Source organism: Oryctolagus cuniculus, chromosome 8 (assembly GCF_964237555.1).
Source record: "Oryctolagus cuniculus chromosome 8, mOryCun1.1, whole genome shotgun sequence".
Taxonomy (NCBI): domain Eukaryota; kingdom Metazoa; phylum Chordata; class Mammalia; order Lagomorpha; family Leporidae; genus Oryctolagus; species Oryctolagus cuniculus.
In genome coordinates, this window is record NC_091439.1 from 123,875,757 (window position 1) to 123,946,604 (window position 70,848).

Consider the following 70,848-nt stretch of genomic DNA (forward strand, 5'->3'; position numbering starts at 1 on the left):
CTTCATTTAAATGTATGAAATTCCCAATATATTGTGTAAACTTCTGAAGGTCTCAGTCACCCTGGGTGGAGAATGCTCATGCTTCTATGAACATTATACTGTTGAGCATCATTCTAGACATACTTTGCTATGAAATCAGAGCATTCCTCTTAGTTACTTCGGGAGTCTTTGAATAACTCCGAAGATACTTTCAGTTGATTAGATAAGTGTTAATTTACATCCCCCTTCCTCTCCTAACAACAGTTTTAAAGTATGCATTATTTTGAAATAAAAAATGTTATTTGGGTTTTGCTTAACAAATGTTGGATTGCAGTGCTATTATACACCTTTAGTCTTTATGTATTTAAACACCATGCTTAATACATTGCCTTCATCAATAGTGTCATAAGGTGTATTCTTTCTGTTATCACCTATTTTTTCCAAGGTCACTTTAAAATAAATTTTAGAATGTCTATTCTAATCTCTATTCTAAATCTTATCCATTTGATAATATTTTACTATAATTTTTTTTATATTTTATTTTTTCAATTTTTTTTTAACAGGCAGAGTGGACAGTGAGAGGGAGAGAGAGAGAGAGAGAGAAGGGTTTTCCTTTACTGTTGGTTCACCCTCCAGTGGCTGCTGCGGCCGCTGCACTGCGCTGATCCGAAGCCAGGAGCCAGGTGCTTCTCCTGGTCTCCCATGCGGGTGCAGGGCCCAAGCACCCGGGCCATCCTCCACTGCCTTCCTGGGCCACAGCAGAGAGCTGGCCTGGAAGAGGAGCAACCGGGACAGAATCCAGCGCCCAGACTGGGACTAGAACCTGGTGTGCCGGCGCCGCAGGCGGAGGATTAGCCTTTTGAGCCACAGCGCCGGCCAATATTTTACTATATTAATGTCTTAATAATAGATGTTGTCCTAAGGTCTTCATGTATGTAACTCATTTAATCTTCACCTTTATTAAGCAAATGCACATCCATTCATCAAAAATGACTTATTGAGCATCTGTGAGTGTGCAGAATACTGTGTGCCAAGTGCCAGGACGAATTCAGCAAGGTCCTGGCCTCTCTGGAACTTGAGATCTGAAAAGAGGAAAATACGTGACTGAGGATCATGCAGTAAGCAAACTGGTTCATTTAATTATGCATCTTTTTCTGTTTGTAATTATGCAAGATTGTGGTTTAACCGTAATTATAGCCAAATAATTATGGTATTAACCAAGATTACGGTTCTAATCCAATTGTGTGCTTTTTAAGAATAGAGGGGAATCTCTTGCATTCCTTCATCTCATAGTGCTAAACAAATAGATATCAATATGTAATGATGGTTACAGGAATGCTTTTATGAAACACCATAACCTGAGAGTTGTTGGAATTACCTAGTGGGATTTCAGGGGGCTAGAACAGATCACCCAACAAATGGAGTTTGCTGATAAGGGAATTACTCATACACAAATGGAAGTAGCGTTGATTAGGAGCAGTCAGACATCTAGGTTTCCAAATAGCCTCAGTGAGCTCTGTTAAGACTGAAACATTCAGTTGAACTCTAGGGCTGTTCAGTACCTCTAACACTTGAAACGTGGATTCAGAAGGAAAGCAGGCATGGTGTTTTAGTAAAACATGGAGATAAAAATTCTGGTAGTCTTTTTATGAAATATGTTAAAAAATTCTTCTAGAAAGCAGAGACTGCCTGAAACATTATATGTCAATTTGGTAAACAATGGCAATAATGAGATCTTCCCCAAAACACTCCATGACACTTTAAATGTCAGTCTTTCCTGTCTATATTTGGCAAAGCAATGATCTTATTATTACTACATATCTGATTAATTATAGTAGTGCATCTAGAAGTGAAGTCCAGAAAGTAATGCCCTAGAATGAAATGTTGGTCTCAGTAGTCGGAGATGGCAACCAGTCTGTTGTTTCCAGCTCCTTCTGTAGCACCGGTTTTGCTTTAGCTGAGCCATTCACCTTTAAAACAGCCCAAACTGGGTTCAGAAAGGTAGCAAAAGGAATGACAGGAAAGGCTGAAAACCTGAGAGCAAGGGCAGCTTCTGGGTTCTCATTGCAAATGTGTGGACCCTGAAAATCGTTATGAAGTAAGGGAGCTATTGACGTTAGTGAGCTTGATCATTTCAGGAAAAGTGGCAATGAAAGCTCTGTATGCCTTTTCACATCATGAGGTGTTTCACTAGGCATTCTGTGAAATGACATTTTTAAAGGTTGACATGCATTTTGTTCATTCCCTGTCAGCTAGCATCTTTAGCACAAATTCTTAGAGCTTTATATCATCTATGTGTTGCTGTACACTCTTGTGGGGTTTTCAATGTCCTATTTTATTTATTTAGTTGAAATTTAGAATGACTAAGGACAGAGGGAGAGAGAGGGATGGAGAGAGAGAGAGAGAGAGAGAGAGAGAGAGAGAGAGAGAGATATGTATACCTCAAAACCAGTGGTTCACTACCCAAATATCTACAATAGACAGCACTGGACCAAGTCAGATCAAGATCCTAGAACTACGGCAGGGCTTCCCACGTAAGTAGCTAGGGGCCCAAGTCCTTGGACCATAGTCCATTGCTTTTCTAGGTTCTCTAGTAAGGGGCTAGATAGAAGGGCAGCTGGATCTCAAATCAGCATTCCAATATGGAGTGTGGCATCACAAGTGGTGGTGGACTAATCCACTGCAACATCAAGCAAACTTGTCTCAACCTCCTGTGCTGGGAGGCTTCCCTTATGTAGAAGACATTTAAACCAAACGCTGAGGAGTCACGGCTGACATCCACACATTGCTCTACACAGAAAATGCAGCATTCTAAGAGTGTGGTGGGCCGCTGGTCTGGATTAGCTATCACTCAGTTTTTCTTATCATAGGTAGAGGAATGAACACCTGTTGCAGTTGAGCCCATCAACATCAGAAGTTGAGACTTAAACCACACCTGAACTTTGAGTGAGATGCTTTTCCTAGTGTTGTCAATCTGAGAAGCCAGCCTCTATGGGAAAGCTTAAGCAGAGTATACTCACCCATGAAATTTGGATTTTGCTACATTCAAACAGAGAATATCAACAGTAAGTATTTTTTGTTCTGTCTGTTTACTTTTTGAAAGTCCGAGTGATGCACATATGCATACATATACACATATATGCACACACGGAGGGGATAGAGAAAGAGAGGTAGGTAGATAGGTAGATAGATAGAGATATCAAAAATCTGTTCCCTCCTCCAAATGCCTGCAACAGCTAGGTCTGGGCCAGGCTGAAAAAAAGGATCATGGATCTACCCCCGGGTCTCCCACATGGGTAGCAATGAGCCCAAGAGCTTGGGGCATGATCCATCAGTCTCACAGGTACGTTTGCAGGGAGCTGGATTGGAAGCAGAGCAGCTGGGACTTGTACCACCATTTTGACTTGGGCATCACAAATGGTGGCTTAACCCACTGTGACACCAGGCTGACTCAATGAGTGTTTTGTTTCTCATGCAAATTTGTAGATAGCTAGAGTGGGTCTCTTTCACAGTTCTCATTCTGCCATTGGAGGGCTAGTGGCTACCCTGGACTCTTAAGATTAACTCAGAATCATTCACACTACCTTTCGCCAACGTTTCCATATTTGCCATGTCTCATGGCCAAGCCAGAGAGTACAGTTGTCTCTCTGGTCCTTGAGGATCGGTTGCACTCACCTGTGGATAATAAATTCCAAAGATACTCACATTCCTTATGTATAATGGTATATTACTTCCATTTCATCTGGTCATATATTCCTGCATACTCTAGACCAACTCTGGATGACATTATAATATCTAGTACAGTGTAAATCGTTAACTATTTTGGGGGGAGGACTGACAAGAAAAAGAATCTTTACATGTTGTTATCTTTCACTTTACTTGGGTAGGCCGAAACTTTACCTTGTAGCCTGAAACTGTCAGAGACAATATTGTGTGAGTGAATGACCATGGGTAACGTTAAGTATTTGACCTGTTTTTGACCCAGTAGTTGTCATTTGCCAGCCTTGTAACAGATCACAATTTACTCTTGGGCACCACTATTGAAGACTCCCCCAGCTCAGAGAGTTGTTGATTTCTTTCAAGTTTAAGCTCTCTTGAAAAATATCATGATTTGTTTTCATCCATACCATCTCACGTTGGAGATTTCTCCAAATTTATGTCAATTCCATATTTTTCTAAACCACAGCTTGCCATTTCTTTGAGGTATTATCTGGGAGAATTTTGATCTGAAAACTTGGGCAGGAAGGTTTTTAAAAATGTAGTATTTTGCTTAGAGTGTATAAAAAGGCTCATAGTAGAACAAGGGTTCCACACCTGTCTTGTTAATCATTTTCTCACTATATAAACATACGTGCTGAACGGAAGCTGCCTTTATAATTAGAATGCAGTGAAGCTTCTTCTGATCATTATCACGACCCTGTTTTAAAATATAGGCTCAGAGACCATTAGCATCATAGGGTACATATTCCCACAGAGACATTTTTCCCTTCTGCTTCCATTTGCAATTTCATTTCAATTGTAGTGTTTAATATTTTCCCCATGTCTTGTATGTGAAAGAACAGAATGGTGGTAGAATGCTACGCTGTAACGCCTAAATTCCCAACCAGGTGTGACTAATGCTGTCATGTTTAAATTAAGATGAATTTCTTCAAGCTCACTAAGACTGTGATATTCAGCTTTTCGAGTAGGAAGTTCACATGGGGGATTTCTCAATTCAAGAATATTAACACACTGAGTAACACACTGCTTTGTTGTTTCTAGGTTCTTTATTTGAGTAATTTCATTTAATGTCATGCATTACTGAGGAAGCTGAACTGTGGGCTCGATGGGTATCCCAGTTGTGCTGTAGTTTGACATTTCCATGGTCCCTCCCTTCATTCCCCAGCCAAGGAAGTTCATCCTGTGGCTTCCCAACAGCACATCCAATAAAGTGTTTCTGAACCATTTTCTTTTCACCTTTTGCATCCTTTGAGCAATTGAGTGTCCAGGACACAGGAGATTCCCTTCACATGCTTTCAAAATTTACCCATGTCTGATTGTGTGATTTCTATTTACACTTTCCTCAGGTGTTCCACTATTAGATGATTGACTAAAGATTGGAAGGAAACAGAAGACAGAAGCCTTTATCTTAATCTTTCTTTGCTTAAAGAATCCATCAGGTAAGATCTGTGACTGGTGTGAAACTGAATTTTCTATCTACTCAGAAAAGTATTCAAATGAGCATCAGATCCAGAGAGTCCTTGAGGAATTTGAGGAATTCTGTTTTGATTACTTGTAAATAATCTGTGAAATATCTGAAATTGTATTTCAAGTAATTTTGTTCACTATCACCATAATAAGCATTTATGTTGGAATAACTGTAGAATGGATACTCTCCTCTCTCTTTCAGATTTTTTATTTATATTTTGTAAAATTGGAACAGTAGGGATCCTTCCATTCTGCATCATTGAAAGCCAGCAGTATTTGCTGGTGCCTGTTTTTAAAGTGTACATAGAAAAGCTACCTTGTGTCTATGAGTGTTGACAATTGTGTTCCAGTCTGGCCAAAACCTTGTGACCCAGCAATAAGATCATAATAAACCAGCTAGGTAGGAAAATGAGTTGACCTTCTGATAACCCAAGTCAACTTTTGTTACCATGTTACCTATTTTTGTCCTCTATCATTGGATCTATTTTTAAATAAGAGAAACATGGTGTATTTTCAGTTATTTGTATGAAATACATTTTCATCTATGTTTATTTGTGCCCTTTGCTATGCAACTTGTCTCCACAAAGGGACTTAACCAGATCAAAATCTTTTTTTTCAGTTGTCATTCATGTTCTGTGTTTGAAAGACAGAGAGGGTAACAAGTAGAGTTCTTCCATTTGCTGGTTCTTTGCTCAAGTTCCTGGAGTAGTGAGGGGGTAGATCAGGCTGATGCCAGGTTTAAAGAACTCAGCTCAGGTGTCCCACATTGGTGGCAGGGATCCAGGCACTTGAGCCAGCAGTCCTGCCTCCTAGAAGGAGTATATGTAGTAAGGTGGAATGGGCAGTTGATCTGGGACTTGATACTGGCACTGTGGTAGAAGATGCTGGCATCTTAACTGCTGAGCCAAACACCCGTTCTGAATCTATGTTGTCTTAGAATATTATCTGTGTACCCAAAACCCTGCAAGTATAAACTGGACAACCCCTAATCTAAGTCCATGCAAGAATACTATCTCAAACACCCTTGAAAACTGTCTGCATATGGATATACTTGCTGGAAGCCAAGAGGTAGGTGTGTATTTCTTTGTGATAAAGCAGCTCTTCTGATACCCAGCGAGCCCCAGAGGGGGAACCATCCAGCAGAGCGGCAGAGAAACCCTATCTAGACACTGAGAGAATACTTCCAGGGTTTCTGGAGTGCTGTTTGTGGGTCAGGCAGGCATCAGGGATTGAATTATCTTATTCCATGCTTTATCTCACACTTCATCACAACACTTTGAAAGTCATTATCTTCTTTTTACAGATATAAGAACTGAGATGCGGAAATATGAAGTAGTTTGCCAAAACTCAAACATCCATAATCTATCTCCAGTCCCAATTCCAAAGACCCTACTATTTTACCATCTGCCCTTGCCTCCCAGAGGTGAGGTGACAGGAGAGGGTCCCCCGCATCAGCACACAAGCTTAGCTGCAAGAAGAATAGAATGCTATGTACATCTCATTCCAAGTTGGAGAAGTGAAGACCAGGCAGTTACAATATTTGTGTATCCAATTGCCAGTCTACTCTATGAAGACATAAGGAATGGAGTAACTAACACCCTGCTCCCTCAGCACTGTTTCAATAGGCAGTATTGTGGCCGGCGCCGCGGCTCAATAGGCTAATCCTCCGCCTAGCGGCGCCGGCACACTGGGTTCTAGTCCCGGTCGGGGCGCCGGATTCTGTCCCGGTTGCCCCTCTTCCAGGCCAGCCCTCTGCTGTGGCCAGGGAGTGCAGTGGAGGATGGCCCAGGTGCTTGGGCCCTGCACCCGCATGGGAGACCAGGAAAAGCACCTGGCTCCTGGCTCCTGCCATCGGATCAGCGCGGTGCGCCGGCCGCAGCGCGCCGGCCGCGGCGGCCATTGGAGGGTGAACCAACGGCAAAGGAAGACCTTTCTCTCTGTCTCTCTCTCTCTCACTGTCCACTCTGCCTGTCAAAAAAAAAAAAATAGGCAGTATTGTGAGAAAATCTTTTTCGTGAGACGTTGCCTTGAGTAGTTTATGAGCCCAGGGTATTATAGTCATAGCATCACTACATTTCTTCCATCATGATTTTCTTCTCTCATTCCTTTATGCATTTTTGTAGCCAAATAGTGTGTTTAATTTGTGTTTACCGTATTATCCTATCCCCCTCTACTCTGTTTCAATCAACTTGAGAAACAGACATGGGAACTAGGAGATCTGATTTAATGTGTATGTTATCATCACCATTATTCATTTCTTTAGGAAGGCTGAGTAGGATATGCTTTATCGCTTTATCCTCCATTTTGTGATTTCTTTTGCTCATTTCTATAAACTATGGGAATGATGATTAATATTGGGAGCCTGATTTTCCACTGTGATGTTGGAACTCTGCCTTGAATGAAAAGATAGAGGACAGATGCAGCTAGAAGCAGCATTTCAGGGTGCACTTAGATATTTTACAATGGTTTTGATTTGTTCAAAAATGTTCTCAAATAGTATTCATTTTATGGACTTAGTTTTGTGACAGCACTTCCAATTTGGTGTTCCAGAATTGACTCATCTCAATGAAGTACCTGCCCTGTGCCATGGTCCTGAGAGGTAAAATATGACTTCCTATTCTTGCCAGCAGAGGGCAGCAAGGAACACTGGAGCAGGTGCTTGATATCAGCTACTGAGGATGTTTCCCTTGGTGGAGGCAAAGATGAGGGTGTTCAGAGGACCAACATGAGAAAGGATAATTACAGGGATTCAGGAGGGAGACCAGAACATATGGGGAGTGTAAGGGTTCTCCCAAGGGCTCATAACTGCCAGCACAAGTAGACATCTGGAGAGTCATTGATTATAACCTTTTCTTGGTATTGACTGCTATTCCCAGCCTGTCTGATGCCAAGGTGTGGCTGGCTGCCTAAGGTAACAGGCAACTAAAAGCATATCTGGGCACTAATACAGACTGGCTGCCTGTGAGTTATCAACAAGCTGCCCACAGAGGCCGAGGGGTCCAGAAGCAGCCCTGTGAGGGTGAAGGATGAATGGGTGTGAGGGCTCACCAAATCCAGCTGCAGAAGATACTGAGGCCCCGGGTACATGCCAGGAAGATGATTCTGCAAAATATATATACATGCATATGTATATAATACCAAGGATATTTTCCCCTTGTCTTGGGGGTGGGGGGTACTGCTTAGCTATGGAAACACTGTGTGATTTAGGACTTAGAGAGTTCTCACTTTACCAACTGTTAGGTATCTGGCCCCCAGTCACACAACTTCACTGAGCTTCAGTTTCTCCACCTGTCAAATGGAATTACTAATTTTTACCCCAGAAGCTGATGTTGAGGCAAGGGGAGGCTATATATAAACTACCTTGCAAGAAGCTTGACGTTTTGTCGTTGCTCAGTGGATTTGATTGCGTGACATATTCTCCCTCCTTTCTCTTTGGCCATGGACAAACATCCATGATAGTGTTCACTATTTTGGAAAATAATGTCTCCCTGTCTTTTCTAAGCAGCCTTGGTATTAAGCAAGAATTATTCTGTGAGTTAGCTTGCTAAATTTTCTATACTGTTATCCCATTTTATAGTTGCAGCAATCCTTTGAGGTGCACTATCATCTCTGTTGTGCAGGTGGAGACACTGAGACTCTTCTAGAATAACTCCTTTTACCAGCACCCTCTACATGGCGAATGCTGAAGGAGGGGGGGTTCAAAAACTACTTAGTTTGGTTGCAGCCCTCCTGCCAGTGTTGCTACAAAACCTTCTTTCCTGTGTAGATAGTTCATCACCATTTACTTTTTTAGAGGTTTAATTTATATATGTATGTATGTATGTATATATATTTGAGAAAATCAACTTTGAAGAACCCAAGCATAGTGCATCCTTTGTGAGCACTTAGACATTACTATAGCTTATGAGACATAGATAACATCCTCCACTTAATACATTAAAATGAAGTAAATCTTTGCAAACAAGTTTTACTATTAACTCTCATAATCCAACAATTTGAGGACAGAGGTCCTGCATGGGAAGTTAATGCACAGTGACTCCTGTTGTTAATTTCACAATTAACACCCTTATGTGTGATGTGAGAGATCACCCATTTAAACACTTAAGGGGGGAAATTGAATAAAAGAATTTTGTGTTTGTGATATGTTAAAATAACCTTATAATTGACACAGCATCACATTGATACTATCTCTCCATTTGGTATGTAGGGCCGAAAGGTCAGTGTTCAATGACAGAAGTGAAAATAGACTGCTATGGTCAGAGTTCTTCCCCCACCCACCCAGTTCTCCTGTTGAAGCCCTTACCTCCTTCTCTTTGTGTGCCATGCAAGGACACAGTGTGAAGATGGTTGTCTATAAGCCAGGAAAAGAGGCTGAGTCAGTGGGGCCCCATGCTCTTGGACTTTTCAACCTCCAAAACCGTCAGACAAGTAAACTTCTTTCTTTGACACATTACCTAGCCTAAGGGGTTTTGCTACAAGAACAGAAAATGGGTGAATCATGTATTCATTTTAATGTTGTACATATTATTTTTGTATAAAAAATTATATAATTATACTAAAATATGCAAAGAAATAATATTGCACTATAGCTTTGAAATATATTGCCGCTTGGGCAAACTGGAGGGAAGGTTGCTGAAATCTCTCTGTGTTTCTTACAACTGCATGCAAATGAACCATCATCTCAGTTTAATTTTGAAGAATTGAATGATGGTGCCAAAATCTAGAAAACCACTATATCAGTTTGAGAGTTTGTCAGTTATGGCATGAGCCTTAGAACCTTGACATCACAATGATGGGTGATCTTGACTACTGCGGAACCCACAGTCTTCAGGGACTTGTTCATGGTCTCTGTTGAATAGTGTCAACAGAGTCTAGAGTTGTAACACATGGAAAGTAATGTTGTCAGAGCTTCTGGAAGTCATCCGCCAGTCCCCAGCGCAAGGTAGCCTTTTCCTGTACTACTTGTGATCATTTAAGCAGACTGGTCACCCCAGGAGGAGTTCTGTCCTGTTTTCCTTAAAACAGAGGAAGTAATTCCTGACTTTGGTGCTGGTTTCATGAGAAGCTACTTTTGTTCTTTGGTTTAGTGCTACTGAGCTCAAAAGAGCAGGCTTTGTACTGTCAGGGGAGACACTTCCTTGGCTTCATGGCAAAGAGTTTTCTCTGAAAAGATCTCGAAAGAGGCTGTCCTGTTTATGAAAGAGTTTTGTGTTCTGCTCAGTCTAACTGGTTTTACCTATTATGGCCACAGAGCCCCATTGGTACATGGTCCCAACTCAACCAGTTATATCTAAGCCTGGGTGATGTTAAGAAATGTTTGTGGATGTGTCCAGCATTATTTCATGTTGTCTAGCACTTCTCTCCCCTCGCCTCCCAATTTGAACACTAATTTAGATAAGATAGGAAGCATTTTACTAAGTGGGAATCAATGTATCCCTATTATGTAAATTGTCATGCTAACAGGGGACCACGTTACAATGACTTCTTTACCAATCGCTGTGTCATTTTGTTTTACATGTGATAGGCTGAAAATTGCCTTGTGTTCCCTCTTCTGAAACCATGTTGTAAGAGCTTGGTGAGTGACAGCTGTGGTGTCCATCTTAGTGTTCTTTACAGAGGGCAGTGTGGTAGTTGAATGGAAATACTCTTTAGAGATGTAAACTGCTTTAGAATATCAGGGGTATGTGATTTAATTTTCCTTTGAAAAGGCAGAAGACATGCCTGTTGCTTTTACTTAGAATGAATTAGCAGCAGATATGTATGGAGAACTTCACAGTTGAAGATTGCTTTCGATATTTTACTTTAACTTGCACTAAAACCAGGCAGATTGATACTATTGTTCCAGATTACATGTTCTCTTTTATGATACATGCTCCCTTTCATACACAGCCAGTTAGAAACAGTCAGACTTTGAAATTTTCAATAATCTTCAGTACTTTCTTTTTTTATTCTTAAAATCTATCTATTAAGGGATACAAATTTTCATAAGTGCAACTTTAGGAGTATAGTTATTCTTCTCACTATATCAGTCCTCCCACCCACACTCCCATGCCTCATCCCCCTCACTCTCCCCTTCCCAGTTCTATTCTCCATTAAGATTCATTTTCAATTAACTTTGTACATAGAAGACCAACTCTATATTAAGGAAAGATGTCAACAATTTTCACACATACACACACGCACACATATGCACATACACAAACTGTTTGAAAACTGGTTTTACAGTTAACTCTCAATACAACTCATTGAGGACAGAGGTCCTGCATGGGGAGTCAGTGCACAGTGACTTCTGCTGTTAATTTTTTTTTAACTTTTATTTAATGAATATAAATTTCCAAAGTACGATTTATGGATTACAATGGCTTCCCCCACATACCGTCCCTCCCACCCACTACCCTCCCCTTTCCCACTCCCTCTCCCCTTCCATTCACATCAAGATTCATTTTCGATTATCTTAATATACAGAAGATCAGCTTAGTATACATTAAGTAAGGATTTCAACAGTTTGCTCTCACACAGAAACATAAAGTGAAAAATAATAGATGATATTTTTTAAATGATGATGAAATCAGATCAGACCTATTGTCATGTTTAATCCCAGTGAGAGTCAAGTTGGGAGTTGATAATTTTTTTTTTTTTTTTACAGAGGATCAGTTTAGTATACATTAAGTAAAGATTTCAACAGTTTGCACCCCCATAAAAACACAAAGTGAAATATATTGTTTGAGTACTCGTACCAGGGGATTCCAATTCTGCTGTTAATTTAACAATGAACACTCTCATGGATGACGTCAGTGACCACCCGAGGCTCTTGAAATGAGCTGTCTAGGCTATGGAAGCCTTTTTTAATAGAAAACGTTTATTTCATAAATACAGATTTCAAAAGGAAAACTTTTGGATTATAGCGGTTTTTTCCCCTATGGACAAGGCCATAAGCAAAGTGGAAGTTCTCTCTTCCCTTTAGAGATAAGTGCACTCTTCTTTGATTGCCACTTTTTTCCACTGGGGTCTACAGAGATCGTTCGTGTAGACTATGTTTTTGCCACAGTGTCTTGGCTTTCCATGCCTGAAATGCTCTCACAGACTTTTGATCCTCAATACTGCCAAGTGCACACCAGCAGAATCTTTCGTATGCACATTTCTGCTAACTGTGTATTCCACAGAATTTCAGCTTTTTCTTTCTCATGCTCCTCAGACGTGTTGCAGCCTTCGCTTATTGCTGATTGCAAATCCGCATTCCAATTTTTAGATGCTTATGGCAATGGCACCTAGTTTCAGGAAGCAACATTCTTTTTGTTAAAATAATAGAGGTACAACAATGACCAGAAACGGAGAGATTGAAAACCACAGGAATTCCTTGTTACGGACCTGTAGGGCACAGGTTTATTTGGGATTCTCTGGGTCCACTTCATAGGGTCCTCTAAGCTTGGTCCACATGTTGGGAGATTGCTCTGGGCTAGGATCTGCTTCTGAGCTAATTCAGAACATTGTTTGAATCCCCTTACTTGTAGTTGAGGTACCTTCCTCCTCCAGCTGTCACCTGGGGGCTGACTACATCTAGTCTCATGTTTCTGTGTAGCTCCTGCCCATATGACAGATTCATTCTCCCTTGCCCTTCAACTCTTTCTGGCTTCCCCTTCTGTGCCATGTCCTGAGTCAGTGTAGATGATAATCTCTGATTTGGGGACCTCTTGGGGGTTAGTTTAGGCCTCCTAAACTAGGGAATGTACTCTCCCTATTTGAAGGTTCATCACATTCATTCTGTCTTCACAGTCTCTTTTTGCAGATAGCACAGTCATAGGCTGCAATCATTAGGGTGTGCGGCTTTTGGATGGGTTGTTTTAGAACCCTCTGTGTACCACAGACTTTGTGGAAAACATCCCTTCCATCATTCCACCAGCAGTTGTCCATGGTTACCAAGACCTCCGTGTTAGTAAGTCCAATGATGAGTCCTCAGTAACCACCTGCCTTACCTTCCATAGCGTTTGATGGGAGCGATGGCTCCCTTCTTGTTATCCTCTCAGTTCTCCACTTACCTGACACCTCTTGGTCTGAGCGGCTGTCTTCTTTGGCACGCCTGTAAGACGATACTTGCCCTAGATTCTCCCTTGGATGTGTTCCCTGTCCAACTCTCTCAGTGCCACCTGCTCTTTGAGACCTGTAAAACCTGAAACCCCATTGGCATCTGTAGTTGGAGAGCCTTGTCTGAGGAATTGAGATGACAGTTTTATCATGTGTCACTCCTAATGACCGGCATCAAACTAGTCTGTGACCATTGACTAGCTACTCTTTGGTGTTTGCTGTTGAGCAGGGACGATGATTTTCAAGAGGCTGGGACTTCAGAGGATGCAAGTGCTTCAAAGGGACGTGAACGAAGACTACTGGTGCACGGTCCGATAAAGTTAAGAACGGGTAATAAGAAAACAAAGCATCAGGCTTTTTTGTACAAGGACGTACTGAAAATCTCGAACATTCGGTAGGTGCATATGCTGCATGCTGTCCTGATCATCGTGAAATATATTGTCTCTAACAAAATTCATTTTCATGCACTCTTTCTCAGCAAGTAGCATGTTTTTACTTTGTTTTTGCCAGTGATTTCATTCTTCACTTATTAAACAAGTAGTCATGGAAGTTTTATTCTGTATTGTGCCCCTGTAGACAGTGGAATCAAGAATGGGAGAGACAGGGTTCCTCTCTCTCTCTCTCTCTTTGAACATTTATTTATTTATTTTAAAGGAAGAGTTAGAGAGAGGTAGAGGCAGTGAGAGAAAGAGAAGGGCGGGGGAGAAAGAGACACAGAGACAGAGACAGTCTTCCATCCGCTGGTTCACTCTCCAGATGGCAGCAAATGCCGAAGCTGCACCAGTTTGAAGCCAGGATCCAGGATCCAGGATGCAGGATCCAGGAGCTTCTTCCAGATCTTCCACATGGGTACAGGCGCCCAAGGACTTGGGCCATCTTCTAATGCTTTCCCAGGCCATAGCAGAGAGCTGTATTGGATGTTGAGCAGCCGGGACTTGAACTGGCACCCACATGGCATGCTGGCACTGCAGGCAGTGGCTCTACCTGCTACGCCACAGTGCTGGTCCCAGGATTCTTCTTTCTTGAGTCTTGCCTAGAGATGATCAAACTAAGAAAGAGACAATTGAAGATTGTAATAATGTGCATCTGATAGTAGGAAATAAACAGTGCCATGTGGAGAGTGTCAGAGAAGAGTCCCACTAGGGTGCCTCTGTGAGATGCAACATTGAAACCATTCCTCTGGTGTGAGAAGCAGCCACCTGTTCTATAGACTGGGTGTCCCGATTTGCCTGGCTGAGGGGACTGCAGGCCATCGTGTATGCAGCTTGACCCTTTGGGAGCAGGGCTTCAGCAAGGCTGATGTTTCTGGAGCTCATTGTAATTGACCAGGTCAGAGGTGAGACTGAATAAGTGCTCAGGGTTCTGGTCACAGAGGATCTTGACAGATCCCAGTAAGGGGTTGAGAAATGCCTTTGAAGGGGTTTCCTTATGGAAATGGCCATATCAGGTAAATATTGTAGTATATCATTGTGGCTGCTGGGAGATAATGGATTGGAGAGCTGGCAGCAATATAGGAGGGAGACTATGTCCTGGAGATGATAACCCAGATCACTGATACCAAGGGCCCCAACTTGGGAGGGACAGTGAAAGCAAAAGGTACAGGAGGCAGATTTGGTGTGCCGGTTGGAGATAGACACAAGTGGTCACTCCCACTGTCAGCCTTGAACACAAATGCAACCAGTACACAGCCTGGAATAAGGCAACTGCTTAATACACGTGTGCAGGGAAGGAGTAGGCAGGAATAGACTGATCTGGACATCTGCTTATCTGCTCCACCTGTGTTTTCATAATTTATGAAATATTATATAAGACAAAGACTAGTTCCACAAACAAAATCTCACCAGGAAGTGAGTAAAGAAAAATAAAAGTTGCCAGTGCTGCCCTCCCCTTGGCTTCCAGTTCTGCCCTGTCCTAGAGCAGAGAAGCAAGACTCAGGCCCAGTTTTATAAAATGCAGTCTCATCTTAGTGACAATCATATGAGGTATGTTGGATCAGGGGTGTGTTAAGCGCAATCTGTGTGTTCAGGATATCTTGTACCTCCTCTTGCCTAATCCTTGCTTTCACTATCTGAGATGGGTCTGTATTCTTGTTTTCCAACAGGCTCTGATGCTAAGAGAGCCCCAGTGGCTGCCTCAAGGTCACCACAGTAGTCGTGGGTCCATGATTTTTTTTTTTTTTAAGATTTATTTTATTTATTTGAAAGTCAGTTAGAGAGAGATGTAGAGACAGAGAGAGAGGTCTTCCCTCCATTGGTTCACTCCGTAGATGGCCGCAACAACCAGAGTTGTGCCGATCTGAAGCCAGGAGCCAGGAGCTTCTTCCGGGTCTCCCACATGGGTGCAGGGGCCCAAGGACTTGGGCCATCTTCTACTGCTATCTCAGGCCATAGCAGAGAGCTGGATTGGAAGAGTAGCAGCCGGAAGTAGAACTGGCGTCCATATGGGATTCCGGTGCTTCAGCAGGCCAGGGCTTTACCCACTGTGCCACAGCGCTGGTCCTGTGAGCCCATGTTTAAAACTAGATCTCTTTATTATAGTACCGGCTCTCACCCAGCTGCCTCAACACTTTGTATTCTTTTGGATCCCATGGCAGATTTTATGACAGTTTCATTTCAATCGCTTTAAATCATAGGGAGCCCTGTGGCCAAATCCCTGAACATCCTCCTTAAGGCTTAGAGCTCTTCACGTCTACCACTCACCTGAGAGTTAGATTTGTAAATGAACAAGGCAGCATGCCAGAGGGCGAAAGTGGGGTGGACCAAACCAGTACTGAGCAATATCACTGCTGAAGCTGCGATATTGTCACCTTGTGCTCTCTGCAGAAAAAAATGGGAGGTGTTTTCTTCCCTTATGGATAAGACGTTGAGCACTTGGACTAAGGTACATTTTGTTTTGTGCTTTTATTTTGGCTGCAGTCTGTAGGACACAGTATTTTTTTAAGCCAGAATCTGTGGGGCAGATGATCTGAACCAAATCTTAAGAAGGAAATTTGAGCTGGTGTCATGGCTCATCTGGCTAATCCTCCGCCGGCGGCGCCGGCACCCCGGGTTCTAGTCCCGGTTGGGGCACCCAATTCTGTCCTGGTTGCTCCTCTTCCAGTCCAGCTCTCTGCTGTGGCCCGGGAAGGCAGTGGAGGACGGCCCGGGTGCTTGGGCCCTGCACCCGCATGGGAGACCAGGAAGAAGCACCTGCTCCTGGCTTCGGATTGGCAGAGCACCGGCCATAGCAGCCATTTTGGGGATGAACCAACGGAAGGAAGACCTTTTTCTCTCTCTCACTGTCTAACTCTGCCTTTAAAAAAAAAAAAAAAAAAAAAAAGGAAATTTGAAAGAAGCTGTCTTTAGAGAAGGAGTGGAGAGGGTCCCCCCACCCCGCCAGGATCATTTTGAATATTTATAGCACCTTTCACGGGCTGGAGAAAATCATCAACTTAAAAATTTAGCCTGTTACGGATTTATTGAATTTTGAATCCAGCTTGCAGTTAGTTGCCTTGGCAGTGCCAGCCTCAGTGACTTCACAGGCTTTGTACAGCCCAGGGACCAGACATTCACCATCCCAGCTTTCAAGATGCAAAATTTGTATAAGAATTAAGATTCAAAGGTATTTGTAATATCTGAAACTAAGGTTATTCCGAGATTATGTATGTATAGTCTATCTCTGTGAAGAAGAAAATTTTATAAATAATTCATCCATGATTTAATCTTTGTTCAACCCCTCAGCCACTCTGTTGAAGTCAATCAGATGTGCATGACCAGAGAGTGAGTGATTCTCTTAAGATGTAACACCTTTAAAATACAGAGTATGGCCTCAAGTCCATAGTCAGCATTCAGAAACAGACCAGTCCACCTGTTGCCACTGGCTGCCGTTAATCTTGTGTGTGTGGGCCCCTTGTGGGCCAGCCTTCACTGAGCACATGATTTTGTCCAGGTCCACCTGACTCTTGCCTGTGCTGTGCACTGAGAGGGAATAGATGGATGTGAGCTTTTCTTGGTTATGGAACATGGAGGATTGGGGTTTGCTCAGGAGAGGATGTGCTCTCAGTACATTTAAGAAAAAAACATCTTGCTTGATGATCTTTTTAGGTACAGCAAAAATATTTACTACAAATATGTCATCCCTGTCAATGAAATATGGATTTCCAAATGCATTGTTGAGGAAGGTGATACCAGTGCCTCCAGGTGCCTGAATATTGGCTGGCCCATGGCGAATTATAGGGCCAAGTTCTTGTAAGTATCACTGCTGAGTCTTGTAATTTTACTTTGATATAGAAGGATATAACCCTTATTGCCTTTTCTAGCAAAGATAGAGAAATGCACCTAAATTTTCTTCCAAACTTGTTTTTTTTGGGGGGGGGGGATTGGTAAGCATTTTAATTTGACCCTATAATAATCTGCTGCCTCATGCTTTGACTTCCAGCCATGGCACTTGTATGACACATATTTTCCCCAAGAGGTTTTTATGTGCCAATATGTGTGGAGAGAATGAAATGGGAACTGTTGGAATGATTTGCTTTGGTCTGAAGCAATGGTTTTCCAAGGGCTCCATGAGCTACTTGGGGAGTGGGTATTTTGGATTAATAAAAATAGATTTGAGAGAGCAAGGCTCTGGGGCCCCTCTCCAATATCCTCCAGCCTCTAGGTCTAGGCTTTTGTGTGTTTCAACTAGTAGAGTAGATCAATTCAGCTTGAAAAAGTCCTTTTATTCTCCCAAAGTAATGACCTAAAGAAATAATACTTGATATACAAATTAAATTATATCCTGGGTTGCTAGAATTGCTATTTGGTGTCTTCAGTGATACGGCCACCTGAAACAAAGATTTGATTCATGCGATGTGGGTGAGTTTTCCAAGGCCCACTTTGAGGCTGGTATGAGGAAAGGAAACGGGGCTCCATTTCCTAGACATCTTGTGTGTCTGTTTTTGTGTACGCAGGTACCTTGCAACCTCTGCCTGCTGCTCTGAACAGGCACAAACCGAATGTCCTGTGTGTTTTTCACATAGACAGTTCATCCCAGGTGCTTGGTGCTCTTTTTTGCTCTCCTCCTCTCCTCACTCCCTCCAGGTCTGTCAGGTCATATTGAAGTTGATACAATGGAGATATATCCAAACTGTTAATCAACTCAGTTCTGTGATGGAACTGCTTGCAAATATTACTGAGAACAAAGCCATGCTTGTACCACTGTCTGCATGTCTTCTTTGCCATGACAAATTTTCTCCCTAGGTTCTCAGATTCTATTGCTTAATGTCTTCTTAATCTTGCAGGTGATAGGAAGCTGCCTATTTGTGGTGCCTTTGATGAGGAGTTCCACTAGACAGTTTTTTGAATGAGGGAGAAGCGTGGGCACGAGGTGGACATAGGCTATATTGGCTGTGAAGCTATGTAAACACATACAACACATTTACAACAATGCCCAGCACCGAGTACATTTGCTGTTGGCTGTTATCACTCTTATGCAAATTGGCATAAGTAACCCGTGGTGTTCAGGTCCATATGAAGGTGGAAAGCCAAGGAAATGTCCACTTTGCTGTGGAAGCATGTCCTGAGAAGGCATAGAAATGCCGCGTGGGTGAGCTCTCGCTGGTAGAAATAGGAAATGTGGCAGCCCCTGCAGAAAAACCTGTTGCTTCCGTGAGTTCAATGTAGGACGACTGAGCAGGACTGAGCAATTCCACTGTGGAATATAGGTCCAAGAAAAGTGTAAACATACATACACTCTGTTTGTTCCTAACTCTGACTTTTGGGCACAAATGTTCCTAGCAGTGTTGTTCATTAGAGCCAGAAGTTAGCAACAAATTACATGTTCATGACCTGATGAATGGATAGTTATGACATGGTGTAGGATCTGGGGGTGGTGGAGAATAGCGTGTGGCTGCTTACTAGAGATTAGGGTTTACTCTCGGGATAATGAAAATATTCATGAGCAAGGTATTACAGGTGCTGCCGGCACAGGACCCAGTCATATAAATGGTCAGTTTTATTTTCCATGTAGTCAATCACTCCCCAGCTGTTTTGAATGCTAGTAAATTATAAGCCCATGTATGTTTGCGACTGCAGATCTTTTTCACTTTGGATTTCAAATACATTAATGATGTAGCAGAAAGGATATAAAACATTAGTCACCAAACACTAGGTGCTTTGACATCCTTCAGCACATCATAGCACTAAAATAATTTTCTAGGTATTTATTTGACATCTGACAATTCTGCAGCCTCTGTGAAGTACAGTGGTATGGATTTCCCCCCTAAAGTGAGCCCAGAGCATTCCATTCACATGCCCAGTCTCTTCAGTGTGACATAATCTGATCATAATGCTTTTTCCATTTGAATAGCACTTCAAGCTACAGGAGCACTCTGAGGTTTAATGACCTCCACTTTCGATGGTGGATACTGAGACTCCTGTCAGTTCAGTGACTCCTGTGATCACTGAGCTAGCATCCCATAGTTGCAATCCAGGGTTTCATTTCAAGTCAGCTTCTCCTTCCCTTGAAGAACTCTTTCCCATCGCTGTAATGTTGCTGTACAAGAGCAGACTCCACCCAGAGCCCTTGTGTGAGAGGGCACTACTTACGCCTGAGTCCCCGTCACCCACACTTGCCTGCTGGTGTGTTTGTCTGCAATGGTAGTCTTAATCAGATGGAATTAGTCTTTTATGTAGCTTACTATTTTCTCTGACTTCTCTGCTTGCAGTTCGAAGACATTTATGGAAAAATGGGAACGTCTGCTGGACAGGTATTTCTCTAGCATACACATTTTGAATCTTTCGTTTGTGATAGCAGGCATAAATCTCTGCAAGCAGTGCCCCTACATGATTCCCACTTAAAAATGCTCTTCCCACTTGAAAATACTCTTAGATGATCTTGCAATCCTTGGTTTCTCTACATGTGCTGTAAGTCATGTTCCCTCATTCACATGAATGTTCTGTTCACTGTTGAAGTTCAAGATGTATCTTTCATCTTTCCCTCCATACAGCCTATGGATCAGAGCTAACAATATTCCCAATATGTATTAATTGTCTATAAATGTAGCTAGTACTGAGCTACTCAGTAGCTGAGTGGATCTACTCAGTGCTCTACTGAGTGAGTCTGAAAGCACCTGTTGCTTCCTACACTTGAAGCCATGAAGGCGGTCCAGATAGGAAAACGTTGAGGGGTGGATCTGCTGCCCAAACCACACATCAAGACACTCCCTGTTATTTTCCAGGCCATGCCGTCTTTCCCAGAATTATTTTCCTACTCATCTGGTTTTGTTGTTGTTCTTGTTTTGGCTTTTTAAAGATTTATTTATTTATCTGTTTGAGAGGTAGAGTTACAGAAAGAAGGAAAGGTGGAGGGTAAGCTCTTCCATCCACTGGTTCACTCCCCAAGTGGCCGCAATGGCTAGAGCTGGGCTGATCTGAAGCTAGGAGCCAGGAGCTTTTTCCTGGTCTACTGTGGAGCTACAGGGGCCCAGGCCTTGGGCCATCTTCTACTGCTTTCGCAGGCCATAGCCAGGAGCTGGATTGGAAGAGGAGCAGCCGGGCCTGGAACCGGTGCCCATATGGGCTGCCGGTGCCACAGGCGGTGATGTTACCTCGTATGCCACAGCGATGCCACTCCTCATCTTTTGACCTTGCTGAGAAGTTCTACAAATCTAAATCTAAATAATATAAAAGTTATTTATAGATGAATATAAATATTTATATCCTGTAAGTATGCTATAGATATCTGTGCACAGAAATGCATATGTATGTCTCTGTATCAGTATATGTATTAGCTACCTCAAACAAGAGTTTCGTGTGTGTGTGTGTGTGTATATATAGGTACGTATCAATGATGAGAAATATATAGAACATTTTGCCACATGAATTGATTTGAAGAGAAACATTAGCTAATTCATTAATTTTTGTTTCTTAATGATTTTGATTAGGTGTATAACTGAGTCGAAAGAGAAAGATCAAAAGCAGACGACAGTTCTACAGATAGAGTCAGATACCGTTAGCAACGTTCCTTATGTAAGTGTGTTTTGGACTCAACATTTTAAATTCCAATTTCCTGACTTTGACTGAAAGAGAGGTAGAGACAATGGGGATAGAGGTTTTAGGTAGAGAAACAGATAGAGATCAAGAAGTATGGGAAGAGGAACAATATAATGGAACAGAGGAGAGGAGAGAGGAGGGGATGAGAAGAAGAGGGAGGAGAGAGTGAGATTGGAGTGACAGAGAGAGATGGGAGAGTGAGAGTATTCCGAAGGGAACATGGAGAAATATATCTTCACCTACACATGCAATTTTTTTGTGTACATAAAAAAGTAAATGTTAGGTTATATGAAGCATTGGGAATCCACGATAACTCAGTGCTTATGCTTAGAAAGACTATTTCGTGTTAAATATCCACAGAGTTTCACATTTTCATAAAGTGTTTTTCCCAAGCCAGTATTCTGGGAATTAAATATTTCTGTTCATTTGTCACTACTTTCAAACAGTGTTTTTGTTTGTTCCCAGTTTTTCAATATTTATTTCATGTTAAAATATTTTTATTTATTTGGAAGGAATTTTAAAACCCTGAAATGTGTGAAAGAGTGATAGGACTATCACATCCAAATGTGCTGATTTGATGACATCTTGTCCTATTTTTGTTCCATAATTTATTTTCTCTGTCTGTCTCTTGATGTGTGTCTGGATATGCTTCTTTCTGAAGGCAGTTACATATGCTGCATGCCTTTATCTTCGAATACCTGTGTATTCCCAAGATCAAGATATAGTTTAGATAAACACCATACAGTCCTCACCTGGAAATGGAACATTGGTATAAATACTATTGCCACCTGTTGTTCATTTCATGTTCCAATTGATTGTTTGCTCTAGTAATGCTCCCTTTGTGGAACAGAATCCACTTTCTGAGTTAGGTGTTGCATTGAGCTGGTTACGTCCCACACCAAAGTCTGTCAGGATTGAATTAAACTTGGAGGGGTGAACCTTTGGAGAGATCGGTGTGTGTCTTCCTCATTTTTGTATGTTGTAGGGAAGAATATCTTCAGTTGGATCACATTTGATTTCTAAAATCATGACACACTAGCGCAGATCTTCATAACGGTGACCATGATAACACTGATACGCTATTTGACTTTTTTCTTTACAGCAGCTTCAGATCACAAAACATGGTATTCGCAGTGGAAAAAGCCTAGTCCAGCACAGCCATTTCCCAGCAGCTAATCAGAGCCAGGCATCTTTTATGAGCTGTTTTCCATAACCAGAGGAATTGCTTGAAGAAGTTGAAGTGGAGTTCTCCTGTAGGGAGGAGCACCCTTGTCTCAAGCTGCTTTGGTTTTAGTTATGGCAAATGGTTGCTCATCCTGGAATTTTTCAAAATCAATTTCATTTATGTATGGTTTTCATAAAATAATCATACCTAATGCTATTCATTCACACTTGAAAATCTGAGTTTTCTCTAATTTTCTCTTGATTTTATCTTACGGAAACTTGCCATTTCCTGTAGTAAAGTTCTGGTGCCAACCAATTTTCTAATTTGCTTTCATCCAAAAATGTGTAGATTTCAGCTTCACTTTAAAAAAAAAAAGATTTATTTATTTTATTTATTTGAAAATCAGACTTACACAGAGAGAGGAAATGCAGAGAGAGAGAGAGAGAGAGAGAGAGAGAGGGAGGGAGGGGTCTTACATCCGATGGTTCACCCCCCAATTGGCTGCAATGGCCAGAGCTGCACGGATCCGAAGCCAGGAGCCAGGAACTTTTTCCAGGTCTCCCACACAGGTGCAGGGGCCTAGGGACTTGGGCCATCCCACTGCTTTCCCAGGCCACAGAGGAGAGCTGGACTGGAAGCGGAGCAGCCAAGTCTTGAACCAGCGCCCATATGGGATGCCAGTACTTCAGGCCAGGGCATTCACCCACTGCACCACAGCGCCAGCCCCTCAGCTTCACTCTTGAAAGGCACTTTTGCTGAACCTGGAAAGAATATCCTAGCTAATATTTCTCTCTCTACGCCTTGCAGATATTCCACTGTGTTCTGGTCACGATGCTTTCTGATAGCTTGAGTGATCCATGGTGACTGTCTTATTTGCCTATTTTTGTGTCCCTGCTTTCAGGATCTGTGCTCCTTCTCTGACTTATAGTAATATGACCACAATGTGCCAAAACATGGCTTTCTTTGAATCTATTTTGTTTGATATTTTCTGAGTTCCTTTAATTTGTAACTTTTTAAAAAAGATTTATTTATTTACTTGAAAGTCAAATTACACAGAGGGAGAAGGAGAGGCGCGGAGAGAGAGAGAGGTCTTCCATCCACTGGTTCACTCCCCAGATGGCCGCAACGCCTGGAGGCACTGCAATCCGAAGCCAGGAGCCAGGAGCTTCCTCCGGGTCTCCCACGTGGGTACAGGGGCCCAAGGACTTGGGCCATCTTCTACTGCTTTCCCAGGCCACAGCAGAGAGCTGGATGGGAAGTGGAGCAGCCAGGACTTGAACTGGCACCCATATGGGATGCCGGCATACAGGCAGCGACCTTACCCGCTATGCCACAGCACCAGCCGCTAATTTGTAACTTTTTATTTTTGTCAAATTTGGGGAAATTTCACAGTGACTGCAAACATTTTTTCCTTCCTGTAGGCAGCAAATAGATGGGTTTTGTTTGTTAATCCATTCAGCCAGTCTGTGTCTTTTAACGGGGGATTTGAAGGCATTTAGATTGAAGATGACTATTAATAAGTAACTACTTTTCCCTGCCATTTTCCCAAAAATATTCCTGTTTTTTACGTTGAATTTCCTTTGAACTTTTACTGAGGGATTTTCTTCCTTTACCTTCTTTTGTAGTGATGACCATGTTTCTGTGTGCAACAAATCCTTAAGCATCTTTTGTGGGGCTGGACGGGTGGTGATAAATTCTTTGAATTTCTGTTTGTTATGGAAGGTCTTTATTTCACCTTCGTTCATAAATGAGATCTTTGCAGGTATGATATTGTTGGATGACATTTTTTTTCTTTTAAGCCTTGGAGTATATCTGGCCATTCTCTCCTAGCTTGTAGGGTTTCTGATGAGATGTCTGCTGTGAGTCTAACTGGAGATCCTCTAAAAGTACCATGACATTTCTCACATGCACATTTTAGAATCTTCTCCTTCTGTTTTACTGTGGTGAGTTTGATTACAATGTGGCATGATGAGGATATTTTCTGGTTATGTCTATTAGGAGTTTCATGTGCTTCCTTACTTGGATGTCCCTTTCTTTCTCCAAATTAGGAAAGTTTTCCGTTACTATTTCATTCAAAAGGCCTTCTAATCTTTTCTCTCTTTCCATGCCTTCAGGAACTTCTAGAACCTGTATGTTGGGTCACTTTATAGTATCTTGTAGATTTCCAACAGTGTTTTTTAGGTTTCTAATTTCCTCTTCTTGTGTTTGGTTTGACTGTATTCTTTCCTGTGCTTTGTCTCCTAAGTCTTATATTCTTTCTTCTTTTTTTTTTTTTTCTACAGGCAGAGTGGGCAGTGAGACAGACAGAGAGAAAGGTCTTCCTTTGCCATTGGTTCACCCTCCAATGGCCGTTGCGGCCGGCACGCTGCAGCCAGCGCACCGCGCCGATCCGAAGGCTGGAGCCAGGTGCTTCTCCTGGTCTCCCTTGGGGTGCAGGGCCCAAGAACTTGGGCCATCCTCTACTGCACTCCCAGGCCACAGCAGAGAGCTGGCCTGGAAGAGGGGCAACCGGGACAGAATCCGGTGCCCCGACCAGGACTAGAACCTGGTGTGCTGGCGCCGCTAGGTGGAGGATTATCCTATTGAGCCGTGGTGCCGGCCCATATTCTTTCTTCTTCACTGATTATGTTGTTAAGGCTCCCCACTGCATTTTTAATTCATTTTATTATATTCTTCATTTCATTTTGATTTCCCTTTAAGGTCTCAATTTCATGGAGGAAATTTTATTTCATGTCCTGTACAGATTTCAGTAGTTTGTGCATTTGTGTCCGATAACTTCTGTGTAATCTTACGATCAATTTTTAAACTTCCATTTCCTACATTTCTTCTGCCTCAATGTATTCACAATCTACTGTTGAAGGGTTTTACTCTTTTCAGGGTGTCATGTCGTGTTCCTTATTCTTGTTTCTTGAATTGGTGGGTTTGTTGTTTGGCATGTGTGGAGATACTTGTTGGTTTCTTCCTTTTCTTCTTCTTCTTCTTCTTCTTCTTCTTCTTTTTTTTTTTTTTTTTTTTTTTTTTTTTTTTGGTCTAGTGGATTTTATCTGTGTACTGTGGCTCTGTAGATAAGTGGAATGTCTACTTTAAGTGAATATCTAGCTTGTAGTGGGTGTGATCAGGGAGCTCTGTTCAGTTCTCCAGGGTTAAGGGCATGTCTGAGGTGATACACCCAGGTTTGGCACAGTAAATCTCTCTCTCTGTTTTTTATCAGAAGGGAAATTTTTTCTGCTCAGCTGAGCTCCTCTCCTTAATGGAGACCAGTGCCTTAGCGCTAGCCCCAGTGGCTATAATATTCATCCACTCTGTCGCAGGGAGCACACAAAGGATCTGTGCAGTCCTCAGTGTAAGTTTAGATTCTCCAGCGATGTCTCTCACCAGGTAACCAGGAAGCCCTGAGTCTCCCAGTGTGAGTGCCCAAAGTCCCAGCCTCACCGTGGATCCTGCCTCACACCCTCAGTTTTTTTCACAGTCCCAGTAGAGAAGCCTCACAAAGTCACAGGCTCCTATCCCCCTGTTAGTTCTTCCCACTAGTCAGGGGTCTCCACTCAACTAGTTGCTGGGCATGGACACGAGCTGGCACAGCTGTTACATATGTCCAAAATGGCACCTGCTCTATTGGCTTGTTACAGAATGGCATTGTAAAGTGATTGGGGAAAGAGAAATTGTGTCCATACTTTTTTTTCTCTTCTAGTTTGGAAAGTACACTTTCCTCGTTGGGGCTGCAAGCCAAGTTTTCTCTAGGCTCTCTTTGCAGCTTAATCACCAGTGCCTTGGACTACTGCTAGTACTGTCCGGTCTCACCTCACTTTCCAATGCCAGTGCGTAGGCTCTTGGCTGCTGGGCAGGCTCTCGGCTATTGGAGTCCCAAGTTGTGGGCATCCGTGCCATCCACAGGAGGTCCACCATGTCCCTCTAATTTTGGTAGAGTTTCCTCTGGCATTTTCTCCCCAACTCTTCCCTGAGACTACACTCTTTCCACTTTTTAAAAACTATCTTCTCCTGGACTAGGGCAGTAAGCTCTAATTTTTTCAATCATACCTTTCTTCCTTTTTCAGACTGACTGTTTCCAATTGATGTATTTTCAAATTCATTGTCTTCAATTTGCCATCTCACTTGTGCTTTTTAGTCCACCCACTGCATTGTTCTTTCAGATATTTTTCACAGCTAAAGTTCCCATTTTGAAATATCTTCTGTTTTTGTGCTGGGACAGCCTCTACTTTTTTTAATTTTTTTTTTTTCATTTTCAGCACATTTGTTTTAATGTCTTGGAGCACATAGCTGCTTTTGTTGCATAATTTTCATATGAAACTCTTAGAGATCTGGTCACATTTCCCTGGCCGTTATATATGGAGTAACATCTCATATGGAAAAGAAATGAAACTCATTTCCATATTTTCTAATTATTGAATAGTTTAAGTTACATGCTTATAAGCAGCTCCATCTATGTGTTCATAGAGAGAACAGGACCAGAAAAGAAGGCCCATACCCTTGTACTGCTTATTTTGAATTTAATGATTTCCATATACCATGAAAATCCATTATGTTACAAACCAGATAAATTGGAAAAAGATGAGTAATCCTTCAAAAGAGTTTTTTTCCTTAAAAAATTCTGTGAAAGTGTTCATGTACAGTTTTAAAATTCTATGGGTATCTCAAAAAAGAACTCAGATGTCTAGAATTTTCAGCCTTGAATTCTGGGTTCATGGTCTCAATACATTTTGACAATGAAAATCTAAAAAGGGTGATCTGACTAGGAGAAGGTATTCCCTACATAGTGGTTTATGGAGCAAGAATGCCTGTGAGAGCCAGTTCTTACTCTCATTTGACGAGGACTGAATATATGGTATGCAAAGAAATCAATCTAAACATAAAAACACAACTCATCAAGAGAAGGAGAGAGACTGACTCCTTGTTGAACTATTCCCTGCATGATGGAAATAGTCTTTGGGTGTTGGGCTCTTTCTGAATTGAGGTTCTTTCTGTTTGGGCCTAAGCAGTTATATTTTTAGTATCATAACTCCTCTATTAGAAACATGTTAATTAATTGAAATTCTTTCTTCTGGCTTTGTGTTACGTAAAGTAATAAAAATCAGTTATCATTAAGGTTTGGTGCTTCATATGTATTTTGCTTTGTCATTACTCAAACTTTACCCTGAAACCAAGAGTTTCATAATTATGTAACCATATACTTTAACATTCTCCTGTATCAGCAGTTTTTTCTTCTTTTCCCTTTTACAGTCTGGAATTATAACAGTTACCAATTTAGACACAGTGAGTGACGTTATCCATATGGCACTACCAGTGCTAGGATTAAGTGTAAGTAATCTGAAAGATACTTTGAGTTAAATAACAACTTTGGTTTTTGAGATGAATGTATTTTCCCTTTGATCCAGATACATGCACACATGCTTACAGTGTATATTTGTAAAATACAGTTCCGGGCAAAGAGACCAATTGTAGGCAGCAATATATTTTGTCCCCAGAACCATGTGCACATGTGGGAATGGAAAACGTCGGAGATGTATTTGTCTATGTATGGGTATTGCTCTTCTGTTCCGATTTTAAATTTCATGTGAACTGAAAGCCATAATTTAATGAAATTGGAGTATAATTTCAGATTGCTATTGTCATGTATTTTATTTTTTTTGTGTGTATATATATAAATGTATATATATATATACACACAAAAATATCTTACATGCTTCCTAATAACCTTGTCTGTTGGATTGCTATTTCTGTATATTCTGGTTTCTCCAATCCCACACCTATCATCTCAGTGTACACAAACCTAATAGACATGTCTAGTTGAATTTTTTTTTTAATTTTTGAGGGTCGGAGAGGACAGAGATAGCAAGAGGGATGAAGACAGACACAGAGAGAGGAAGACACAGAAATACATAGAGAGGGTGCTCGCCTCTGTTGGTTCAATCTCTGGATGCCCACAGCACCTAAGGGTGGTCTGAAACTAAGGTCTGGATGCAGGAGTACGATTCAGGTACCCCACGTGGGTGGCAGGAACCCAGTTACTTGAGAATTCATAGCTGCTTCCCAGAATGCACATTAGCAGGGAGCTGGAATCAGGACCTAGAACTTGGATTGGAACCCAGCTATTGTGGCGTGAGTCTCAGGCATCTTCAAACCACCATGCTAAAATCTCACTCCTTATAAATTTGGACATGAAGAACACCTGCATAAAAGCTGTATGCCTTAGATGCTGATTCAGGGAATGATATATCTGGTGCCTCTAATAAATTATTAAAGAGCAAGATAAGAGTTGAATGAAAGCTTGCTCTTCGGGGAATGTGTGTGCACACCACATACATGTCTTTTTTAAAAACTTGTTTTATTTGAGAGACATAGACAGACAGAAGAGTTTATGTCTATGGTTTCACTCGACAAGTGCCTACAGCAGCAGTAGAGCTGATGGCTGGAGCTGAGAACTTAATCCAGGTCTCTTGTGTAGATGATAGAAAGCCAGCTAAATCCAGTAAAACACAGCATTCTTCAAAGAGACTGGAGATAGCTGAGAGTGGAATGATCAGGATTAGACTTACCTTTACTAGTGAAGTGGCATAAATATGATTCTTTATTCCTTAGGTCACTTGGCATAATAGCATTGTGATCCTTGTCAAAAGTCATATGGCATGAATCTGGGGTGTAGTCTTGGAGGCTCAGAAAGGGACCGAAGTTATTTCGGTCAGTCCTGTTAACTCGAATAGCGTTGGCACTGGTCCCAATTATTTTCTTGTTTGGAAATGTAGAAATGCTAAAGAAATACATCCTTGATCTGGCTAAAAAGTCCATGAGAGTTTCTCAGGCATGGAAAGCCAAGACACTGTGGCAAAAAAAATGACCTAAATGGAAGATCTCTGTGAGTGAGATCCCAGTGGAAAGAACAGGCCATCAAAGAAGGAGGCACCTTTCTCTGAAGGGAGGAGAGAACTTTCACTTTGACTCTGGCCTTGTCTAATAAGGCCGGAGTTTGTGAACCCAAGAGGTTTCCATAGCCTTGGCAGCTCATGACAAGAGCCTCGGGTGATTACTGACGTCATAAATAAGAGTGTCAACTGTTAAATCAATAATAGGAGTCACTGTGCACTTGCTGCCCATGTAGGATCTGTGTTTTTAATGTGTTGTACTATGTGAATGAATGGTAAGACTTATCTTCAAACAGTACTTTATGCTTTGTATGTCTGTGTGGGTACAAAGTGTTGAAATCTTTACTTAGTATATACTAAGTTGATCTTCTGTATATAAAGAGAATTAAAAATGAATCTTACTGAAGAGTTGGTTGGGAGAGGGAGTAGGAGATGGGATGGTTTGCGAGTGGGAGGGTGGTTATGGGGGGAAAATGCTTTCAAAATTTATATTTATTAAAGTTTTCTAAAAAACAAAAGAAATACATCCTTGAAGTATGCCCTGACAAAGACTTGTGATACTTAGTTCTTTTTGTCTCTAAGGGCTCAGAAATGGACTACCAGTTGTGGGTCTATTCAAACCAGAGAAAGACCTCTTACCCGCTCATCGGTAAGTGTCCAGCAAAATAAAAAATGAAATGTATTGCTTCAAAATGGTAACTATTAATTTCCAGACTATGCATTGTTAAGCTTAAATATCTTTACAAGGGAGAAAACAACCTCATGTAGTCAGTACTCATTTATAAAAGGAATTGCCAAGTGTATACTCTACCCTGGGTGCCTGACAACATATCTTCATACAGCAATTTAAGTTGTAGTTGGAAAAGAAACTGAAGTTTTATTCTCTGCTTTTCCATGTGGATAGCACAACTGTCTTGGAATAGTCCTTTTTTTTTTCTTTTTTTGTAATGAAATGAAAATGGGGTCGAATTTCATCTCTCCAAACATTTGATTGATGCCCATATACTGGTTTGTATTCCCCTTTCCATTTCTAGTCTCATAGGTAATCTCTATTTTTAAGTCTTGCAAAATCTGTCAGGTCTATGTCCAAGTATACCACTCTCCCTCCTCCTTCCTTTCTTATTCTTTCTTTTAAGTTTTATAATAACATACTTTCAGTTTACTTTAAAATCATATGCTTAACCCTCCACTAAGTAAAAAATTTACCAGTAGTAAGAAAGAACAACAACACTGTTCTAAATAGTAGAGGAACAGGTTATTATTTACAGACAAGGGCTTTAAACAATAATCACATCTCAAAATGTGAATTTTACTCATATACATTAAATTTTTGTACTCTATTTGGTACCACAGATCAAGGAAAGCATATGATATTTGTCTTTTTGGGACTGGCTTATTTAACTAAATATAATGGTTTTCCGATGCATCCATTTTCTTGCAAAAGACAGAATGTTGTTCTTTTTTGTGGTTGAATAGTATGTATATAGCACATTTTCTTTATCCAGTCATTGGTTGATGGACAGTTGGGTTGATTTTATATCCTAGCTATTGTGCAATTGAGCGACAATAAACATGGGGGTACAGATAACTCTTTCGTGCACTGATTTCCTTTCCCTTGGTAAATTCCCAGGTGTGGGATGGCTGGGTCACATGATAGGTGTATTTTCCTGTTTTTGAGGAATCTTCATACTGTGTTCCATAATGGCTGTATTAATCTACATTTCCACAGATGTGTATTAGGGTACCTTTTTCCTACGTCCTCACCAACATTTATTGTTTGTTGATTTCTGCATGAAAGCCAATTTAATTAAGGTAAGGTGAAACCTCATGGTGGTTTTGTTTGCATGTCTCTGGTAGCTAGTGATCCTGAGGATTTTTCTTGTGTCTCTTGGCCACGTGAATGTCCTCTTTTGAAAAATGCCTGTTCAAGTCCTTTGAGCATTTTGTAGCTGGGTTGCTTGTTTTGTTGTTGTTGAGTTTCTTGAGCTCTTTATAGATTCTGGATCTTAATCCTTTATCTGTTGTATAGTTTGCCAGTGTTTTATTCCATTCTGTCGGTTGCTTCTTCACTTTGTTGAGTGTTTCCTTTGTAGAAGCTTCTTACTTTGATGTAATCCCATTTGTGTATTTTTGCTTTGATCTCCTTGCTTCCAGGGTCTTTTTCAAGAGGTGTTTGCCTATGCCAGTGTCTTGCAGAGGTTCTCCAATGTTCTCTAGCAGTTTGATGGTATCATGTCATAGATTGAGATTCTTGATCCATTTTGAGTGGACTTTTGTATAGGGTATATAGGTATATAGGTAGGGTTCTTACCTCATACTTCTGCACATGTATATACAACTTTCCAGCACCATTTGTTGAAGATACTGACCATTCTGTAGGTATTGATTTTAGCTCATTTGTCCAAAGATTAGTTGGTTGTACATGTTGGATTGGTTTATGAAGATTCTATTCTGTTTCATTGATCTATGTATTTATTTTAGTGTCAGATCCAAGCTGTTTTGATTATAGTAGTATGCTTTTTTAAAAAAAGATTTATTTATTTATTTACTTATTTGAAAGTCAGAGTTTCACAGAGAGAGGAGGGGCAGAGAAAGAGAGAGATCTTCCATCCGATGGTTCACTCCCCAGTTGGCCACAACGGCCGGCGCTGTGCTGATCCAAAGCCAGGAGCCAGTAGCTTCTTCCAGGTCTCCTACGTGGGTGCAGGAGCCCAAGGACTTGGGCCATCTTCTGCTGCTTCTCCAGGCCATAGCAGAGAGCTGGATTGGAAGTGCAGCAGCGGGGTCTTGAACCGGCATCCATATGGGATTCCGGCACTTTAGGCCAGGGTGTTAACCCACTGCACCACAGTGCTGGCCCCTGTAGTATGCTTTTAAATCTAGTATTGTAATGCTCCCAGTTTTGCTTTTGTTGTTTAGTATTGTTTGAGCTTGTTGGGCTCTCTTGTTTTTCTGTATGAATTTTAGCATCATAGTCTCTAGATCTGAGGAGAATGCCTTTGGTATTTTCATTGGATCACATTGAATCTGTAAATTTCTTTCTTTCATATGGACATTATGATGATAAGTCTTCTGATCCATGAACATGGAAGATTTTTCCATTTTTGTCTGTTTTCTATTTCTTTAATGCTCAATAATTTTCATTGTAGAGATCTTTCACCTTCTTGGTTCAGTTTATTTCAAGGTGTTGACATTTTTGTAGCTATTGTGAATGGGACTGATCTTACCAGTTCTTTGTCAGGCTTGGCATTGTCTGGGTACACAAAGTCTATTACTTTTTTGCATTGATTTTATATCCTGCAACTTTACCAAGCTCTCTTATGAGTTCCAGTAGTCTTTTAGTGGAGTTTCTGGTTCCCCTGTGTTTATGAATGTGTGTGTGTGTGTGTGTGTGTGTGTGTATACATGCATGCATGTCATCTGCAAACACATATATATTTATTGTGAAATTATGTCAAGAAGTTATTTGAGCATGATTAAAAATTAAGATAATCACATTCAAACTCCTAAAAGGTTTTTTGATTAACAAACATGTACAGTTCAGCCATTCTTTTTGTTGAATTTTCTAGCACTTGATCTTGAGGTTGTTGATAAAAACATTATACTTCTCCTAAAATAGTTGTTGAATTAACCTATATAAAGAAGAAACCATTCATGAATCATCATGTGTTTCAGTGTCTCTCATAGAAACAAGCCCTGGAAAGGAAGGGAGGCATACTATTTGTCATAGACTTTGTAATATAATGCTGGTGATTTCTATGAAAATCAAACAGTATTACTTACCTGGGCAATCTTCCTATTCTTCTTTCAACAGTCATGTAAAGGAACTAATGTGTAATTTATAATGTTTTCAAGTCACTTACAAAATTTGAAAATAAAGTTTCTGTTCTTTCTGAATGTACTTTGTCAGTCTCAAAATTCAGGAATTGCTAAATACATCTGAGGACAAAAGCCAACCACCGATTTTATGATGTTTCTCCTTAATTTTGACATCTTTGTAACAAGATAGCAATAGAGGCCGGCGCCATGGCTCACTAGGCTAATCCTCCGCCTTGCGGTGCCGGCACAGCGGGTTCTAGTCCCGGTCAGGGCGCCGGATTCTGTCCCGGTTGCCCCTCTTCCAGGCCAGCTCTCTGCTGTGGCCAGGGAGTGCAGTGGAGGATGGCCCAAGTTCTTGGGCCCCGCACCCCATGGGAGACCAGGATAAGTACCTGGCTCCTGCCATCGGATCAGTGCGGTGCGCTAGCCGCAGCGCGCTGGCCACGGCGGCCATTGGAGGGTGAACCAATGGCAAAAAGGAAGACCTTCCTCTCTGTCTCTCTCTCTCTCTCACTGTCCACTCCGTCTGTCAAAAAATAAAAAAAAATTAAAATAAAGATAGAAGTAGAGTTAGTGTGCAAATCAAATACTGTAAATGAATTTATTGAGTAGATGGCATTTGTTTATGTAAAATGTTTTTTCTGGAGGATGATTTGGACCCGAACAATGGCATGCACTGTGACTGGCTCCAAGAAATCCTAAGAGTGTATCTGTCGTTGGTGACTCCTAGCGGTCATTATGGATGTGTGTTTAATATGCTCTCAGTTCCTGATCATCTTTTTCTGTCCTGGTTATGCCGATGGTTTGGTTTTGTTAATATTGCAGTTGTAGAAGCTTCTTTTACCATGAAAGAGACAAGTTGCTATAATTCTTGCTCTGAACAGGGTATTAATGTCCCATGAAATGGAAAATTTAACTAATATGTCAGAAATTGAATAAAGGGAGCTTTCACTTTGTTGTTGAAAAGAAAATCCCTTTGACAGCACAGAATCGTGAAAACATGTTCGAAGTTTAGTTTTTGAGAGGCAAAAATAGACACAGAATGTTAAATTGCTAGTTCTATCCTTAAAGGTCCACGAAGATTGGAGGTGTCCTAGGGCAAGGGCCAGGAGCCAGAAGGCAGGTCATCAGTCCAGTCTTGCACGTGAGTGGCAGGAACATCAGTGTTCAAGACAACAGCTCTGCATCTTAGGGTCTGATCTGCATTTGCAGAGAGCTTCAGTCAGGATCCATGATCAAGGACCAAACCAGGTGGTCCAATGTGGGACAGAGGTGTCTTCATGGACATCCCAATTGCTAATACCCACCAGGAGCAGAGGATCTTGAGAATTTCTTGGGTTGCCAGCAATTTAAAAATGAGAGAGGAAAGCAATGACATTACATGTACTCCGTGAACATCAGTTGGTAGGATGGCTCTGGGTCTCTAACACTCTGCAGCACTCCCTCAGCTAGTGAGCTGTGAGGGGCTCCCGAGAGGGCCAAAGTAGGAGGGAAGTGTAACAGCAGACCATGGCCCCAGTGCTCTTGAGAATCACAGGCTATAAAACTGACAGAGAAATGAAGTCTCTTTTCATGATCTAACATCGTGGGAGAGAGATTCTAGGTTACAGCAACTCATGACATATATGGCCCAATCATTTAAAAAATGCAGACCACTGATGTTTACTCATGTTTACTCATATGAGGACGTTAAAAATCTAGTTGGAGTCAAGGCAGATTTTAGCAGGCCTTCTACTTTACAACGGAAATAACAAGTCATCAGTGTGCAGTGCACTGAGGGATCTTGGTCTTCTAAGCTAGGCAATGGGCTACTACTTCTGTTTGCGTTGGAAAGGTCCTCTGCCTGGGTGCCTGCTTTATGCAGTGCCTCCCCAGAGAGAGCACACCTGATGCTCACTCCCAAGACACAGCTCTCTTCCTTGCAGAAGCCCCAGGAGAACTTGAGCTGTCCCCGGTGCTGTACCCACACTGACAACAAGGCATGTTTGATCATACCTGTCACCATCAGCCTGATGTGTATTGAGATTTTTCTCTGCCTAGGGCATGAGTGTCCATATGCTATCCAAGCAAGCTACCATCGAGCTGCCTTTCATAATCAGGAACCGGGGAAGTCCACCTCCGCCCTGAGCATGGAGGATCCCGTTCTGGAGATCTTGTCTGATGGAGGGATCCAGTTCGTGTTGAAGCCCAGGCACACGGCTAAAAGGCAGCGCCGGTGCGGTAAGTCTAATTTCCAGCAGGGTTCTGCTCTCTGCTCATCCATGCATTCCTGAGAAAAAAATTCATGACAGAGAGCTGTTCTCCATGAGGGAGGAGGTGTGCATAAGTACAGGGACCCAGTACTCACCAAGAACCAGGCTTAGAGAAACTGTTCAAAGTCAGAACCCATCTCACTTCCAGGAGGATTGTGGTGGTTCTTCTACATTAGAACTTTTGTCTCCTCTGGATACCCTGAGCATTTGCTCCATAAAATAATGCATGCACAAACTTATGTGTCTGTAGAGAGAAGTTTCTTGTGGCCTGGCATCATGGTACAGTGGGTTAAGCTGCATCCTGCAATCCACATCAGAGCATTGGCTTGAGTCCTGGCTCTCCCAGTTCGGATGAAGCTCGCTGGCTTTATCAGAATGTGCCTGGGAAGGAAGCAGAAAATGACCCAAATACCTGGGTCCTTTGTCTCGCATGTGGGAGACCCAGGTGGAGTTCTAATCTCCAGCCCTGTCCCTGGTTGTTGTGGCCATTTGAGAAAAAAACAGTGATGAAAGATGTCTTTCTCTGTGTGTTATTCTGTATTACAAATAAATCTTTACAATGAAGAGCATCATGTGTGAAGGCCTGGAAATGAAGACTAAGCATTCCAGAGGGTAACCCTGAACCTGGAGTGAGAGCAGGAAGTAATCAATGTACTGCATGCCTTAGACTTACCTTATATGGAAGATCTCCAGGATGGTGAGAAACTGTGGCATTGAATTTGGATCTCTTCTGGCTTGGGCTGAAGTGGCTAGGGGGTTGCTTCCTGAATTGATCTCTTCATTATGCCCACGGCATGCTGACTTCCTCCAGGCTTCAGATGCATATCTAGACCAGACATGGACTGAACAGTTACGATCAGGGATGTTTCAGCTTTTTGCTTTCCAGTCTCTCCCTACTTGTCAATATTCTTTTGAGAGACCTTTCTCTGAAGAACAGTTTTTAGTAAGGTGGGAAATATTGTGGCAAGAATATAATGATTTCCACTGTGAATGGTGTTCGTACTTTTCTTGTGAGGATATTCTGTGATTTATATAGCTTATAAATGTGTTTTTGGTTGTAATTTTGAGCATATAGCAATATTCTATAAATGTTGCTCCTATGCAAGATTGTGAATCTGAACTTTGTAAACATCCACAACCCCCATTTGGGCAAGAGAATGCCACCACCAGAAGTATCGCCAGGAGTGTCAGAAAGGCTCAGTGTTTTTGAAGTGAGCTTGTTGAATTATGCAACGTGTCTCATGGAAAATGGCTGCTGTTTCCATTGGTCACAGAAGCAGCATGCGCTCTCAGTAAATAATGTACCTTATGAAAGCCTCAGCTAAGCACCGAAAGTATTTTTGTTTGAGAAAGATTGTAATGGCACTCATCTCTCTCTGTTCCCATATGTTCTGGATGTATAGATTCATATCAAGGTATGGAGCATGATGCTTCATTGCTTAGCTGTGTGACAACTAAGTAGTGGATTATGTCCCAATAGATTTTTAAATAATGAAATCAGGTGAGTCCTAGGTGTACCAGGTTGCGCACGAGTTAAACCATGTATTCTTGCCTGTTTTAAAGAAAGAGTTGGATATGGTAGTATGTATGAGCAGCCTCCTGCATTTGAGATGGCATTTGCTTTTTTCTTGTCTCCTTTTAAAAGGTGGAATTTTGAATGCTTGGTGTTGGATTACTTTGTGACTGCATGCTATCTGGAGAGTACTAACTAACCAGAAAGAGAATGGAGATAAAGTTTACTTTAGGGTGAGGAAACTGATGTGTGGGATCCCTTACACCATTTGATTGTAAATGATTACAGAAGAAAGTAATTCTCTTCACGGTTGTGATGAGTTGTGTGCCATGCTGAGTAATACATTATATTAGTGCAATGAGGTGTAGATAGCATCATTCTTAAACAAGTTGAGTCAAAGGAAAGTCCAAAGAATTGAGTAACTGGACTGGCTGATGAAGTGGCACATCTTGGAGCCTATCCTGGCTTCCTCAGTGATATAGCACCATGAGGATTGCCCTCCCTTGTTTGTCTGATGGTGATGCATTCAGGGGCCCAGAAATGCCAAGAAGATGGCTGATGAATGATATTTGGGGAGGGGGCCGGTGCTGTGGCACAGCGGGTTAAAGCCCTGGCCTGAAGCGCAGCTGTCCCATATGGGCACCAGTTCTTGTCCCGGCTGCTCCTCTTCCGATCCAGCTCTGTGCTATGGCCTGGGAAAGCAGAAGAAGATGACCCAAGTCCTTGGGCCCCTGCACCCATGTGGGAGACCCAGAAAAAGCTCCTGGCTCCTGGCTTCGGGTCAGCATAGCTCTAGCCGTTGTGGCCATCTGGGGAGTGAACCAGTGGATGGAAGTCCTTTCTCTGTCTCTACCTCTCTCTGTAATTCTGTCAAAATTAATCTTAAAAAAAACAAAAAAACAAAAAAACAAAAACAGATTGTTTTTGGCAACTTCACCCATCTGTCTATCACACTGCACCTTGACTCCTCTGGTGCCTTTTATGATATTCAGCATAAATCGGTCATTTAAGAAGAAAAGTTTAGGTGCCTTCTTAAGAAAACGTGCACAGCTGAGCAGTAGATACTCCAAACTCATGTTTTCCTTGGTGATCCTCTTTTCTGTGGAAAATTCCTCTTTAGCGTTCAGTTGGCAGAGCTTGATGGGTAGCTAAAATATAGGCTGTATAGCTTGGCAGGGTGGCACAAGGAACAAGGCCCCACGGGATCCTGCCACTCATTTGGGAACGAAGTGAAGAAGGTGAAATCAAATCACCTGGGGAACAGGTTAAGCTTTGTAACCCTGAAGAGTGAGGGAGGTAGAGGCTGGTTGAGTGATATCAGGGAGCTTGTGTCATGAAGTGCAGATCTCTTTGATGGGAGTGAGTTGCTGGTGGTTGGGCATTCAGACTACCAAACAGGAAATCTCATAGGGAAAGGTGACTTAGCATGAAGTAGATTATGAGACTCCACTTAGTTTGAATGTCAACTGTATTTTTTTGCTTTTCAAATGAGTTCTGACACCTGACTCCACTGGGTAAACTTAAGAGGATGTGTATAACTCAATGTGAGGTGTCTCATTATGCAAAAAAATAAAAAGCAAAAACTGTAGGTAGCACTGCCAGAATTGAACCTGAGCAGCTTCCTCAAGTCTTTATATTTCATTTCTGGTTGATGAATTGATTGTTTGATTTGAGAGACCATCACACACATGCACAAGAGAAGGAGAGAGAGAGAGAGAAAAGAAGAGAAGAGTTGAGTTGAGTTTCCTATCCTCTGATTCACTCCCTAAATGTCAGCCGTGGCCATGGGCCAGGGACAGAACTGGAATCTGGTATTTACATCATGTCTCCTTTGTGACAGGCAGGACTAGAGCTGGAATTTGGGAACTTATTCCATGTTGTGCTTGTGAGAGGTAGGAACCCAAATTTGTTAGCCATGCATACTGCCTCAGAGGGCCTGCATTTGCAAGAAGCTGGAATTGGGAGCCAAAGATGGACATCAGGTCCAGATGCTCTGATATGAGCCTAGGGCATCTTAACAATTAGGCTAAACACCTGATTCTAACTGCCAGCTTATAGGAAATTGGGAAGAAAAGTTCATGAACGTCACGTGGATGGTACTAGCCAATTTCAGATCGTAAGCTCTTGTACACCACAAATGGATCAGTTTCTGTCTTTTCTAAGGCTGGAAACAGTCACCTGTCAAATGGAAAGGGTGGAAACAGAATCTGTCAATGATCCTCTACAGCTAATGGTCTCACTTTCTCCTCAGGCTTTCCCACAAGCTGTCTGTCTTGCTGGGGCATTACCAGAAGCCATAATGACCTGCCCCAGGACTCCCCTCCTGCTATTTCGGTGCCAACACTCCTGAGAGTGTCTGGTGTTGAGGACCTGACCCTCACACTCTGGGTAGGTATCATTTTGATCTTCTGAATCCCTCCTCAGGAGTGAGCGTTCTGAGGGCTTGGTGTCATCATCCAAAAGTGTTTCAAATGAGGCCATCATTTGTCAGTCCCTGGCTTTGGCTGACATGCCTTCTTAATGTGACCTCAAAGAAGAACAGTCAGCTCAGTTATCGTGGTCTTACTTCAAAGGCAACAGGAGAAAGAACCGTTCCGTTTATTCTGCTGGTTTCAGCGATGTTACCCAGTCACCTGCTCACACACAGCAAAAGGAATGTTTCTGAATCTCTTGGAGTCGACATCCCCCCATGTTCCCCTTTTAGCCTCTTCCTTGAAGTGTTCCTTCATTTCCTTTTTGTCTAGATGACTCAAACTTAGAACTCAACGTCCCTCACTGTGGGCGTGGTTTGTATTTCAGATGATTAGATGGATCACCTGCCATTTATGTATCCTTCTATTATAAGAGAATGTGTCAGAGGAAAGCCACAGAACATGGCCTATGTTATTTCCCAGGAGGGCATTTAAGAGTTGGCACATTGATTGTCCAGCACATCTACATACACTATGCTAGATGTAGGGCATTTTTTGCGAGGTGGGGAGGAATGTATCAAGTTAGTTCCATGCTAGATGGTGCCCCAGCCCTTGCAGCATTCACAAGTTGAAGGAGTTGCTAGGATCCTCATCACTGTGACATCATTCATGGATAAAAGGAAAGCATGAGTAAGGTGATGTCCTATGCCCAAGGTCTCATGAAAAGTAAGGGACCTAATAGATGACAGATTCCTGGAGATACCTGACTGTGACACTCCTGTTCCCCTCTTGGCATGAAGATGAGGCAGAAGGACATGAAAGTCAACAAGTTTGGCAACAAGTGTGGCAACGAGATTTTCCTAGTTGGGAAAGGCCATCAGTACTAGGAAATAATGAGAACAGCATGGTAAAACAGGAGAGAGTGATTCACTAAAAGCTTGAAGCAGAGAAGTTTGGTGTACAAGTTTCATTCCTTGAAAAGGAAACTAGGTTAAAGCCAGCATTCAAAACAATTTAGTGGGTGGACACAGATCAGATGGATGGGTTGAACATATATTTAGAGACACTGAACAAAATTTTCTTCCCTCACTTCAGCTGCTGCTGTGTCAGTTCCCATACTCTTCTCTACAGGGGGCTAGCTTTTGTTCTGGGCTTGTGGATATGAAATGTCCTTTAATTAGCTTTCCTTTTTCTTTTCCACAGGAAGTGATTCGTATTATCAAGCAGAAAGGGCCAAAGACAGAGAATATTTTTCAAAAAGTTGGTGACATAAAGTCATTTATAGCCCTAAAGGAAAGATTTAACACAGGAGATAGAGGCGACTGGGGCAATGAATCGCCACTTGTGTTAGCAACACTGTTAAAGGTAGGGGGATTCTGGCATCATCTATGCACAATATGGAAGCTGTGTGATGGGTTTCATTCCTCGTGACATCTCAAGAAGAGCAGTAGGCCTAATCAGTTAAGCGTCTGAGAAACTGAAAAACACATCAGAAACTCCAGGTTGTAGGCAGCTACTCCCTTCATTGGACAGACTCTGCTTGTTAGATAGCTTTCCCAGTCTTCAGACTCCATGCTTGCTGTCCTCATCTGAATGCTCCATGTAGAATTATGCTAGCATAGTTATAATTGCCCAAGCATCTTCCAAATAAACCCTGGTTATTCATATAGAATTTTGGCCAGTACAAATCTCCTGCATTTGCCAGATTTGACAGTGTCTTCCTAATGACATCAGAGTTTCCCAAAGAAACTTTATTTGAAATTTTGAAAACCATTCTAGGTGTTTTCCACAATAAGCAAACATTGCTCTTAAAATGAATTAAAAATACATACAAATGCCAAGAAAATTCCATTCTTTTCATTGCCATTCTTTCCCCTGTCTCTTATGCCTTTGCTTCACACGTGGTGTCAGGACTCTGCTATTTGGAGCTGCCTTCATTTTGACTACTGTTGGCATCTTATGTTCATTTCCATTGTACTTAAGCCAATACTCCTAGTTATAGTTACATAGTAACGAGCCCCAGCACAAAGCTCAGCTTGTGAATCTGACTTTGAAAGTGTTGCAGCAGGCAAAGCTAGGTTAGAAGTTTTAAAATGTTGGGCCTGTGTTTGGCATAGCAGGGTATGCTGGGGGTTGGAATGCTGGCGTCGTATATCAGAGCCCCAATTCAAGTCCTGGCTGCTGTGCTGCTGATCCAGCATCCTGTTAATGCATCTGGGAAGGCAGTGGAAGATGGCCAAGGTACTGAGGTTCTTGCCTCCCATGTGAGAGGCAAGGATGATGCTCTTGGCTTCAACCAGGGTCTGAACTGGATATTGCAGCCATTCATTTATGTAGGATCTCTCTCTGTCTCTCTTCCTCATTCATGAACAGTGTGCGTGTATGTGCATGTGTGTCTCGCTCTCTGTGCCTCTGCCCATTGAGCACAGAATTCTCTTTTTTTATTTATTTGAAAGTCAGAATTACAGAGAGAGGAGAGGCAGAGAGAGAGAGAGAGAGAAGTCCTCCATGCGATGGTTCACTCCCCGATTGGCCGCAATGGCCAGAGCTGCAGCGATCTGAAGCCAGGAGCCAGGAGCCTCCTCTGGGTCTCCCACGTGGGTGCAGGGGCCCAAGGACTTGGGCCATCTTCCACTGCTTTCCCAGGCCATAGCAGAGAACCTGGCCGGAAGAGGAGCAGCCGGGCCTTGAACCGGCACCCATACCATATGGGATTCTGGCACTTCAGGCCAAGGCGTTAACCTGCTGCGAAACAGTGCCATCCCTGAGCAAAGAATTCTAAAATCCAAGGTGATGCAAAATACACATGTATTTCAAAATTGTATGGTAAAATCACAAGTATCCAGGTACATTTCTGTAAGGGAAAATTGAATTGTTGGTCATTTCAGCAGCTGTGAAACAAAAATCTGGCAATGCCGTAATCACTACAAAAAATATCCTTACATTCTTTGAAACGCTCAGTACACTTGCTCTTTCCTTACCCTCCATCAATGCTTGGCCACATGTTAAATGGTTACACTTCTGTAATGACTTCCGGGCCCACACGTACATCACTCAGATCATAAAAATATACACTAGGTTAGACAGTCACATGTTTGTGTTGTTTCTGTTGTACATGAAGTTGATGTCATTTTTCAACAAGATATAGTGGTTACCCCTCTGAGGACTTTGGAGTCTGATTTTTGATAAATACCATGGGAATCACCTGGAGAGTTGGTCCAGGCTAAACATAAATACAGTCATGGAGTTGGATTTGCCATTGAGCTCCCTAGAAGCAGAGGTGCAACAGCAAATCGTCTTCACATGATCTCCTTGGCTCACAGTGTGACTTCCACAACATGCCCCGTCTAGTCATCCTGCAGCACAGGGAAAGCCAAGAGAGGACACATACCCCACGTGCATGGAAGTAAGTACCCAGCAGACAAAGCTGCTCCTGAGCCATCCCAGACTTCCCCATCATTCAGAGCTCCACACATACTGGACATACTCCTTGGGAAACAGTCAAAGGCTGTAACTACAGTGGGAGAGTATTGGACGCCAGTGACATAGTCAGGGTATAAGAGGGCTTGGATTTTGTCCGTTTTCTTCACTGTTCTATCCCCAGTAGTCCAAACTGGATATGACATAAATGACTACTCAAGAACTACTAGAATGAGTGAGCAATGTCTGGATTATGAACACAACACTTACTGAGAGGCATTTCCTACACTCACTGCTATTGAAAAGTGTCATGGGCCATATAGTGAGACCAGTGGAAAGAAAGCTAGCAAGGGGATATGAACTGGAAATATAAATCCCACCATCTTCTGGTTATATTTGTAAAGAGTTGATCAATGAGCTAGTGAAAAGGAAAGTAGAATGAGGCTATTAGGAGAGTATTTTGCCCCAGGGAACAGACATAGTCAAAATGTCCAGTCCTTACTTCCTATTTTCTGTGAGTACATGTGTGTATATTTAGTTCATTTGGTTCGGAACCTTTGCTGCTAAGACTTAAAAGGATTAGTCTGAAATCAAAATGTGAAGTATGTATGTTTACATGTCCACAGTGCATAATATGATTTAGGATGACCCATAAGCAGATTTGTCAGTTTGTACTATTTTGCTAAAATATAGGCAAAGAAGACTATATAGATTTGTTTTATATATTTGAATGGCAGAGTGAAAGAGAGAGACACGTATGGGTCTGGCAATGTAGCGCAGTGCATTTACCTACTACCTGCAACACAGACAACCTGTATGTGCACTGATTTGAGTCCCAGCTGCTTGGTTCTGGATGAACTTACCACGAATGGACATGGGAAGGCAGCCAAAGATGGCCCAAATACTGTGGTCCCTGCCACTCACATAGCAGAGCTGGGTGGAGTTCCTGGCTTCCGGATTCAATGTGGACATTTGCAGAGTAAATTCGTGTATGGAAGATTCCTCTCTGTCTCTGTTTCCCTCACTGTCTCTCTGTTTCTTTCTCTCTCTCCTCTCTCCCTCTCTCCCTCTCTCCCTCTGTGTGTGTGTGTTTCAACTCCATCTTTTACATAAATAAATAAGCTTACAATGACACAAACACACACACATGCTCATACAGAGATGTCAATCTTCCACATGTTTTCTGAGTGGCCCAGGTTGGGCTGGGCCAACCTGAAGCCAGAACCGAAAACTTGTTTCAGGTCTCTGAAGTAGGGCAGAGCCCCAAGTACTTGGGCAGTTACCCACTGCTTTCTCGGGCACTTTAGCAATGTGCTGGATCAGAAGTAGAGCAGCCAGGAATTGAAGTGACCCTCTGATAAGAGTTGATGGCATCCCTGGCAGCAGATTAATCCACTATGCCATAATAACTACCCTCCAAAAGATGATTGAGACAATAAGATGAGGTTTTTCTTCCCTTCCAAAACTTCTCAGACTGTGTACACCTCTAGAGTAAGTCAGAAGAAATGGAAGCACCCGTTTCTGCATGTACACAATGGTGGGAATTAGAGGCCAAACTCTATGGAGGTCACAGTTTGAACGTCTAGAGAAAAAGCGGAGATTAAATGAAATATTGCAATTAAATGTTTTCTTTGTAATTTCTCAAGTCTATATTTGCCAACAAATTGATATAACTTCTTTTTTAATCTCTATAAGGAGTGTCTTCGAGCCTTTCCTGGCACTCTCTTTTCAACCGACCTCTATGATCAGTGGCTGGATGTTCTTGATAAAGGGAATGACGAGGAGGCCAGAGACATCCAGAGGTGATTCTATATAATTGGTACTGCATTCCAGACATGCCTCAGAAGGCAACCGACATAGTCTGAGAAAAAGATTTTCTGCTCTCGAGCATGAACCACTAGAAGAGTGCACATTGTGAAGAGGGTTCTTGTAGTCCCACACACCACAGCCAGAATCAGAAGACATGTAGACTCTACCATTGTCATTGAGTTCTTATTTCTCCCCAAATGTTATTATGGAGTTGTTGATATTGTACACATTCTGAATGTATGACATCGGTGGGGAGGAAGTCCGCTGGTGTCAGAGACATGCTACAAGAACAGTTGACCACTGGTCTGACCGTCATATTGTCAGAAGCAACTAAGTGCAGATCTCTGTGTGTGCTTATAGAATTGAAGTCAGTCAAGCGCTTTTGTATGTATTCATGCCCGGGATGTGTTTGTTCCATCACTGCTTTAGACTCTTGTCTTGAGGCAGCATTCTTGTACTATTACCTTTCAAAGAAGGGCAATGCTTTCAATTAATTGCTGTTGAATTTCCTCAGTAAGCTCTCACCTGAGAACATTCTGTAACACAACATCTGTTTTTAATATACCTGTGTTCAATTAGATATTTACAAAGTTATCCCAAATGAAAACACATTGTGATTTCAGCAAAAAAATCATAGGAATTTTTTTTAAGACTTACAGCTCCTTTTGTCTGTATTTTCATTGGATTATGTCAATGGCATTAAAACTACTGTATTTCCTTTTTTTTAATCTACAAATTCCTGAGGAAAATGACTTGTTATAAGACTGCATTTTTTTGTGTTTAGGCTTTTAGCCCATCTGCCCAGAACTAACACAGCTCTCATAAGACACTTGTTTTCATCATTATATGCAATCTCATGTAATGCATCATACAATCAGATGACTACATCAAAGTTAGCTTTGTGCATCACCCCGAGCCTTCTGTGTGTCTGGCGATCTACTTCAAGAAGCCCAGCCCTCGAAGATGAAATAAGGAGAAAGGTAATGAGTACCCTGTTTGTTTGTGTTGGAAAAGTGAAAGTCAGGATTTGCATTCTTGCCAAAGAAGCGAGTGATATCAAAATATTAGCCATTCAACTAGGCCACAAAATATGTTGGTCTTCTAATGAGAAATGTTTTTGGACAAGTTACATAGTATTCTTGGAAGTGTAACTGTCATTTATGAGATAAAACTGGTTCGTATGTGTTACTGTCAAGTGCAAATTTTTGTTAGAATCCAGAATTTCACATTTTTGTGATGTTCACGGTTCACATAGGACTTGTGACTCCTAAATAGGCCAAGTGGAAAAGAGCACCCCATGTTCATCCTTTTGTGTCACAGCTTTCCCTCGTGGAGTTTCTGATTGCAAGTTATCCCAGAATATTTGCAGTTGACCAGAAGTCTAAGAAGAGCTGTATGAAATCCAAAAGAAACATTGGAGAGAGTACCCGGCAAGTCATCGCCACTGCGGGGCAGAGTGCTGCCAGCCCAGGTGAGAGTTCCCTGAGGTGGGATCTTAGGGCCAGCGTGCCAGGTTCTCTGGGAGAATTTCACTCCTTTGCTAAGAACCAGACCGCAAGCCTGCCAGGTGTCACAGGAGAAGCTTGAGTGATGTCCTGTAGCTCAGGGCTAACCCCAAGAGTAATGCCACCCCTCCCATGACTCCACCTGCTCTGTCTTCACAAGGGTAGCACAGATCAGGAGGTTTTATGGTGTCCTGAGACCAAAGCACAGATAAGATGATGTACTTGACTTACCACGCCACTCTTGCAAATGATGTGTGCATCAGAGAGATCGTGTGTTGATCTAGTCTGTGGAACCATTTTCTAACCAAATGTAAGTGTAGCCCTTACAAATGAGAGTGCCTCATGTGCTGAGGAAACGTGGACTTAAAGTAGTATGTGACTTCGCTGCTAAACATATTCAGATGAGTGCACACTTTTTCATTATAGGTATTTATGATACAACTAGAAACAGTGTGTGCATAGACAAGTTCATTCTTTGAAATGCATTTCCACATACACTTCTGAATTACTCTCTCCCATATAATCAGTGTGTTCCTGTTGAAGCATCGGCGAGGCTTGGTACTCTGTGGTAGCTGACACATCCCAAGTCCCAGTGCTCTTTGAAACCCTTTGAAAGGGAATAGTGTTAGGGATGAACAGAAAAGACCTCATGTCATAGAGGCTTCTTGCCAGTGTTCCAAATTTGGTGCCTTCATGTACCAACGTGTCACCTTTGTATGTTGTGTACATAAATAGTACTCAAAGTTAAAAATAAAAACCTTAGAATAAATGAAAGATAGGGATTTGTTTTGCTCAAGAAAGTAGTACATCTATAAATCATTTTTTCATTAATTGTTCTTTCATAAACTTGTCTTCATGATGTCTCAGAAACTGCAAGACAATCTCCAATATGAGTCAATGATGTTATTCTATCCTTGGCTCCCTGTGGAAAACTAATGGGTACTTTTCCAAAGTACAAGATTCTTCATTTAAATGATTTCAAGGATTAAACCTCAAACTTTCAATTCAAAACAAGAATTGGTTTGATTCACAATGAGTATTCAACTTGGGCATCATTTTCTCAGAGACATACTTTGATATACTTAGTTTGATGATGTCTCAGAACTTAAAGAAACCCACATTGGGAGCAAATGATATTTACATTCCAAACAAATTCTTCTCCTGCAATCAGATACTGAAAAGTGACTGAAAATAGACTAACACTACTTTTGTTTTCTCGTCAATGGAAAAGATGACACTGTCACCGGAGTCTGAACCCATTAAAGGTATGGTGTCTGGCCAGAACTTTCCAAAGGAAAAAGAAGTCAAGCTTGAGCTTGTAAAGGGACCACCTGCGTCTTCTGTCCTCGCAATCTGAGTTACTGAAGAGTACCAAGAGCGTGCTTCCTTTAAATGTCCCTAAAATTCTTTTCACCTAACGCCAAAGGATAGTTTATAAAAGGTTTGCGCCTTGTTATCGATGTGCTTGAAATCTTCAGTTTCTTTCCTGGAAGGATAGAATTCCTTGGTAGAAAATTGCCCACGAGGCACCTACCCTAAGACAAACGTTTTGAATCCAGTTATTCTGTAACTGTCTCACAGTTGCAAAATTCAATCATTGATTTTCAAGATAGATTTTCAGTATTTCTGTCCTTATCCTTTTTGCGCCTCTTAAAGTAATTCTCATGTTTTGTATATAAGTGGAATTTAAATAAAAATAAAACACCTGAAATGAATTTAGAAAGGAATTTTCCTGTTCAAAATATTGAAATGGCCAATAGACAGGTGAACAGATGCTCAGGATCACTAGTCTGCAGGGAGATGCAAATCAAAGCCACAATGATTTTTCACTTCAGCCCAGTTAGATGGCTATCATCCAAAACTCAAAAAGCAATCAATGCTGGTGATGATGTGGGGAAAAGGTACCCTAACCCACTGCTTGTGGGAATGTAAACTAGTAGAACCATTATGGAAGACAGTATGGAGATTCCTCAGAAATCTGAAAATAGATCTACCATATGACTGATCCATTCCACTCCTGGGAATGAACCCAAAGAAAATGAAATCAGCATGTGAAGTGTCATCTGTACCCCCATGTTTATTGCAGCTGAATTCACAACAGCTAAGATGTGGAGTCAACCCAGATATCCATCAACTGATAATGGAATTAAGAAAATGTGGTATATACACACTGTGGAATACTCCTCAGCCATAAAAAGAAAAGAATGAAATCCTGTCTTTTGTATAGAAATGGATACAAGTGGGGACCATTAAGCCTAATGATACAAGCCAGTCCCTAAAAGACAAATATATTTATTTTCTCTGCTGTGTGGCAGGTGATGTAGAATACAAAAAATACTTAGGAATAAAATGGATACTTTGTGATATGATTGCTCTTCTTAGGCCTTGTGTATACTTGTGTGGAACTGTAGTCTTCCGACTTTGTTACTTGTTGAATATATGGTTAGTGATAAATTAAGCCTGTGACTATAGAGTGGACTGAAAGCTTTTCTTTGTAAAACTTAAAGGAAAAGTAGGGAAGAAAAGAGGGGGTTGAGAGAGTGAGAGGGGGAGGGGGAATTATGATTCTCTTCTTAGAACTGTAGCTGTGAAATACACGAAATCTGTTCTCTTTATATTAGTAACAATTCTAAAAAATGATTCAATTTGTGCAGTGGGTTCTCATCGTATCTATTTTCCTTTTCTTCAGTCTAACACTCTCCCAACTGAGCTATTTTGGCTGCCCCCAGTACGTTTTCTTTTTCTTTTCTTCATGAGGTCTCTGAAACCTCAGGAAAATCCCCTGTATGAGTACATGAAGTTGAGATTTCAGAGTTGATTTTACTTGTATCTTACACTGAGATGAGTCTGTTTTCTGAACATATTCTAAGACAGCTTTAGATTTTTCCACAGTGGAATCAATAAAACCAACACGAGAATCGGATCCAATGTCAAAGAATGTGACTGACCCAAACCCTCCACTTGGCAAAAAGGCTAGGCCCGAGTTTCAGATTGGCCTGTGCGTGCCTTCTGAACCTTGTCTTCTGAGTTACTGAAGAGAACAATTGGTGTGGTTCCTAAGCATGTACTTGAATCTTCCTTGCACTGCCTTGAACGCCTGCTACAAACCAACTTGCCAAAATGTATAATTTTCCTAACTGGAATTGAACTCCTCCATTAATAACTCTCTTGCTAGAGAATGACCAGTGTGACTACCAAACTAAGGCAATGGTTTTGACTTCATATTTTTCTTGACTTGGCTTCCACGGGAACACTGACTATGCCGTTTGCCTTTATTTTTCTTGTGCTTATATTTTCTGGAAGGAAAATTACAGTTCAAAATGATATCCAAGGACAAACAGGAAACATGTAAGAGAATTTAGAATAGGAATCTTTTTTTCTTGAGCAAAAGGAAGTTCACACAGCATTTTCCCATAATGCATGTTTGCATGTATCTCCTTTCATGTGCTTGTATCGTATTTGGATTCAGAATAACTTCATTACCAGTTATCTGATGTTGAGAAGGGTCTGCTGTTGGAAAATGTACTATGATAGGTTTTGTTTTTCCTTCAACATGAAAGTTCACACTTCACTTGGAGTGTGGCACAGTGTAAGATGTGGTGACTGAACAAAATCGTCTACTGGCAAATAATGCCAAGCCCGAGCTGGCCAGGGCCCACATCTGTCTTTTGACCTCTGCATTCTGAACACTGGATGTGTTCAGTTAGCAGAATTACTTAGGATTTCATTTTATGTTCTCTGCCCATCTTTTAATGTGACATTAAGAGCTTCTTTTTCACAAATGTTTGAATGTGTGTTTCCTAACTAGCTTGACATCTTCAGTTTCTGCCTTGGAAGGGCAGATTCCCTTGAAAGAAAATTGCTGATGAGGCACAAACACTGAGACAACCATTTGCTTCTGCTGGAATCATGACTGCTTCACAATCGTACACCAAATCAGCACTCAATTTGCCGAGACTTTCATTTTCTGTATCCTCACACGTTTGCTACCTCAAATCGTAACTCCAAAGTTTGGTAGACTAGTGCTACTCAAATAAAAATAATATATCTGCAATGAATTTAGAAAATCTTTTGTTTAGCTCCAAAAGAATTCCGTCTTTGCATCTTGTACTCATGATATGTATTTCCCTCTCCTTTCCTTCACGAGGTCTCAGAAACCTCAAGGAAATCTCCATGATGATTGCCTGATGCTGGGGTGTTAAATCGTTGCCTTGACCTCTCATAGGGTCTGTTTTCCAAAGTTATCCCAAGACAACTGTAGATTTTTCTTCAATGGATTAAATAAAATCTACCTGAGAATTGGACCCAGTGTCTGGGAGTGTGACTGGCATAAACACTTCCTTCACTGGGCAAGGAGACCAAGACTAAGCATGGAATGAGCCCACCTATGTCATTTGTCCTCTGTCTTCTGAGTTACTGAAAATAACAGTTGTCAGGGTTTTTGAGGATTTTATCCCATCTTTCCTAAAATTCCTTGAAACCTCCTCAAGAACTAACTTGCCGAAATGGTTGAGCAACTTTCCTAACTTGGATTGAAGTCGTCTTTTGCTGTGCAGGAGGGATAAAATGCCTAGAGAGTGAGTCACCCTTGTTGTCTCTATGCCAAGACAGTGGGTTAGCAAAGTGGCACATTTTCCTTGGCTCTCACCGGGATACTGGCCATTTCCCTAATTACTGGATCTTTTCATTTCATCTATGCCTATCCTCTTATTTTTCTGAAAGGGGAAGGGCAATTCTTAGCACAGAAATGACCTGAGGAAGGGCCCATCTGTATAGAGTCACAGGAATTGGTTCCATAATCACTGGAATCATCAAGGCTTGCCAGTAGGACAAGGGGGAGGTCAACTTTGTCTCTCTCAGCACCAAGAACAAGGTCCTGGCTGTCACACTCTCTGGCAAGACTGAAATTGAACTCTCGGTGCACCAAAGATATACAGATAAAGAAACCCATATTCAGCTCAAGCCCAACTTCTATCCTTATGAACTGCAGCAGACTATACCACTGCAACACTCATAGACACAGTTACCATTGATGAACGTTGATGAACGCTGAGAGCCTAGACTCCTAGAGCAGCTTCACTCCAACACAAAGCAAAAATCCAAGTGCTAACCCTGCATTTGGCTAAACCATGAACTCTTTTCAATAAAAACTAATTCATAAAGAGGAGAAATGAAGAAACATTTCTATGCCCAGACATGCTGCTTTTCTCTGACAACTGAGATACTGAATTAGAGAGATGGCATGGTGGTTTTGCATTTTCACCTTTCATCCCTAAATGCTTGGAGCCATCCACCAAATACTGAATTTACCAATTATATGAGGGCAAGGCTAATGGCACTTGAGGTTTTCAGTTGCAGTGAAGGAGGGAAAAGATTAATTCACAGAGACTGTCACCAGGATCCCTACTAAGAAAGTGAACTGGGCATCATATTGTACTTTGTTGGCTCCCTAGCACAACAAATAGACTAATGATAGTTAAAAGAAATTTCATTACATCTGTGACTTACAGTGTTACCGCCTGAAAAGAGATGCACTAATTGAAACATGGAACGAGTGGGTTCCCCAATCCTGCCTAAGACATTTATATTTGTTTTCTATGGAGTTTGAAACCCAACATGACAATCATTTTTTTTTTTTGCTTCGGCTGGTCTCAGAACCCCGGGAAACGTGTCCACGAAGCATGGCTGTTGCCTGACGTGAAGTCATGGATTTGATCTCTGCTGCTGGAATGAGTGTGTTCTTAAAGCATGCCTAAACACTCTGAGATTTGTCTGACATGGAGTACATGAACCCAACATGAGCCTCAAAGAGTGCCCTGAATGGGACAGGCCCCAATCCTCCACTAGGGAAAAAGACCGGACCAAACAGCGGTGCGGCCACGCTTGCCTTCTGCCCTGTGAGTGAACACAGAGGAGATTGTGCAGCTGCATAAGAATTTCTCCCACATGGCGGGAGCGTCAACGAGGGAGTGACATGACTAAGCATGTGCTGAACATGGTTCATGAGAACTGGGGTTGGCAGTAGTGTCCTGCAGGGACCAGAGAATTCCTAGAGGTATACTCACGTAGCCCCTCAGAGGGGACTGTGGTCTGGGTGAAATAAGGTTCTTTGCTCCCACTGGAACACCAAGGTGGCACTTGCAAGTTCCTGCATCCTTTCACTTCACATGCTCTTTAACGTCCGATTTGTTGCAAAGTGATTCCTTCTCAAGAAATAAGTGCCTCTGCTCTCAAGCTGTGAAGGAACCTTGGATATGTGCCCAGGAAGGACGTGTCTTCTGGGAAAAGAGTGCCAGAATGCTAGTCAGGTTAACTGAGATTACAAATTGTACTTCCCATTACACCCAGAGCGTACATACACCACTGGTGCATGAGGGTCTCCACATGGCTTGAGCCCTTTAGACACTGTACAGGTGGCCAAACAAAATGGAGAGTAGGGTGAAATCAAACCATCAGCGAACCAACTACTCGACCCTGACACAGGCCCAAACCCACCCCCAATCCCGCTAGTTTCCCTGGGAAGAGAACCGTCCAGCAGGCCATGGCTGGACTGAGCCCGTGCAGGACATGGTGCTCAGTTGCCATCCTGGAGGGCCCAGAGGATTGCTCTGCCTGGTTTCCTAGGCGGAGGCAGGTGTGTTGTCGGCAAAGACCCTCACTCAGGCCAAGTGTGTGATGTCTCTTCTTCTTCCACAGACGCCGAGCCCGGCACCCGGGAACCTGTTCCGGACGTGCCGCTCCCAACCATGACTCCCAGCACCGAGGCTGACCACGACCACGGTAGGGGCCCGTGTGCCTTGTGTCCTCTGCCCCTGGGAGCCCGCTGGGCTGCCGGGGCTCCTTGAGCGAGAATGGGCTTTCCTATTGCCTCCGGGACCGGGAAGGTGTCGCCATGCGATTCCTTGTCCCGAAACGCTGGCCTGTGCTCTGGAGCTGCGGGGACGTCCTCGGGGCTCTGCCCGGGAAGGATGTGCTCCCTGGGGAGAGAGGGGCCGCGGTGCGAGTCAGGCGCTCCGAGACGGGGCCGTGTGTCCTCCCGGGTTCTCTGGTTGGCTGCACGCTGCCTGGGCCTGTCCGCAGGTTGTCCGTTTCTCTGCGTGGTGGTCTGCTAAGCCGTGCAGGAGGGGCGTAGGCTTCCCCGCCCCCCACGTCTGCTCCCGCCATGACCCCGGGGGTCTGCTGCAGCACTCCCGGCCCGCATGCCTGGCGTTGCCACGGAGGCTGCGAGTGCAGAAGCCTCATGGGACCCGGCGTGGAGTGCCCCACTGCCCCTGGTGGCCCAGTTTGCGCAGCGGACTTAGGCGCGGGCACGCTGGGCTCCGCGAGGATGGTGCTCTGTGCCTCTGCCTCTCCTGAGACGTCCTTGCCTTCCTCTTGGCGTTGGCTGGTCTCCGAGCTCCCGGGACAGCGTCCAGGAGGCGTGGCCGCTGCCTGAGGACAAGTCCTCGATGTGCCCTCTGACGCTGGCACGAGCGTGTTCTGGACCCGTGCCGTGCCCCCAGGCAGCTGGGGAGTTGTCTGCCGTGTAGTCCGGCGGGCCACCAGGAGAATCTGACCCAGTGTCCTGGATGGGCCAGTTCCCAGTCGTGCGCTCGTGGCCCAGACCAGACCCGGGCTGGTGTGTGGAGCCAGCCACGCGGGCCCGTCTGTCCTCCGTGCCCTGAGTGGGCGCAGATGAGAGAGGGCGCGGTTGCTCCGTCCGCTTTTCTCCCCTCTCGCCCCCGTGCGGGGAGCCGTCCAGCGGGGCCTGGCTGGACTGAGCCCGTGCCGGACACGGTGCTCAGTTGCCGTCCTGGAGGGCCCAGAGGATTGCTCGAGGTGTGCCCACCAGGCCCCTCCCCTGAGACAGGGGGCTGGCTGGGTGCCGTCAGGCTCTTTCTTGGCTGCCCCTGGAACCCGGAGGTGGCCCTTGCCTGGTTCCTGGATCCTTTCACTTCCCCTTCCTCGTCGCCTTGCCGTGTGGAAGGGAAGGGCCGCTCTTAGCCCGCCAGCCCTGGCCAAGGAGGGGAACCCACTTGGAGGGTGGGGTGGCACCAAGGCCTTGCGCGGCCCAACGCACAAGGGGGGACTGCGGGCCCTCGCCCTGGCCCCGGTGCCACCAGTTTCCCTTGGTCGGGATTCTTTGTGGCCTAGGCAGGCAGGCGCCCATGCTGTCTCCGCACTGACCTAGGCACCCACCCACATGAGGCGTCGGGAGGTGTGGGGCCGGGAGAACATTGCTCTGCCTGGTTTCCTAGGCAGAGGCAGGTGTGTTGTCGGCAAAGACCCTCACTCAGGCCAAGTGTGTGATGTCTCTTCTTCTTCCGCAGACGCCGAGCCCGGCACCCGGGAACCTGTTCCGGACGTGCCGCTCCCAACCATGACTCCCAGCACCGAGGCTGACCACGACCACGACCACGACCACGGTAGGGGCCCGTGTGCCTTGTGTCCTCTGCCCCTGGGAGCCCGCTGGGCTGCCGGGGCTCCTTGAGCGAGAACGGGCTTTCCTATTGCCTCCGGGACCGGGAAGGTGTCGCCATGCGATTCCTTGTCCCGAAACGCTGGCCTGTGCTCTGGAGCTGCGGGGACGTCCTCGGGGCTCTGCCCGGGAAGGATGTGCTCCCTGGGGAGAGAGGGGCCGCGGTGCGAGTCAGGCGCTCCGAGACGGGGCCGTGTGTCCTCCCGGGTTCTCTGGTTGGCTGCACGCTGCCTGGGCCTGTCCGCAGGTTGTCCGTTTCTCTGCGTGGTGGTCTGCTAAGCCGTGCGGGAGGGGCGTAGGCTTCCCCGCCCCCCACGTCTGCTCCCGCCATGACCCCGGGGGTCTGGTGCAGCACGCCCAGCCCGCATGCCTGGCGTTGCCACGGAGGCTGCGAGTGCAGAAGCCTCATGGGACCCGGCGTGGAGTGCCCCACTGCCCCTGGTGGCCCAGTGTGCGCAGCGGACTTAGGCGCGGGCACGCTGGGCTCCGCGAGGATGGTGCTCTGTGCCTCTGCCTCTCCTGAGACGTCCTTGCCTTCCTCTTGGCGTTGGCTGGTCTCCGAGCTCCCGGGACAGCGTCCAGGAGGCGTGGCCGCTGCCTGAGGACAAGTCCTCGATGTGCCCTCTGACGCTGGCACGAGCGTGTTCTGGACCCGTGCCGTGCCCCCAGGCAGCTGGGGAGTTGTCTGCCGTGTAGTCCGGCGGGCCACCAGGAGAATCTGACCCAGTGTCCTGGATGGGCCAGTTCCCAGTCGTGCGCTCGTGGCCCAGACCAGACCCGGGCTGGTGTGTGGAGCCAGCCACGCGGGCCCGTCTGTCCTCCGTGCCCTGAGTGGGCGCAGATGAGAGAGGGCGCGGTTGCTCCGTCCGCTTTTCTCCCCTCTCGCCCCCGTGCGGGGAGCCGTCCAGCGGGGCCTGGCTGGACTGAGCCCGTGCCGGACACGGTGCTCAGTTGCCGTCCTGGAGGGCCCAGAGGATTGCTCGAGGTGTGCCCACCAGGCCCCTCCCCTGAGACAGGGGGCTGGCTGGGTGCCGTCAGGCTCTTTCTTGGCTGCCCCTGGAACCCGGAGGTGGCCCTTGCCTGGTTCCTGGATCCTTTCACTTCCCCTTCCTCGTCGCCTTGCCGTGTGGAAGGGAAGGGCCGCTCTTAGCCCGCCAGCCCTGGCCAAGGAGGGGAACCCACTTGGAGGGTGGGGTGGCACCAAGGCCTTGCGCGGCCCAACGCACAAGGGGGGACGGCGGGCCCTCGCCCTGGCCCCGGTGCCACCAGTTTCCCTTGGTCGGGATTCTTTGTGGCCTAGGCAGGCAGGCGCCCATGCTGTCTCCGCACTGACCTAGGCACCCACCCACATGAGGCGTCGGGAGGTGTGGGGCCGGGAGAACATTTCTCTGCCTGGTTTCCTAGGCGGAGGCAGGTGTGTTGTCGGCAAAGACCCTCACTCAGGCCAAGTGTGTGATGTCTCTTCTTCTTCCGCAGACGCCGAGCCCGGCACCCGGGAACCTGTTCCGGACGTGCCGCTCCCAACCATGACTCCCAGCACCGAGGCTGACCACGACCACGACCACGACCACGGTAGGGGCCCGTGTGCCTTGTGTCCTCTGCCCCTGGGAGCCCGCTGGGCTGCCGGGGCTCCTTGAGCGAGAACGGGCTTTCCTATTGCCTCCGGGACCGGGAAGGTGTCGCCATGCGATTCCTTGTCCCGAAACGCTGGCCTGTGCTCTGGAGCTGCGGGGACGTCCTCGGGGCTCTGCCCGGGAAGGATGTGCTCCCTGGGGAGAGAGGGGCCGCGGTGCGAGTCAGGCGCTCCGAGACGGGGCCGTGTGTCCTCCCGGGTGCTCTGGTTGGCTGCACGCTGCCTGGGCCTGTCCGCAGGTTGTCCGTTTCTCTGCGTGGTGGTCTGCTAAGCCGTGCGGGAGGGGTGTAGGCCTCCCCGCCCCCCACGTCTGCTCCCGCCATGACCCCGGGGGTCTGGTGCAGCACGCCCAGCCCGCATGCCTGGCGTTGCCACGGAGGCTGCGAGTGCAGAAGCCTCATGGGACCCGGCGTGGAGTGCCCCACTGCCCCTGGTGGCCCAGTGTGCGCAGCGGACTTAGGCGCGGGCACGCTGGGCTCCGCGAGGATGGTGCTCTGTGCCTCTGCCTCTCCTGAGACGTCCTTGCCTTCCTCTTGGCGTTGGCTGGTCTCCGAGCTCCCGGGACAGCGTCCAGGAGGCGTGGCCGCTGCCTGAGGACAAGTCCTCGATGTGCCCTCTGACGCTGGCACGAGCGTGTTCTGGACCCGTGCCGTGCCCCCAGGCAGCTGGGGAGTTGTCTGCCATGTAGTCCGGCGGGCCACCAGGAGAATCTGACCCAGTGTCCTGGATGGGCCAGTTCCCAGTCGTGCGCTCGTGGCCCAGACCAGACCCGGGCTGGTGTGTGGAGCCAGCCACGCGGGCCCGTCTGTCCTCCGTGCCCTGAGTGGGCGCAGATGAGAGAGGGCGCGGTTGCTCCGTCCGCTTTTCTCCCCTCTCGCCCCCGTGCGGGGAGCCGTCCAGCGGGGCCTGGCTGGACTGAGCCCGTGCCGGACACGGTGCTCAGTTGCCGTCCTGGAGGGCCCAGAGGATTGCTCGAGGTGTGCCCACCAGGCCCCTCCCCTGAGACAGGGGGCTGGCTGGGTGCCGTCAGGCTCTTTCTTGGCTGCCCCTGGAACCCGGAGGTGGCCCTTGCCTGGTTCCTGGATCCTTTCACTTCCCCTTCCTCGTCGCCTTGCCGTGTGGAAGGGAAGGGCCGCTCTTAGCCCGCCAGCCCTGGCCAAGGAGGGGAACCCACTTGGAGGGTGGGGTGGCACCAAGGCCTTGCGCGGCCCAACGCACAAGGGGGGACGGCGCGGCCTCGCCCTGGCCCCGGTGCCACCAGTTTCCCTTGGTCGGGATTCTTTGTGGCCTAGGCAGGCAGGCGCCCATGCTGTCTCCGCACTGACCTAGGCACCCACCCACATGAGGCGTCGGGAGGTGTGGGGCCGGGAGAACATTTCTCTGCCTGGTTTCCTAGGCGGAGGCAGGTGTGTTGTCGGCAAAGACCCTCACTCAGGCCAAGTGTGTGATGTCTCTTCTTCTTCCGCAGACGCCGAGCCCGGCACCCGGGAACCTGTTCCGGACGTGCCGCTCCCAACCATGACTCCCAGCACCGAGGCTGACCACGACCACGACCACGACCACGGTAGGGGCCCGTGTGCCTTGTGTCCTCTGCCCCTGGGAGCCCGCTGGGCTGCCGGGGCTCCTTGAGCGAGAACGGGCTTTCCTATTGCCTCCGGGACCGGGAAGGTGTCGCCATGCGATTCCTTGTCCCGAAACGCTGGCCTGTGCTCTGGAGCTGCGGGGACGTCCTCGGGGCTCTGCCCGGGAAGGATGTGCTCCCAGGGGAGAGAGGGGCCGCGGTGCGAGTCAGGCGCTCCGAGACGGGGCCGTGTGTCCTCCCGGGTGCTCTGGTTGGCTGCACGCTGCCTGGGCCTGTCCGCAGGTTGTCCGTTTCTCTGCGTGGTGGTCTGCTAAGCCGTGCGGGAGGGGCGTAGGCTTCCCCGCCCCCCACATCTGCTCCCGCCATGACCCCGGGGGTCTGGTGCAGCACGCCCAGCCCGCATGCCTGGCGTTGCCACGGAGGCTGCGAGTGCAGAAGCCTCATGGGACCCGGCGTGGAGTGCCCCACTGCCCCTGGTGGCCCAGTGTGCGCAGCGGACTTAGGCGCGGGCACGCTGGGCTCCGCGAGGATGGTGCTCTGTGCCTCTGCCTCTCCTGAGACGTCCTTGCCTTCCTCTTGGCGTTGGCTGGTCTCCGAGCTCCCGGGACAGCGTCCAGGAGGCGTGGCCGCTGCCTGAGGACAAGTCCTCGATGTGCCCTCTGACGCTGGCACGAGCGTGTTCTGGACCTGTGCCGTGCCCCCAGGCAGCTGGGGAGTTGTCTGCCGTGTAGTCCGGCGGGCCACCAGGAGAATCTGACCCAGTGTCCTGGATGGGCCAGTTCCCAGTTGTGCGCTCGTGGCCCAGACCAGACCCGGGCTGGTGTGTGGAGCCAGCCACGCGGGCCCGTCTGTCCTCCGTGCCCTGAGTGGGCGCAGATGAGAGAGGGCGCGGTTGCTCCGTCCGCTTTTCTCCCCTCTCGCCCCCGTGCGGGGAGCCGTCCAGCGGGGCCTGGCTGGACTGAGCCCGTGCCGGACACGGTGCTCAGTTGCCGTCCTGGAGGGCCCAGAGGATTGCTCGAGGTGTGCCCACCAGGCCCCTCCCCTGAGACAGGGGGCTGGCTGGGTGCCGTCAGGCTCTTTCTTGGCTGCCCCTGGAACCCGGAGGTGGCCCTTGCCTGGTTCCTGGATCCTTTCACTTCCCCTTCCTCGTCGCCTTGCCGTGTGGAAGGGAAGGGCCGCTCTTAGCCCGCCAGCCCTGGCCAAGGAGGGGAACCCACTTGGAGGGTGGGGTGGCACCAAGGCCTTGCGCGGCCCAACGCACAAGGGGGGACTGCGGGCCCTCGCCCTGGCCCCGGTGCCACCAGTTTCCCTTGGTCGGGATTCTTTGTGGCCTAGGCAGGCAGGCGCCCATGCTGTCTCCGCACTGACCTAGGCACCCACCCACATGAGGCGTCGGGAGGTGTGGGGCCGGGAGAACATTTCTCTGCCTGGTTTCCTAGGCGGAGGCAGGTGTGTTGTCGGCAAAGACCCTCACTCAGGCCAAGTGTGTGATGTCTCTTCTTCTTCCGCAGACGCCGAGCCCGGCACCCGGGAACCTGTTCCGGACGTGCCGCTCCCAACCATGACTCCCAGCACCGAGGCTGACCACGACCACGACCACGACCACGGTAGGGGCCCGTGTGCCTTGTGTCCTCTGCCCCTGGGAGCCCGCTGGGCTGCCGGGGCTCCTTGAGCGAGAACGGGCTTTCCTATTGCCTCCGGGACCGGGAAGGTGTCGCCATGCGATTCCTTGTCCCGAAACGCTGGCCTGTGCTCTGGAGCTGCGGGGACGTCCTCGGGGCTCTGCCCGGGAAGGATGTGCTCCCTGGGGAGAGAGGGGCCGCGGTGCGAGTCAGGCGCTCCGAGACGGGGCCGTGTGTCCTCCCGGGTGCTCTGGTTGGCTGCACGCTGCCTGGGCCTGTCCGCAGGTTGTCCGTTTCTCTGCGTGGTGGTCTGCTAAGCCGTGCGGGAGGGGTGTAGGCCTCCCCGCCCCCCACGTCTGCTCCCGCCATGACCCCGGGGGTCTGGTGCAGCACGCCCAGCCCGCATGCCTGGCGTTGCCACGGAGGCTGCGAGTGCAGAAGCCTCATGGGACCCGGCGTGGAGTGCCCCACTGCCCCTGGTGGCCCAGTGTGCGCAGCGGACTTAGGCGCGGGCACGCTGGGCTCCGCGAGGATGGTGCTCTGTGCCTCTGCCTCTCCTGAGACGTCCTTGCCTTCCTCTTGGCGTTGGCTGGTCTCCGAGCTCCCGGGACAGCGTCCAGGAGGCGTGGCCGCTGCCTGAGGACAAGTCCTCGATGTGCCCTCTGACGCTGGCACGAGCGTGTTCTGGACCCGTGCCGTGCCCCCAGGCAGCTGGGGAGTTGTCTGCCATGTAGTCCGGCGGGCCACCAGGAGAATCTGACCCAGTGTCCTGGATGGGCCAGTTCCCAGTCGTGCGCTCGTGGCCCAGACCAGACCCGGGCTGGTGTGTGGAGCCAGCCACGCGGGCCCGTCTGTCCTCCGTGCCCTGAGTGGGCGCAGATGAGAGAGGGCGCGGTTGCTCCGTCCGCTTTTCTCCCCTCTCGCCCCCGTGCGGGGAGCCGTCCAGCGGGGCCTGGCTGGACTGAGCCCGTGCCGGACACGGTGCTCAGTTGCCGTCCTGGAGGGCCCAGAGGATTGCTCGAGGTGTGCCCACCAGGCCCCTCCCCTGAGACAGGGGGCTGGCTGGGTGCCGTCAGGCTCTTTCTTGGCTGCCCCTGGAACCCGGAGGTGGCCCTTGCCTGGTTCCTGGATCCTTTCACTTCCCCTTCCTCGTCGCCTTGCCGTGTGGAAGGGAAGGGCCGCTCTTAGCCCGCCAGCCCTGGCCAAGGAGGGGAACCCACTTGGAGGGTGGGGTGGCACCAAGGCCTTGCGCGGCCCAACGCACAAGGGGGGACGGCGCGGCCTCGCCCTGGCCCCGGTGCCACCAGTTTCCCTTGGTCGGGATTCTTTGTGGCCTAGGCAGGCAGGCGCCCATGCTGTCTCCGCACTGACCTAGGCACCCACCCACATGAGGCGTCGGGAGGTGTGGGGCCGGGAGAACATTTCTCTGCCTGGTTTCCTAGGCGGAGGCAGGTGTGTTGTCGGCAAAGACCCTCACTCAGGCCAAGTGTGTGATGTCTCTTCTTCTTCCGCAGACGCCGAGCCCGGCACCCGGGAACCTGTTCCGGACGTGCCGCTCCCAACCATGACTCCCAGCACCGAGGCTGACCACGACCACGACCACGACCACGGTAGGGGCCCGTGTGCCTTGTGTCCTCTGCCCCTGGGAGCCCGCTGGGCTGCCGGGGCTCCTTGAGCGAGAACGGGCTTTCCTATTGCCTCCGGGACCGGGAAGGTGTCGCCATGCGATTCCTTGTCCCGAAACGCTGGCCTGTGCTCTGGAGCTGCGGGGACGTCCTCGGGGCTCTGCCCGGGAAGGATGTGCTCCCAGGGGAGAGAGGGGCCGCGGTGCGAGTCAGGCGCTCCGAGACGGGGCCGTGTGTCCTCCCGGGTGCTCTGGTTGGCTGCACGCTGCCTGGGCCTGTCCGCAGGTTGTCCGTTTCTCTGCGTGGTGGTCTGCTAAGCCGTGCGGGAGGGGCGTAGGCTTCCCCGCCCCCCACATCTGCTCCCGCCATGACCCCGGGGGTCTGGTGCAGCACGCCCAGCCCGCATGCCTGGCGTTGCCACGGAGGCTGCGAGTGCAGAAGCCTCATGGGACCCGGCGTGGAGTGCCCCACTGCCCCTGGTGGCCCAGTGTGCGCAGCGGACTTAGGCGCGGGCACGCTGGGCTCCGCGAGGATGGTGCTCTGTGCCTCTGCCTCTCCTGAGACGTCCTTGCCTTCCTCTTGGCGTTGGCTGGTCTCCGAGCTCCCGGGACAGCGTCCAGGAGGCGTGGCCGCTGCCTGAGGACAAGTCCTCGATGTGCCCTCTGACGCTGGCACGAGCGTGTTCTGGACCTGTGCCGTGCCCCCAGGCAGCTGGGGAGTTGTCTGCCGTGTAGTCCGGCGGGCCACCAGGAGAATCTGACCCAGTGTCCTGGATGGGCCAGTTCCCAGTCGTGCGCTCGTGGCCCAGACCAGACCCGGGCTGGTGTGTGGAGCCAGCCACGCGGGCCCGTCTGTCCTCCGTGCCCTGAGTGGGCGCAGATGAGAGAGGGCGCGGTTGCTCCGTCCGCTTTTCTCCCCTCTCGCCCCCGTGCGGGGAGCCGTCCAGCGGGGCCTGGCTGGACTGAGCCCGTGCCGGACACGGTGCTCAGTTGCCGTCCTGGAGGGCCCAGAGGATTGCTCGAGGTGTGCCCACCAGGCCCCTCCCCTGAGACAGGGGGCTGGCTGGGTGCCGTCAGGCTCTTTCTTGGCTGCCCCTGGAACCCGGAGGTGGCCCTTGCCTGGTTCCTGGATCCTTTCACTTCCCCTTCCTCGTCGCCTTGCCGTGTGGAAGGGAAGGGCCGCTCTTAGCCCGCCAGCCCTGGCCAAGGAGGGGAACCCACTTGGAGGGTGGGGTGGCACCAAGGCCTTGCGCGGCCCAACGCACAAGGGGGGACTGCGGGCCCTCGCCCTGGCCCCGGTGCCACCAGTTTCCCTTGGTCGGGATTCTTTGTGGCCTAGGCAGGCAGGCGCCCATGCTGTCTCCGCACTGACCTAGGCACCCACCCACATGAGGCGTCGGGAGGTGTGGGGCCGGGAGAACATTTCTCTGCCTGGTTTCCTAGGCGGAGGCAGGTGTGTTGTCGGCAAAGACCCTCACTCAGGCCAAGTGTGTGATGTCTCTTCTTCTTCCGCAGACGCCGAGCCCGGCACCCGGGAACCTGTTCCGGACGTGCCGCTCCCAACCATGACTCCCAGCACCGAGGCTGACCACGACCACGACCACGACCACGGTAGGGGCCCGTGTGCCTTGTGTCCTCTGCCCCTGGGAGCCCGCTGGGCTGCCGGGGCTCCTTGAGCGAGAACGGGCTTTCCTATTGCCTCCGGGACCGGGAAGGTGTCGCCATGCGATTCCTTGTCCCGAAACGCTGGCCTGTGCTCTGGAGCTGCGGGGACGTCCTCGGGGCTCTGCCCGGGAAGGATGTGCTCCCTGGGGAGAGAGGGGCCGCGGTGCGAGTCAGGCGCTCCGAGACGGGGCCGTGTGTCCTCCCGGGTTCTCTGGTTGGCTGCACGCTGCCTGGGCCTGTCCGCAGGTTGTCCGTTTCTCTGCGTGGTGGTCTGCTAAGCCGTGCGGGAGGGGCGTAGGCTTCCCCGCCCCCCACGTCTGCTCCCGCCATGACCCCGGGGGTCTGGTGCAGCACGCCCAGCCCGCATGCCTGGCGTCGCCACGGAGGCTGCGAGTGCAGAAGCCTCATGGGACCCGGCGTGGAGTGCCCCACTGCCCCTGGTGGCCCAGTGTGCGCAGCGGACTTAGGCGCGGGCACGCTGGGCTCCGCGAGGATGGTGCTCTGTGCCTCTGCCTCTCCTGAGACGTCCTTGCCTTCCTCTTGGCGTTGGCTGGTCTCCGAGCTCCCGGGACAGCGTCCAGGAGGCGTGGCCGCTGCCTGAGGACAAGTCCTCGATGTGCCCTCTGACGCTGGCACGAGCGTGTTCTGGACCCGTGCCGTGCCCCCAGGCAGCTGGGGAGTTGTCTGCCGTGTAGTCCGGCGGGCCACCAGGAGAATCTGACCCAGTGTCCTGGATGGGCCAGTTCCCAGTCGTGCGCTCGTGGCCCAGACCAGACCCGGGCTGGTGTGTGGAGCCAGCCACGCGGGCCCGTCTGTCCTCCGTGCCCTGAGTGGGCGCAGATGAGAGAGGGCGCGGTTGCTCCGTCCGCTTTTCTCCCCTCTCGCCCCCGTGCGGGGAGCCGTCCAGCGGGGCCTGGCTGGACTGAGCCCGTGCCGGACACGGTGCTCAGTTGCCGTCCTGGAGGGCCCAGAGGATTGCTCGAGGTGTGCCCACCAGGCCCCTCCCCTGAGACAGGGGGCTGGCTGGGTGCCGTCAGGCTCTTTCTTGGCTGCCCCTGGAACCCGGAGGTGGCCCTTGCCTGGTTCCTGGATCCTTTCACTTCCCCTTCCTCGTCGCCTTGCCGTGTGGAAGGGAAGGGCCGCTCTTAGCCCGCCAGCCCTGGCCAAGGAGGGGAACCCACTTGGAGGGTGGGGTGGCACCAAGGCCTTGCGCGGCCCAACGCACAAGGGGGGACTGCGGGCCCTCGCCCTGGCCCCGGTGCCACCAGTTTCCCTTGGTCGGGATTCTTTGTGGCCTAGGCAGGCAGGCGCCCATGCTGTCTCCGCACTGACCTAGGCACCCACCCACAGGAGGCGTCGGGAGGTGTGGGGCCGGGAGAACATTTCTCTGCCTGGTTTCCTAGGCGGAGGCAGGTGTGTTGTCGGCAAAGACCCTCACTCAGGCCAAGTGTGTGATGTCTCTTCTTCTTCCGCAGACGCCGAGCCCGGCACCCGGGAACCTGTTCCGGACGTGCCGCTCCCAACCATGACTCCCAGCACCGAGGCTGACCACGACCACGACCACGACCACGACCACGGTAGGGGCCCGTGTGCCTTGTGTCCTCTGCCCCTGGGAGCCCGCTGGGCTGCCGGGGCTCCTTGAGCGAGAACGGGCTTTCCTATTGCCTCCGGGACCGGGAAGGTGTCGCCATGCGATTCCTTGTCCCGAAACGCTGGCCTGTGCTCTGGAGCTGCGGGGACGTCCTCGGGGCTCTGCCCGGGAAGGATGTGCTCCCTGGGGAGAGAGGGGCCGCGGTGCGAGTCAGGCGCTCCGAGACGGGGCCGTGTGTCCTCCCGGGTGCTCTGGTTGGCTGCACGCTGCCTGGGCCTGTCCGCAGGTTGTCCGTTTCTCTGCGTGGTGGTCTGCTAAGCCGTGCGGGAGGGGCGTAGGCTTCCCCGCCCCCCACGTCTGCTCCCGCCATGACCCCGGGGGTCTGGTGCAGCACGCCCAGCCCGCATGCCTGGCGTTGCCACGGAGGCTGCGAGTGCAGAAGCCTCATGGGACCCGGCGTGGAGTGCCCCACTGCCCCTGGTGGCCCAGTGTGCGCAGCGGACTTAGGCGCGGGCACGCTGGGCTCCGCGAGGATGGTGCTCTGTGCCTCTGCCTCTCCTGAGACGTCCTTGCCTTCCTCTTGGCGTTGGCTGGTCTCCGAGCTCCCGGGACAGCGTCCAGGAGGCGTGGCCGCTGCCTGAGGACAAGTCCTCGATGTGCCCTCTGACGCTGGCACGAGCGTGTTCTGGACCCGTGCCGTGCCCCCAGGCAGCTGGGGAGTTGTCTGCCGTGTAGTCCGGCGGGCCACCAGGAGAATCTGACCCAGTGTCCTGGATGGGCCAGTTCCCAGTCGTGCGCTCGTGGCCCAGACCAGACCCGGGCTGGTGTGTGGAGCCAGCCACGCGGGCCCGTCTGTCCTCCGTGCCCTGAGTGGGCGCAGATGAGAGAGGGCGCGGTTGCTCCGTCCGCTTTTCTCCCCTCTCGCCCCCGTGCGGGGAGCCGTCCAGCGGGGCCTGGCTGGACTGAGCCCGTGCCGGACACGGTGCTCAGTTGCCGTCCTGGAGGGCCCAGAGGATTGCTCGAGGTGTGCCCACCAGGCCCCTCCCCTGAGACAGGGGGCTGGCTGGGTGCCGTCAGGCTCTTTCTTGGCTGCCCCTGGAACCCGGAGGTGGCCCTTGCCTGGTTCCTGGATCCTTTCACTTCCCCTTCCTCGTCGCCTTGCCGTGTGGAAGGGAAGGGCCGCTCTTAGCCCGCCAGCCCTGGCCAAGGAGGGGAACCCACTTGGAGGGTGGGGTGGCACCAAGGCCTTGCGCGGCCCAACGCACAAGGGGGGACTGCGGGCCCTCGCCCTGGCCCCGGTGCCACCAGTTTCCCTTGGTCGGGATTCTTTGTGGCCTAGGCAGGCAGGCGCCCATGCTGTCTCCGCACTGACCTAGGCACCCACCCACAGGAGGCGTCGGGAGGTGTGGGGCCGGGAGAACATTTCTCTGCCTGGTTTCCTAGGCGGAGGCAGGTGTGTTGTCGGCAAAGACCCTCACTCAGGCCAAGTGTGTGATGTCTCTTCTTCTTCCGCAGACGCCGAGCCCGGCACCCGGGAACCTGTTCCGGACGTGCCGCTCCCAACCATGACTCCCAGCACCGAGGCTGACCACGACCACGACCACGACCACGACCACGGTAGGGGCCCGTGTGCCTTGTGTCCTCTGCCCCTGGGAGCCCGCTGGGCTGCCGGGGCTCCTTGAGCGAGAACGGGCTTTCCTATTGCCTCCGGGACCGGGAAGGTGTCGCCATGCGATTCCTTGTCCCGAAACGCTGGCCTGTGCTCTGGAGCTGCGGGGACGTCCTCGGGGCTCTGCCCGGGAAGGATGTGCTCCCTGGGGAGAGAGGGGCCGCGGTGCGAGTCAGGCGCTCCGAGACGGGGCCGTGTGTCCTCCCGGGTTCTCTGGTTGGCTGCACGCTGCCTGGGCCTGTCCGCAGGTTGTCCGTTTCTCTGCGTGGTGGTCTGCTAAGCCGTGCGGGAGGGGCGTAGGCTTCCCCGCCCCCCACGTCTGCTCCCGCCATGACCCCGGGGGTCTGGTGCAGCACGCCCAGCCCGCATGCCTGGCGTTGCCACGGAGGCTGCGAGTGCAGAAGCCTCATGGGACCCGGCGTGGAGTGCCCCACTGCCCCTGGTGGCCCAGTGTGCGCAGCGGACTTAGGCGCGGGCACGCTGGGCTCCGCGAGGATGGTGCTCTGTGCCTCTGCCTCTCCTGAGACGTCCTTGCCTTCCTCTTGGCGTTGGCTGGTCTCCGAGCTCCCGGGACAGCGTCCAGGAGGCGTGGCCGCTGCCTGAGGACAAGTCCTCGATGTGCCCTCTGACGCTGGCACGAGCGTGTTCTGGACCCGTGCCGTGCCCCCAGGCAGCTGGGGAGTTATCTGCCGTGTAGTCCGGCGGGCCACCAGGAGAATCTGACCCAGTGTCCTGGATGGGCCAGTTCCCAGTCGTGCGCTCGTGGCCCAGACCAGACCCGGGCTGGTGTGTGGAGCCAGCCACGCGGGCCCGTCTGTCCTCCGTGCCCTGAGTGGGCGCAGATGAGAGAGGGCGCGGTTGCTCCGTCCGCTTTTCTCCCCTCTCGCCCCCGTGCGGGGAGCCGTCCAGCGGGGCCTGGCTGGACTGAGCCCGTGCCGGACACGGTGCTCAGTTGCCGTCCTGGAGGGCCCAGAGGATTGCTCGAGGTGTGCCCACCAGGCCCCTCCCCTGAGACAGGGGGCTGGCTGGGTGCCGTCAGGCTCTTTCTTGGCTGCCCCTGGAACCCGGAGGTGGCCCTTGCCTGGTTCCTGGATCCTTTCACTTCCCCTTCCTCGTCGCCTTGCCGTGTGGAAGGGAAGGGCCGCTCTTAGCCCGCCAGCCCTGGCCAAGGAGGGGAACCCACTTGGAGGGTGGGGTGGCACCAAGGCCTTGCGCGGCCCAACGCACAAGGGGGGACTGCGGGCCCTCGCCCTGGCCCCGGTGCCACCAGTTTCCCTTGGTCGGGATTCTTTGTGGCCTAGGCAGGCAGGCGCCCATGCTGTCTCCGCACTGACCTAGGCACCCACCCACAGGAGGCGTCGGGAGGTGTGGGGCCGGGAGAACATTTCTCTGCCTGGTTTCCTAGGCGGAGGCAGGTGTGTTGTCGGCAAAGACCCTCACTCAGGCCAAGTGTGTGATGTCTCTTCTTCTTCCGCAGACGCCGAGCCCGGCACCCGGGAACCTGTTCCGGACGTGCCGCTCCCAACCATGACTCCCAGCACCGAGGCTGACCACGACCACGACCACGACCACGACCACGGTAGGGGCCCGTGTGCCTTGTGTCCTCTGCCCCTGGGAGCCCGCTGGGCTGCCGGGCTCCTTGAGCGAGAACGGGCTTTCCTATTGCCTCCGGGACCGGGAAGGTGTCGCCATGCGATTCCTTGTCCCGAAACGCTGGCCTGTGCTCTGGAGCTGCGGGGACGTCCTCGGGGCTCTGCCCGGGAAGGATGTGCTCCCTGGGGAGAGAGGGGCCGCGGTGCGAGTCAGGCGCTCCGAGACGGGGCCGTGTGTCCTCCCGGGTGCTCTGGTTGGCTGCACGCTGCCTGGGCCTGTCCGCAGGTTGTCCGTTTCTCTGCGTGGTGGTCTGCTAAGCCGTGCGGGAGGGGCGTAGGCTTCCCCGCCCCCCACGTCTGCTCCCGCCATGACCCCGGGGGTCTGGTGCAGCACGCCCAGCCCTCATGCCTGGCGTTGCCACGGAGGCTGCGAGTGCAGAAGCCTCATGGGACCCGGCGTGGAGTGCCCCACTGCCCCTGGTGGCCCAGTGTGCGCAGCGGACTTAGGCGCGGGCACGCTGGGCTCCGCGAGGATGGTGCTCTGTGCCTCTGCCTCTCCTGAGACGTCCTTGCCTTCCTCTTGGCGTTGGCTGGTCTCCGAGCTCCCGGGACAGCGTCCAGGAGGCGTGGCCGCTGCCTGAGGACAAGTCCTCGATGTGCCCTCTGACGCTGGCACGAGCGTGTTCTGGACCCGTGCCGTGCCCCCAGGCAGCTGGGGAGTTGTCTGCCGTGTAGTCCGGCGGGCCACCAGGAGAATCTGACCCAGTGTCCTGGATGGGCCAGTTCCCAGTCGTGCGCTCGTGGCCCAGACCAGACCCGGGCTGGTGTGTGGAGCCAGCCACGCGGGCCCGTCTGTCCTCCGTGCCCTGAGTGGGCGCAGATGAGAGAGGGCGCGGTTGCTCCGTCCGCTTTTCTCCCCTCTCGCCCCCGTGCGGGGAGCCGTCCAGCGGGGCCTGGCTGGACTGAGCCCGTGCCGGACACGGTGCTCAGTTGCCGTCCTGGAGGGCCCAGAGGATTGCTCGAGGTGTGCCCACCAGGCCCCTCCCCTGAGACAGGGGGCTGGCTGGGTGCCGTCAGGCTCTTTCTTGGCTGCCCCTGGAACCCGGAGGTGGCCCTTGCCTGGTTCCTGGATCCTTTCACTTCCCCTTCCTCGTCGCCTTGCCGTGTGGAAGGGAAGGGCCGCTCTTAGCCCGCCAGCCCTGGCCAAGGAGGGGAACCCACTTGGAGGGTGGGGTGGCACCAAGGCCTTGCGTGGCCCAACGCACAAGGGGGGACGGCGCGGCCTCGCCCTGGCCCCGGTGCCACCAGTTTCCCTTGGTCGGGATTCTTTGTGGCCTAGGCAGGCAGGCGCCCATGCTGTCTCCGCACTGACCTAGGCACCCACCCACAGGAGGCGTCGGGAGGTGTGGGGCCGGGAGAACATTTCTCTGCCTGGTTTCCTAGGCGGAGGCAGGTGTGTTGTCGGCAAAGACCCTCACTCAGGCCAAGTGTGTGATGTCTCTTCTTCTTCCGCAGACGCCGAGCCCGGCACCCGGGAACCTGTTCCGGACGTGCCGCTCCCAACCATGACTCCCAGCACCGAGGCTGACCACGACCACGACCACGACCACGGTAGGGGCCCGTGTGCCTTGTGTCCTCTGCCCCTGGGAGCCCGCTGGGCTGCCGGGGCTCCTTGAGCGAGAACGGGCTTTCCTATTGCCTCCGGGACCGGGAAGGTGTCGCCATGCGATTCCTTGTCCCGAAACGCTGGCCTGTGCTCTGGAGCTGCGGGGACGTCCTCGGGGCTCTGCCCGGGAAGGATGTGCTCCCTGGGGAGAGAGGGGCCGCGGTGCGAGTCAGGCGCTCCGAGACGGGGCCGTGTGTCCTCCCGGGTGCTCTGGTTGGCTGCACGCTGCCTGGGCCTGTCCGCAGGTTGTCCGTTTCTCTGCGTGGTGGTCTGCTAAGCCGTGCGGGAGGGGCGTAGGCTTCCCCGCCCCCCACGTCTGCTCCCGCCATGACCCCGGGGGTCTGGTGCAGCACGCCCAGCCCGCATGCCTGGCGTTGCCACGGAGGCTGCGAGTGCAGAAGCCTCATGGGACCCGGCGTGGAGTGCCCCACTGCCCCTGGTGGCCCAGTGTGCGCAGCGGACTTAGGCGCGGGCACGCTGGGCTCCGCGAGGATGGTGCTCTGTGCCTCTGCCTCTCCTGAGACGTCCTTGCCTTCCTCTTGGCGTTGGCTGGTCTCCGAGCTCCCGGGACAGCGTCCAGGAGGCGTGGCCGCTGCCTGAGGACAAGTCCTCGATGTGCCCTCTGACGCTGGCACGAGCGTGTTCTGGACCCGTGCCGTGCCCCCAGGCAGCTGGGGAGTTGTCTGCCGTGTAGTCCGGCGGGCCACCAGGAGAATCTGACCCAGTGTCCTGGATGGGCCAGTTCCCAGTCGTGCGCTCGTGGCCCAGACCGGACCCGGGCTGGTGTGTGGAGCCAGCCACGCGGGCCCGTCTGTCCTCCGTGCCCTGAGTGGGCGCAGATGAGAGAGGGCGCGGTTGCTCCGTCCGCTTTTCTCCCCTCTCGCCCCCGTGCGGGGAGCCGTCCAGCGGGGCCTGGCTGGACTGAGCCCGTGCCGGACACGGTGCTCAGTTGCCGTCCTGGAGGGCCCAGAGGATTGCTCGAGGTGTGCCCACCAGGCCCCTCCCCTGAGACAGGGGGCTGGCTGGGTGCCGTCAGGCTCTTTCTTGGCTGCCCCTGCAACCCGGAGGTGGCCCTTGCCTGGTTCCTGGATCCTTTCACTTCCCCTTCCTCGTCGCCTTGCCGTGTGGAAGGGAAGGGCCGCTCTTAGCCCGCCAGCCCTGGCCAAGGAGGGGAACCCACTTGGAGGGTGGGGTGGCACCAAGGCCTTGCGCGGCCCAACGCACAAGGGGGGACTGCGGGCCCTCGCCCTGGCCCCGGTGCCACCAGTTTCCCTTGGTCGGGATTCTTTGTGGCCTAGGCAGGCAGGCGCCCATGCTGTCTCCGCACTGACCTAGGCACCCACCCACATGAGGCGTCGGGAGGTGTGGGGCCGGGAGAACATTGCTCTGCCTGGTTTCCTAGGCGGAGGCAGGTGTGTTGTCGGCAAAGACCCTCACTCAGGCCAAGTGTGTGATGTCTCTTCTTCTTCCGCAGACGCCGAGCCCGGCACCCGGGAACCTGTTCCGGACGTGCCGCTCCCAACCATGACTCCCAGCACCGAGGCTGACCACGACCACAACCACGACCACGACCACGGTAGGGGCCCGTGTGCCTTGTGTCCTCTGCCCCTGGGAGCCCGCTGGGCTGCCGGGGCTCCTTGAGCGAGAACGGGCTTTCCTATTGCCTCCGGGACCGGGAAGGTGTCGCCATGCGATTCCTTGTCCCGAAACGCTG

General features: G+C 48.7%; 1 protein-coding gene across 5 annotated transcripts; it reads left to right on the forward strand.

The window, feature by feature from the left end:
• Positions 1-6,469: 6,469 nt before the first annotated feature.
• On the forward strand, positions 6,470-52,200 carry LOC138843577 (rho GTPase-activating protein 20-like). 5 transcript variants are annotated; one of them, XM_070048198.1, is made up of 15 exons: positions 6,470-6,589; positions 7,717-7,765; positions 13,478-13,642; positions 17,331-17,474; positions 19,934-19,975; positions 21,152-21,236; positions 27,664-27,741; positions 29,886-29,952; positions 35,163-35,342; positions 39,139-39,275; positions 40,502-40,663; positions 44,414-44,520; positions 45,312-45,507; positions 45,848-45,998; positions 51,688-52,200. In XM_070048198.1, the coding sequence occupies exons 1-15, from the start codon at positions 6,484-6,486 to the stop codon at positions 51,726-51,728; spliced, it is 1,710 nt and encodes a 569-aa protein (XP_069904299.1). In that variant the 5' UTR covers positions 6,470-6,483; the 3' UTR covers positions 51,729-52,200. The 5 variants fall into 5 exon arrangements, with proteins under 5 accessions (XP_069904299.1, XP_069904300.1, XP_069904298.1 ...); XM_070048199.1 differs by lacking the exon at positions 51,688-52,200 and adding an exon at positions 46,900-48,580; XM_070048197.1 differs by lacking the exon at positions 51,688-52,200 and having other exon boundaries at positions 45,848-46,407.
• The last annotated feature ends 18,648 nt before the right edge of the window (positions 52,201-70,848 follow it).

Excerpts from the sequence above, each read along its gene's own strand:
- LOC138843577 (XM_070048197.1), top strand. The coding sequence starts at position 6,484 with ATGCGGAAATATGAAGTAGTTTGCCAAAACTCAAACATCCATAATCTA. Across the intron at positions 7,766-13,477 it reads CTGTGCCATGGTCCTGAGAG|GGACGATGATTTTCAAGAGG; the intron begins GTAAAATATGAC and ends GCTGTTGAGCAG. Across the intron at positions 21,237-27,663 it reads CCGTTAGCAACGTTCCTTAT|TCTGGAATTATAACAGTTAC; the intron begins GTAAGTGTGTTT and ends TCCCTTTTACAG.